General features: G+C 41.2%; 1 protein-coding gene across 1 annotated transcript; it reads left to right on the top strand.

Annotated features, from left to right (window-relative positions):
- Positions 1 to 22,678: 22,678 nt before the first annotated feature.
- GPRIN2 (G protein regulated inducer of neurite outgrowth 2) lies at positions 22,679 to 60,442 on the top strand. The gene is made up of 2 exons (XM_063434659.1): positions 22,679 to 22,805; positions 58,026 to 60,442. Exon 2 carries the CDS (start codon positions 58,049 to 58,051, stop codon positions 59,861 to 59,863), a length of 1,815 nt encoding a protein of 604 aa, XP_063290729.1. The 5' UTR covers positions 22,679 to 22,805; positions 58,026 to 58,048; the 3' UTR covers positions 59,864 to 60,442.
- The last annotated feature ends 238 nt before the right edge of the window (positions 60,443 to 60,680 follow it).

Here is a 60,680-nt window from a genome sequence, read left to right as displayed (position 1 = left end):
AGTAACCTGTGTTTATTATACATTATCCCCCCATAGCCATTAACCTGTGTTTATTATACATTATCCCCCATAGTCAGTAACCTGTGTTTATTATACATTATCCTCCCATAGCCAGTAACCTGTGTTTATTATACATTATCCTCCCCATAGCCAGTAGCCTGTGTTTATTATACATTATCCTCCCATAGCCAGTAACCTGTGTTTATTATACATTATCCTCCCATAGCCAGTAACCTGTGTTTATTATACATTATCCTCCCATAGCCAGTAACCTGTGTTTATTATACATTATCCCTCCCATAGCCAGTAACCTGTGTTTATTATACATTATCCTCCCATAGCCAGTAACCTGTGTTTATTATACATTATCCCACATAGTCATTTATCGTTGGACCTAGGCAGCATGATGTCTTAGGCCGGCCCAGAGAGTGAGTGAGTGAATAATATAATATATATGTTCAGAAACATATTAGTAATATATGTAAATTGGGTTCATGCAAAGAGGGTGAAAAGGTATTAAAGAAAAACACACTTATTGCATCAAATTTACAAAGCCAAACTTTTAAAAGCTTTCCTCATTTCTTTCTCGGGATGAGGAATATATCGGTTGTAGACTGAGGATTTCCATCTGCCCAATCTTTTAATAATATGCACTGGAGTGTCAGTGTTGAAGGAGCTGCCCCTATTCTGCCCCGAAGCTGCCCCTATTCTAAATGAAAGACCCGAGACATTGATACAACCTAATCTTAGGAGTAGTGTTCTGATGTAGAAGATGAATTTAGCCGTAGTCAGAGGGATTCAGTGAGAGTAGTGGTGAAATGTGTGTGGCATGACTGAGTGTGGGTAAGTAAGAGTCAAGTATTTTAACTGGGCACTAGTTCTAGGTGGGATAAAGTGGTATAGCGGATGGATGAGTAGTTTGGTTCATTTTAGAGGTTTGTAGAGAAAGTATATAGTGATCATGATTTTTAGCGATATCCAATATTTTTAAGGTGGTCTCAAACAAACCTAAAATGCTATATAAAATTTGTGGGAATATCGAAAAGTTGTGTACAGTAAATCAGAGAGGGCTCAGAATATCGAACCATCGATTGGTAACCTGGATGAAGTAGGGGGGTCTATCTGTTTTATTAAATACGCGGTAATATGCTTTTATTGGGATAGGACGTTAGGAAAGGTGTGTGATTGGGATAAGTGGTTGTGGCTGTATTTACCTTATCCTGGGACCGACCTGGCTTGTAAGCTTGAGCCGCGCGTGGCTGGATCACTCCTGCCTCCACACGAGCCGCATGCGGCTTGATCTCCTCTTCTGACTTAGCCGCGTGCACTGACCGCAGTGATCGATCACGTGGCCCGCCTGGCACTAGGAGCACGGCTCGAGTCACAAGCTCACTCTTAAAGGGGCAGTGGGAGCCAAAAGTTGATTCAGGCTCCCATTGGCCCACGTCATTCAAGCACCCCCACACACAAACGTTTTGGGGGCGTAGGCATGACGTGGGCCAATCACTGGTGTAACAGTAGTGTACGTTAAAAAAAACCTAGAAATTTGACTGTGAAATAATAGCAATCAGTTTCCTTCAGACGTGTGCGTTTCAGGGCCTGCCAGGGCACAGTGTCACACCAGTGCAACTCATATCTGGTGTAACAGTAGTGTACATTTAAAAAAAATACAGGGGGCTTGTTATCACCTTTCGGGGACCCTTGGTGTTGTACGTGGCTGGGTGGAGGAAGAGAGACCTTCAATGACATCAGTGAGGACAAGGAACGAGACATGGCTAGCTTGGTATCCAACCTTGTGCAAATGGGGAGTTTGCGGTTGTGCAAATGGACTGTTTGCGGTTGTTTGCGGTGCGTTAAACGGGGAGTTTGGTCTGTCACTGTGAAGCGGGCGTAACCCTTACACTACCTGATCGATACAACATCATACCTGATGTTTTAAAGCACGTTATTCCAAACAATTTAGGAATGTTAGGTGATTTATGCCCTTTATGGATTAAAACCAGACTCTGCATCAACTATGTAATTTTCCATGGGAGTTTTGCCATGGATCCCCCTCCGGCATGCCACAGTCCAGGTGTTAGTCCCCTTGAAACAACTTTTCCATCACTATTGTGGCCAGAAAGAGTCCCTGTGGGTTTTAAAATTCGCCTGCCTATTGAAGTCTATGGCGGTTCGCCGGGTTCGCCCGTTCGCGAACATTTGTGGAAGTTCGCGTTCGCCATTCGCGAACGGAAAATGTTATCTTAGCGACATCACTAGTGACCACTCAGAAGAGCAGTCCCACTATACAGAAGAATCAAACTGTAAGTCATTTTATCCTGTCTGTGTGATTTACAGCACTCTCCAAATGTATTATTGTTTTCGTTACTCCTGTAACATGTTCTAGTGGTACCTGGTTAAAAAGGTTGTGAAACACAGCACAGATATAATTGTTTCAAAAAATTGTCTTTTACACTCCACTCAGGGCTGGTGCAAGGATTTAAAGCTACACAGACGAAGATGCATTTTCATGCTGCCCTCCTCCAAAAAAAAAATGTGTCTTCACCTGTGTGTCTCGTAACCACGTTTTGAATTTCTTACCCTCTTTAGTGTATTTTATCCCCCCTTTACTATGTCTTACACCCTCTTGTGTGTCTCTTACAATACCCCTTGTGTACAGGGGCTGCGGTATGGAGGGAGGGACAAGGACTAAGGAAGTGAGCAGAGGGGCTGAGAAATGGGACAGGAGCCTGAGAGGGGCGACAGGAGCTGTGGAGGGGTGACAGGAAGTATAGGTGGGCACAGGGATTGTTGTGGGATGGACAAGGGCTCTAGAGGGGGGGCACAGGGTCTGAGAGGGGGGGCACATTTAATTACATGAGCTGAGAGAGGGGACGGGGAGCAGGGGCTGTGGTGAGGGGCACAGGCCCTAAGTAGGGGTGTAGAGGGGGTAGGAAGAGCTGAAGAGAGGGGTGGGCTGGAGCTGGGGGTGGGCAAATGCTGACGAGGGGGAGGGAAAACAGGTGGAGATGGTGAGGACTTGTGGTATGGGGGGAGGGCATAGGGGCTGTGGTAAAGGGCATAGGCCCTGAGAGTGGGACACAGAAGCTGAGAGGGGGAACCACTGGGGGGGGGGGCAGAGCTGTGGTGAGGAGGGGGGGACAGGGGCTACGTTGAGGAGGAGCGGACAGGAGCTAAGAGAGTGGGCAGAGGGGCTGAGAGAGGTGACAATTGCTCGGGAGGGGTGACAGGAGCTATAGGAGGGGGCATAGGGATTGTGGTGGGATGGACAAGGGCTCTAGAGGGGGGCAGAAGCACTAGAAGGGGGCACAGGGCCTGTGGTGGGGGGCACAGAAGCTGGAGGGATGGACAGGAACTCTAGAGGGAGGGACAGGAGCTTAGAGGTGGACACACTGGCTATGTTGGGGACACAGGGGCTATGGGGGGGTTGGACAGGGGTTGCTTAAACATTTTTTAAAAATAAATTAAAAACCAAAAAGCGGTGTGTGTGTCCCCTCCCTGAGCCTTACCATGGGCTAGGAAGTGGTAAGACAGGAACTGGAGCCTGCATCCAGCACACAGCAGCCATTAAAGTCGGAAGGCCTCTCCTGATTATGTCAGGAGGAGGGGGCGTGTCCACTGCTCTTCTCCCATCCTCTGGGGAGTCTGGGAGAAGAGCAATGAAAGTCACTCCCCCTCCTCCTGACATCATAAGGAGGGGCCGGCCGACTTAACAGGTTGCACTCTGCTAGCTGCAGGGAGAGAGAGGTAATTTGAGAAATCCGAGTCCCGAGGCAGAGGCAGGGGATTCTGATTTTTGCGCCCAAAGGCGACCACTTGTGCCGCCTTATTGACGGGCCGGCCCTGACTCCACTCCATGAGAATTGCAAGGCCTTACAGAAAACAAAGAGTCATAGATCCCATTTATCCTTCCAATAACAGCATTGCAGAATTATGAGACAGTTATGAGAAAATTCCCCGAACATACATTGGCGAACTAGCGACGATCTCAACTAGGGCTTATTTTCGGGGTAGGGATTATATTACGAGTATTCCCTGAAAATAAGGTAGGGCTTATTTTCGTGGGGAAACGGTACCTACTTTGGAGACAAGATTATTTGTCAGAATTTAAAGTCACTTCAATATTTTAGTCAAACATAGCTTGATTTTCCAAGTCAACTTTAATGCGGTTATTCTGGCTTACAATTTAAAATTTGACTTGAATTCTTGACAATTCACAGTTTGGAGAATAATCCTGTTTAGTCATTCACTATTATAGAGCTAGTAGAACATAAGGACTTATCTAGAGAAATCACAATTAAAGTCTATGGAAATAGACTTTGAATAATTTAGAAAGCTTATTAAATCAATGCTTTCATTGGGAAAGGGAACTACAATGAAAACATTTCCTACAGCCCAATTTTGATCTTGAAAGTACCTTACAGGTCTTAGGGGACATCTTAGACATGGATGGACAATAAGCAAAATGTTTTTTCGACCACCTATTATTATTAAATGTCCTGCTTCTGGATTCTAAGAGGACCTTATCTCATTGCAACCTCTAGCCTCTGTGCCAATCAGCCGAGAGAGCATGGGTCAATAAAGTATAAATGGGGAAAGGAAGGATAGACTGGATGAAGACATATCAAGGAAACAAGTTACTTGCCATGATGCTTTCTACTTTAATGTTTAGCATGTAAATAATTTACAAAAATGAAATTGCCAATTGCTTCAAAGAAATGCCACCATCAATTAAAATCAGCATTATTTCCATATGCAGACTCAGTGAGACCGCTCAGTGGGATAATGATAGGTCTGACACAGAAATGTGTATTGAAGTGGTTAACCCATGATCTGCCAGAGGATTAAACAACATAAATATTGTTGGGAGTGAATTGAAGGGATGCAGATAAACCAGCCATTCGGCATTTGTTTAAAAAATCTTAACAATGTCTTTAAACATCAACCACTTGTTTTTCATTTGAATGTTTTTAATAACACTTGCAAGTACACGTGAAAAATATAAAACTCCCCTATACTTATTAACCCTTAATAGGGAACACATGGGATGGGCAGCAGCATTGTAACCAGGCTGTGTGATACAAAGTAAATACAAATACAAAAAGAGAAGTCCTGCGCTTAAGCAGCAAGGACTACAATACACATCAGCCCCAATATATAGTAAAAACCAAAGAAAAGAAAAATGTTACCTGCGCTTTCTCCTTAATCCATATGTATATTTAGACAAATGGAGGTCATTTAGTTGCTCCAATGGCCATTCAGCAGGCTGAAGGGTCAGTGTTAGGACCCGCTTGGGGGGGTCTGCCTTGATGTTGGCAGGCGGGCATTCCCTCCAATGGCCATTGGAGCAACTAAATGACCTCCATTTGTCTAAATATACATAGGGATTAAGGAGAAAGCGCAGGTAACATTTTTCTTTTCTTTGGTTTTTACTATATATTGGGGCTGATGTGTATTGTAGTCCTTGCTGCTTAAGCGCAGGACTTCTCTTTTTGTATTTGTATTTACTTTGTATCACACAGCCTGGTTACAATGCTGCTGCCCATCCCATGTGTTCCCTATTAAGGGTTAATAAGTATAGGGGTGTATATAAAAAATACCCCTTTCTGTCTCATTAGAGATATCTTTGCCAGAAGCTCAAGGAAGCAGGCTGAAGGGTCAGTGTTAGGACCCGCTTAGGGGGGTCTGCCTTGACGTTGGCAGGCGGGCATTCCCTCCAATGGCCATTGGAGCAACTAAATGACCTCCATTTGTCTAAATATACATAGGGATTAAGGAGAAAGCGCAGGTAACATTTTCCTTTCCTTAAGAACCAGTGATGGAATTATTCTGTCATGGTTGTCCTTTCCTTAACCACTTAAAGGGACACTATAGTCACCTGAACAACTACAGCTTAATATAGTTGTTCAGGTATGATCTATAGCTCCCTGCAGCCTTTCTCATGTAAACACTGTATTTTCAGAGAAAATACAGTGTTTACATTGATTGATAGGAATACCTCCAGTGGCCGTCACTCAGACGGCCACCAGAGGGACTTCTTATCATGCAGGGCCCTAAAAAGGCCCTGTACACGTCAGACGTATTAAAATACGTCTGACGTGTGCAGGAGAGAGAAGGCACTGTGTGCGCGCCTTCTCTCTCCAGCCTGTCAGCAGAGGAGGGGGGCGGGCAAAGACCGCGAGCTGAGCTGTCACTCAGCTCAGCTCGCGGGCGCGCACACCGCGCGCATGCGTGTTAGTGCGCTCAGGACTTCAGAGGGCGGCATGAATGCCGCCCTCTGAAGTATGTGCGCATGTGCGGCGATTGCTCCCTGCTCGCGCCCGCCTATTTCGTCATTTTGACGAAATAGGGGGCGCGGCTTCACGAGGCTCCCGGCACTGGAACCAGGTGAGTAAAGAGGCTTGGCTGGAGAGTCCCTTTAAGGACCAAATGACGGTCTATGCCCAGTGACACCATAGACTGTCCTGCAGTAAAGCTACCAGCAAGGGTTAAATGCTAAATGCACACAGACAGACAATGCCGGGTGCAGTGTGTGAGCGTGTGTGGTGCAGTGTGTATGTGAGGTGTGCAGTGCAGGGTGTGTGAGGGATGTTGTGTGTGAGGTGCTGTGTGTGAATACATGCACACAGACTGCTAAATGTCCACAGACAGACAATGACGGTTGCAGTGTGTGTGTAAGGGGCGCAGTGTGTGTGTGTGTGTGTGGTGCAGTGTGTATGTCAGGTGTGCAGGTGTGCATGTATTCAGCAGTCTGTGTGCATGTATTCAGCAGTATGCGTGCATGTATTCAGCAGTATGCGTGCATGTATTCAGCAGTATGCGTGCATGTATTCAGCAGTCCGTGTGTGTGTATTCAGCAGTCCGTGTGTGTGTATTCAGCAGTCCGTGTGTGTGTATTCAGCAGCCTGTGAGTGTGTGTTCAGCAGCCTGTGTGTGTGTATTCAGCAGCCTGTGTGTGTGTACTCAGCAGCCTGTGTGTGTGTATGTATTTAGCAGTCTGTGTGTATGTATTTAGCAGTCTGTGTGTATGTATTCAGCAGTCTGTGTGTGTGTATTCAGCAGCCTGTGTGCTTGTATTCAGCAGTCTGTGTGCTTGTATTCAGCAGTCTGTGTGCTTGTATTCAGCAGTCTGTGTGCTTGTATTCAGCAGCCTGTGTGCTTGTATTCAGCAGCCTATGTGTTTGTATTGTATGAATGTATTACATTTCTTGTAAGTACCAATAAATATAAGCTTAGTTTGATCGATAATTTAAATGTGCTTCCTGTGAGTGGTTGTGTAGGCAGGGCCCCAGGGGCCCATAATGTTGTTAAGATGGCACTGGACATAATTATAGCAAACATTATATGGTAAAATGTTACCTATTCAAAATGCAGAAGGAGCTCTTTATCCAATAAATTGTGATATATACATATGAAATGCTTCTTAAACATAAAAACTGAATCTTTATATGATGGAATATGTCCAAAGTCCACAGGAGAAAGAAACAACCCAATTCAGCAGACAACAATAGCATATAGCAAACAAACATTATATGGAGAGATGTAACCCATAGAATTTGCGAAAGGAGCACTTTGTCCAATAAATTGTTATATATACATATGAAATGCTTCTTAAACATAAAAAGTGACTATTGATACGATAGTAATGAAATATGTCCAAAGTCCACAGGTGGCACAAAGAATAAAACTCAGAAGACATAGATATAGCATCTATCAGATAATTATATGGAGAGATCTAACCCAAGAAAATTGAAAAATGAATTAGTTGACAGTGGCTGCAAAAGACAGTCAGTTGCTGTGGCATCTGTAACTGTCACAACTACTGTATGACCCAACACGCAAACTATGTTAACACAAACAACGTATACCGGGCCTTAGAATGGCCAGACTTAACGTTAAAGAGAAAGGTAAATTAACAAGCCGAGTTCGGGGATACAGAATGAGACTATACGAAAATACTAGCCAACGGTCAGGATACCGGCGCGCGCAGCTCTTGCCGCGCATATGCATTCAGCCGAATGGGAGGAGAGGAGGAGGATCGGAGGAGAAGAGCTCCCCGCCCGGCTCTGGAGAAAGGTTTTAACCCTTTCCTCTCCCCAGAGCCCGGCGGGAGGGGGTCCCTGAGGGTGGGGGCACCCTCAGGGCACTATAGTGCCAGGAAAACGAGTATGTTTTCCTGGCACTATAGTGGTCCTTTAATTATCTGGCAAGGCAGTAGAGAGGAAGTTCCCCTATTTGTATAAAAATAATTTTGACCTTACTTTTACATTTCACCATGAATCAGTAAAAGGTTACGTTTTAGATCTCAGATTGGAGGGTATGTAAAATCATATTACCATTCTAAGTTGTTACATCACTGCACACATCACATGCATCGGTTTTAGGGCCGGTATCAGATGGGGAGTTACTTTCACTAACCTTGGGTAAGTTACCAATTTATTATTTTCTATATTTTTGTATACATTTTTGCACTATTTTAATCTTGATAAAGTCCCAGAAGGGTTGAAACTTAGTTTTTTGAACCTGTGAACACACTCTTCAAAAGAAACCCTGTAAGTGCTCCTTTATTGATTATTGTATTTTAGCTCTCGTAAGCACCCAGGTTAGTTCTGTATACGCTTCTTTTGGATTTTGGGGAGCGTGCCAGAGTTGGGACATGTGTGTGTGTTTCAGTTTGTATATCTGTGTGTGTGTATCTGCGTGTATGTGGGTTTTCAGTGTGTATATCTCAGTATATGTATCTAAGTGAGAGAAAAAGAAGAAAGAGATACCACAACAAGAGGTATAAATTAAAGTTTCAAAAATAATTTAAGGAAGTATTACTTTAGAGCGAGAGTAGTGGACGCATGGAATAGCCTTCCAGCTGAAGTGGTAGAGGTTAACAGTGAGGGAGTTTAAGCATGCGTGGGATGAGCATAAGGGTTAAGATAAGCCCAGGGACTAATGAAAGTATTTAGAAAATTGGGCAGACTAGATGGGCCGAATGGTTCTTATCTGCCGTCACATTCTGTGTTTCTATGTTAGTGTATGTGTATCATTGTGTATGTGTATGTATCTATGTCACGTGTGTGTCAGTATATATGTATCTGTGTCATGTGTATATGTGAATACACTACTCCAGATATATACACCCTTGAATTCAAACGGCAACAAATACAACCATGGAGTTATGAGCAAATAGTAGATCATTTCAGGCAAGGCATTGTGGGAGTTTTACGACATTTCAGGATCTACATGTTGGTCGCTTTTTAGATGTAGTTGTTTTAGTGCCTGTAGTGTATAAAAACATAAAAGTAAACATATCATTTAAATATTTAAATACTAATAATATTTGACTTGTAGGTAAACTATTTAGTCTAAATATGTAGCTGAATACTTTAACCCCTTAAGGACCGTCATCGGCATTTTTTCATTGCCGACCAACGACGGTCCTGAACCGTCCTAAATTTAAGATGTACTTACCCGATCGCCGCCGTTCCCCCGGCGGCGATCGGCGGTGCTCCCGTTGTGGGGAGACTGCCTGCAGCCCAGACAGTCTCCCCATGGCGGTTTAGGACCCCTGGGGCCATGTGATCGCTCAACAGGGCGACCACATGGTCACAATAGGTGTCCATGTGTCTGCCTGCAGGGGGACTATCTGTGCTGACAGGCAGTCTCCCTGCTGCTGTAAAATCATTAAAAAAAATTAAGTTAAAGTGAATAAAAAAAAATTATGATCATATATGTGTATATATATATATGATATATAGACATATATTATACCTATATAATATATGTCTATATATCATATATATAATGTCATGCTAAGTGTATTTTTATATTAATATGTACATATATTAATATAAAAATACACTTATAATTAAATTACACACGTATATAGATATAATATATAATAACTATATATATTGTATATATATATATATTATTATAAAATACAAATAATAAGTAATTTAAATTAAATTAAATTAAACATGTAAAAATAATAATAAAAATTTAAAAAAATTATATATCTATACGAAATTTTATTCTAACTGTATTTTGATATTAATATATATATATTTATATCAAAATACACTTATAATTAAATTGTATATATATCTATGTATATATCCTACTTGTACTTATAGCCCTATAACATGCAAAAAAATATCAAAAAGCATGTAAACACTGGGTATTTTTAAACTCAGGACAAAATTTTGAATCTATTTAGCAGTTTTTTTCATTCGCTTTTGTAGATGAGTAAAAGATTTTTCACATAAAAGTTAAAAAAACATGTATTTTTTTCAATTTTTCATTTAAAAAATTGAATTACATGAGATTATATAAATAATGGTATGTAAAGAAAGCCCCTTTTGTCCTGAAAAAAACAATATATAATTTGTACGGGAACAGTAAATGAGAGAGCGGAAAATTACAGCTAAACACAAACACCACAAAAGTGTAAAAAGATGCCTGGTCGCAAATGTACAACATCGCAAAATACCATTAATCCATTAATACAAAACACCAGAGCTCCCTCTACTGGTTATCAGCATAACTGGATTCCCTTTATTCTATGGCTGGTTTAGAAACAAAAGTATCAAGTTTTGTGACCTCTCTCTAGGGAATGAATAATGTGTTTGATATATATATATATATTCCTTCACAGCTCGGTGTATTAGACTATGTTTACATGATGTTTGTCAATATAATACCATTATCAGCCGAAAGTTTCAGAATGCTATCCAGCTTTTATTTAAAATATTAACAAGACATGATCAATTTTAATTATTGCAACTTTTGAAATATGTGGGTTTTTTTGTTTTTGTTTTTGTTTTTTTTTTGGGGGGGGGGGATTTTGATGGCGATTCCTTGTTGAAACCAATGTTACCTTACTATAAAAAACCTGTGCTATCAGTCCTGACACTTTGGCTATATCTTATTAATTTGAACTTGTGTTGTCTGTCTTGAGCAATACTGCTATAGTCGCTGACTACACCTCCAGCCCTGTCCCTTTAACTCTGAACAGTTCCTGTATCATTATACACTGTCTTAGGCTCTGTTCCAACTTTAGCCTCAGAAACCGTGTTTTACTTGTATTGTGCACCCATAGCTGCATGCAATCAGCTACAACAAGGTTCACATACCTTCCCTGGCATCCCTTTCCTTGCCTGGCATCCCAAGCAGTCCCCCTGTGGCTGGTCCGGCCCTCCCAGGCCATGTGATCGCAGGGTCCTCGCTATATTTAACCCTGTAACTTTCCAAAACACCATAAAACCTTTAGATGGGAGGTATTGTTATACTTGGGAGACTTCGAACACAAATATGAGTGTTTTAAAAAGTAAAACTTATCACAACGATGATATCACCAGTAAAAGTGACGTTTTTGTTTTAAAAAATGCAACAAACAAATAAAAACGCTATCTTTGACCATAATTGTGACTAAGTGGCTACTACAAAAGACTGGACATACCCCATTTTGAATACCCTGAGTTGTCTACATTTGAAAATGGAATGCCATGATGGTGTTATTTCAAATTATTGGGCTACCATATGGTCTCAAAAGACAACATAGACCCAGCAAACCAGTCTGGCAAACTGAATTGGGCAAGCCCTATATTGACCCTGTAACTTTCCAAAACACTATATAACCTGTACAGGAGGGGTATTGTTATACTCGGTAGACTTCGCTGAACACAAATATGAGTGTTTAAAACAGTAAAACTTATCACGACGATGAAATCGCTAGTAAAAGTGCAGTTTTTGTGTAAAAAAATGCATTAATACAAATATGAACTCTAACTTTGGCAAGCGTTTGTGGCTAAGTGGCTACTACAAAAGACTGGACAAACCCTATTTTGAATACCGCGGGTTGTCTGCTTTTACACATGGTATGCCATGATGGGGTTAATTTTCATTCCCGGTGCTGCCATACGGTCTCAAAGGCAAAATAGGCCTTTGACAAAGACCTCTTGTTAAGTCGAAACATTGCTGTCTCTTTTGTTTCAGTAAAACTGGCTGCGGCTTTAACATCCTGAGTGCCTGGAGATATTTCTTATATTGCCCTATAACTTGCAAAAAAAAAAGCTAAGAACACGTTAACATTGGGTATTTCTAAACTCAGGACAAAATTTAGAAACTATTTAGCACGGGTATTTTTTGGTGGTTGTAGATGCGTAACAGATTTTGGGCGTGAAAGTTAGAAAAAGTTAGTTTTTTACAAAATTTTCATCATATTTTATAAAAAAGGTTATAGTAAATTACATGATATGATGAAAATAATGGTATCTTTAGAAAGACTATTTAATGGCGAGAAAAACGGTATATAACATGTGTGGGTACAGTAAATGAGTAAGAGGAAAATTACAGCTAAACACAAACACTACAGAAATGTAAAAACAGCCCTAGTCCTTAACGGTAAGAAAATTGAAAAATGGACTGGTCACTAAGGGGTTAATTTAAATTGTTCTAACTTCGCAACCCTTCTGAGAGGTATCATCAACTAGATAGAAAAAAAAGCATACATATTTACACTAACAGCACACAAGTGCTCAATCTGCCATTTGCCATTCACTGATGGCATTGCATAGATCACAACTCAACCTACATAATTACATTTCTTTGAAGCCTCGACTGGCAATAACAATTACAGTCAAGAAACTATCCTGTAAAATCCTTACACTATCCCTTTCCAAATCACTATTCCCCATCTGTTAGTAATCCAGTATTTCAAGATGGCTAACACTATTTCCCTTACACACATTGTTCCCATAAACAAAGCCATTAAACTTTTTTAATTAATTATCTACAACAAAACTATCCTTTGATTAGAAGAACCCCTTTAATAACAAATTGACTTCAGCATATAACATATCCTCCATCTCAACTCTTTAATCCCCTTAAGATTTAAAATTCCTCAGGGATGGTGAGAATAGTCCTTTATAATCGCTTATCAGGGTTTTCTGTAAAAAGGTTCCATAGTCTGTAGGGAGGAGGCTGGCCTCCATGCCCCTCCATGTGCCATGGGAACGGAGACTTCCATTACAGGGATATTTAACTGAATGTAGCTTCACCCAATATTAGATAGTTTGACAAAGGAATAGCAGGAGAGATGTTCGCCAGGCACTTCAACACTTTAGGGTGTTTTTATTATAACATTTATTGGAAAATAATCCTTTTATAAGGGGGCATTAAATGACATGGTGATTGGGGCATTTCAATAAATTACTGTTAAGATACCTTGAATATGTGGTGTATTTGTGAGCACCAGATATAAAAAGGGATATTATGAAACTAGAATAAGGTGTGCTAAAAAAAATAAAGGGGAATTAAATATTTCAGTTGCAAATCCAATGCTGCACTAATGCTGTTGTGGCAGACCATGTCATTATGTTATAGGCTAGTTTATGTTCCAACACACAAAGGATCGATTATACACCGTTCGGGAGTCATCTTCCCCGTACCACCCTTGTTCGACTCCGGAACGTGGACTTGTTTCCATTTTTATACATGCCAAACATCAACCACCCCCCTGACTGATTAACTTCAAAGGAACTAATTAACTCAAGGGCTTTCCCTGGGTGGCCGACATTCGTATAATTGGACCCACATGCTCTAGTGCAGGGCTGCCCAACAGGTAGATCCCCAGATGTTGTAGAGCTACAACTCCCTCAATGCATTCTAAAGGCACACAAAGCATCATGGAAGTTGTAGTTCTACAGCCTCTGGGGATCTACCTGTTGAGCTGCCCTGCTCTAGTGTATGGTAGCAGGTAGCAGTACCTGGTCGTCAAGCGCCTGGAAATCAATTCACATATGCTACCTTGCGAACCCTGGGAAAACGGTACGGCTGCCTGGTCTGCTCTCGGACAAGTTAGGAGAGCGCTCTTCGGGAGAAAGACACTACCGAATGGAGGGATCATTCAATCCCTAAGAGCCAGGGGGAGCGTTCGTTGTTGTTCGCACAGGAACTCCCTAAAAGTTGACCGGCCGCTGCCTTGTTTTCCATGGAACTATTTTGGGCTACAGCCTCATGGCTGGCCAGTCAGAATTTTACCCCAATGGTGATTCCCTTTCACCAAACGGATCTGAGCGCTATTGGGACAACTTAGGCGCTCGGATGCAGGCTATTTGTGGATATAATACATGTGGGGTTCCTGTGTAATTTGAGTGTGTTTTGGAGGGGTGGGGGTTTATATATTTTCTGTATGATTCCCTGTAACTAAGAGATGATTGAGTTACCGGTCTTTGACTCAATTATCTCCCAGACACATGATGAAAACTAGTATATCCATGCTTATTTAATTTGGAGTTGCAGCCACATATATTTTGCAAGTAATAGATTTTCTTCACTTTTCTGCCAAGCTAAGACCCTAGAGGAGATATTACAAGTTGTTTTACTCGAACAATTCTATAATGGACTATTGGCGGAACTACAAGAATGGGTAAGAGACGGACAACCCCTGACCATACCTAAGCCGCTCAGCGGGCGGATGAGTATATGGATGCCCAGTGATCCCAGCACCCCAGTTACTGGCCATCTCTTTGCACCACCCAGAAATATCCTCCCGCTCCTCAGCCCCAACAATGCAGTGGCAACATGACAGCATCGGCACCTCTGAGAGCCCCAAACCGGTCTGCTATCCAGTGCCATCAGTGCTTCCGGTACGGACATTTGAGGAGGGAGTGAAATCAGTAGAAAGACTAATCCCAGTGGATACGTCCAGGGCCCCCTCCAGCTTCTAGGGCTGCTGCTTCCTTTCCCTTCAAGTCAACATTACATGAAGCCGACCCAGTACAAGCAGTGGCAGATAACAGAAGTCACCATCGTCAGTCTGTCAAACTGAATGGTCGAATTGTCCAAGGTCTCCACAACACCAGGGCTCCTCTAACTCTAGTTAGGGAGGCCAAAAAAACTGGAGGCTCCGTAGCTGTCTAGGTAGCAGGGGGAGAAGTCTATTGGCAGCCTACTGCAAAAGTTCATCTGGATTGGGGCGGCAGAAACAGGATTATCGAGGTCAGAATGATGAACCACTTACTCGTCGAGGTGCTCCTTGGCAACAACCTGGGCTAAACTTCCACCTTTGTAGCCCACTCGGACAATGAGGAACTTTACCCTGTTACCACTCGATGACAAGCCCGCACCACACAGGATCGATTGCACACCAAGGCTCAGGTAGGACAACATCCTGTTACTGTAACTCTGGCACCCCTTTCTTTTGATACCCCATAGGCATTTGAGAAGGAGCTAGCATCTGATCCCTCCCTGCAGAGTTATAGAGGCCACGTGACCAACAAAATCGTAATTTTTACCCTATTTACAACCCTCGTTTTAATTTCATATTTTAGGGGAAGTTGCTCTGATCACTAGTCTACACATATGTATAACTGGTTTTGTATTTTGAAAATGCACTTTATTTTGATGACGTCATTTGGGCGCCAAACCTCATTACTGTCTAAAATCAGTTCCCCTATATAAACCCTACCCTACCAAGCATGTTTTTTTGTCTCCACTTGAGAAAGCCATCATAAGTTAAACGTGTTTTGGATATTTTAATATTTTATTCTATATTCCAAATAAAGGTATTTTGGCTACTTTTAACTCACTTTAATTGTGCGATTTTACTTTTTTATTCATTATTTTTATTTTTGCTTGGTATCCTGATTTTATTCTTCCGGCTGTGTATTACTCCAAAGACATCCTAGGTGGGGATTATACCACTCACACCCGAGCCATTAAGCAGTTTGCCTGCTCAATCATATGTGAGTAAACATTTTAGTACTTATACTCCTTATATACTATTTTATACAGCAAGCACTACCAGTTATCTCTCTTCTCTCTTATGATCTACATATTGGTACAAGACTTACCCCTCTACATGTATCCTACAAGCTGGGATTATACCGCTGTACGCCATTCATACTAGAACTGGTTCAAGCTCTACTGCACGTGAGTAGGACTATGTTAGACTCTGTTGTTGTGCATACCATCTTTACTAGACGTACTGCCTTATCATCTGTCTTTTTCTTCCACATACGGATTAAAAGACCACCACTTCCCTACTTTATCCCACAAGCGGGGATTGTACCGCTGTATGCCATCCACACTAGAGCTAGTTTAGCTCTATTACACGTGAGTAGGATTACCATAGATACCTTCTTACTGCTATATAACCTTTTTACCAGACGTATTTGCACTGTTATCTTTTTCTCTCTTTTACATACGGATCCTGGAAAGCCGTCTCCACTTGATCCATTTAGAGAATATTCCTCCACATAGGCCGTTGGTGCCCCATCAGGATTAACTAAAGACTCTGTTTCGGTACCACTTATACTTTGAACTTTGTTCATATTAGCTGTACTACAGTCGGCTTTGGCGCAACCTTCTTTGTCTTGTCAAGAGTTATAGAGATATGGTGGTCTCCAGTCAGGCAGGATCCAAGGGTGAAAGAATTATGTGGAGGGGTGGGCTACTATACAGGGTAGCTGAATGGATAGGTTCCGGGCCACCCCGATGACAACTAGTAGTACCCAAAAAGTATAGGCGGGAACTCCTGCGGACTGCCCATGATTTTTCCCTAGCTGGTCACTTAGGAGGGGTAAGCCACACCAAACATCAGCTAAACCAGGCATCTCAAAATACCTATGGCAGCAGTGCCAACCTTGTGATGTTGGACAGAAAGTAGGAAAGAGAAGGAAACACCACAAAGCTAAGCTCTATCCCCTTCCTATCATTGCCAACCCATTTGTCAGAGTGGCTGTGGATATAATAGAACCCTTAGCCAAGCCTAGCCCCTCTGGGAAGAGGTATATTCTGACCATTGTGGACTACGCTACTAGATACCCTAACATTCAAACTTGAGACTGTAGTGGAGGCGCTGATGCGAGTGTTCTCCACGGGAGATTATCTCGGATCAGGGTACTCAGTTCATCGCCGCAATGACACACCAGTTGAAAGCTATGTGGCATCAAGCTGATTCAGAGATCCCCGTACTCTCCCCATACCAACGGCTTATGCGAACGCTTCAATGGTACGTTGAAGCAGATGCTTCGTACCTTTGCAGCCATGAGCCGGGACTGGGAGAGATTCCTGCCACACCTCCTGTTCGCATATGGGAACGTGCCCCAGGAATCTACAGGTTTCTCCCCCATTACTATTCGGCCGAGAGATGAGGGGGCCCCTAGATCTAGTCAGGGAACATTGGGAGGTAGATGTTTGCCACGACGAAACTCCCATCATACCATACATACTGGAGTTAAGGGACTGCCTGGAAGAGCTCACCCAGCTTGTTTGAGATAACCTGGCTGGTGGCTCAGTGACAACATCGCTCATGGTATGATTGGGGAGCAAGGGGCTGTAGCTTTCAGATGGGGCAGAAGGTTTTGGTCCTGAGGCCCGAGTGCCATGACAAGCTATAACCGGCTGGTTACCACCGCTAATTCCTTTTCTCAACCACTCTGGAACCATTAAAGCATACAGACATCTATTCCCCCAGTAAAAAGATCAAACATAGTTCTGTGAGCCAACGGATTTTATTCTGGCCACACACAGCTTTTATGCACAGACCCCTACGTGCGGTCTCCAATACTATAAAACAGGGGTTTCAATCCCAAGATCCTCTGTGCCTGAGAGATAATTGCGTGAGAAAAACATATAATTCAATTATCCCTTGGGTACAGAAAATCCATTAAAAATATACAGTACCCCAAAAGTGCCCCTATGTTAACTAGGAACCCCACAAAAGTCATATCCCCATATAGCCCTGAACTGAGTGTATGACATATCACTCAGATCAGATCAGTTCTGGGTAACGAGGCACGAGGCACTAGCCCAAAACAGTTCCAGGGAAATATTTGCCTTGGCCGGTCTCTGTTCGGGGGTTCCTGTGTAAGCATCATGCAAGGGAATCTTAGTTTTTGAGTACAAATGCTCCCCCTGTTCAGTAGTTTATATCTCCCGAACAGCGTTCGTATAGCGGTCTAATCTTTACCGGGGTTCGTGCGAGTGCCTAGCCGAAAAGAGTACCAGGCACTCGACAACCAAGTGCCCCTGCCCTACGTTCGGGAAAGATGACCGCCATTCTTTTGTCGACCACGTGCATTCGGTTATATGAAATGGTGGCCACCCAGGAGAAGCATTTATTAATTACTTCCCTTGCGGTTTCGCACTTAAGTTGCTGGTGTGAACGTTCTAATGGGGTACAGGGGTTGTCCTCGTTCTGGAAACAAATAGATGGCATCTGTATATAATAACCCCCAAACGAAAAAAGGGAAAAACACATGAACAGGGGTAAAGTATATGGCGGTAGGTTCCACCACAAAGTCCAACTAGGGGACCGGTTGAACAGTGGAGATCGCAGCCCAGCAGATTCTAGCCGCCAAAAGAGATACCTTCTCCAGTGTGCCGGGTCACACTACATTAGCCACACACAGAGTAGAAACTCTCAAACAACTACCCCTTTGGCAAACCCCTTACAGGCAGTTTGGGAAAATTTGAGACGGGAAGTCCAGGTGATGCTCTGCTTAGGGGTGATAGAAGCATTGGAAAGTCCTTGGGCCTCCCGAGTGGTCCTTGTCCTAAAGCGAGACGGGATGACTTGGTTTGGCATAGACTATCGGAGGTTTACTGACAAGACGGTGTCTGATGCTTACCCCATGCCCTGTACTGATGAACTATTAGACAGAATGGCTTGCGGCCAGTACCTCACCACAATTGACCTGTGCAAGGGGTACTGGCAAAGTCCCTTAGCCGCTGACACCATACCCAAGTCGGCATTCGTCACTATGTTTGGCCTGTACCAATTTCGAGTCGTTCCATTTGGAATGAAGAATGCACCGGCAATGTTCCAACGGATAGTGGACCGGCTCTTAGATGGCCTCCAGGATTATGCTTGCACATACCTGGACAACATTGAGGTGTTTAGTAACAAATGGGAAGACCATTTTGTACATGTATGGGCAGCGCTAGATAGAATCCGAGAAAGTTAAAGCCCAGTACGTGCCATATGAGATTGGCGAAGGTCCAATACCTAGGGAACCGGGTGGGTTGGGGGAAACAAAAACCTGAAACAGCTAAGATTTAGGCAGTAGCTAGCTGGCCCACTTTTTTGTACGAAAACTCAAGTAATGGTTTATCTAAGGAGCGCTGGATATTACAGGAAATACAGCCAAGCCCCTAACAGACTTAACCTGAAAAAAACTTACCACGTCAAGTGATCTCGAATCCGGAGTGTGAGCAAGCAATCCAGGAACTTAAGAAAGCCTTAGTAAATACACCCGCCCTGGCCGCTCCTAATCCAACTAAATGCTTTCTTATTTACACAGACGTCTCTATGTTTGGATTGGGAGCAGTGCTGAGTCAGGTCGGGGACGATGGCGGAGAACACCCAGTAGCCTACCTCAGCAGAAAGTTAGTACCACAGGACGTGATCTACGCCACCATTGAGAAGGAATGTCTGGTAGTGGTGTACGTTCTCCACATTTGGGGTGATTATATTTTGGATGGTGTTTTCAGTGATGTGGTGAAAACATGAACAAAATCTATGTGTACTAGTTAAGGGAGCTTGATAATAACTCCATCCATCTGAAATTAAAAAAACAAAAAAGTATAAAGACTATTATTGTAGAGTGATATAGATCTCTACAGGACCAAATAGGTCTATTGTTAGAACCAAGTATACAGAGTAAAAAAATGGTTTTCGAGTTGCTATGGTCACTCTGTGCGTAACATCTCTCTCTTAAGCCTGCCAGCTGGAGAGCCGGTTGTGATGTAGCTTTGAGGACTAGACTGCATCAAATAATGATCTTAGTTAGATTTCACATCAGGGCTAATTGATAGTGTGCAGTTACTAATCCCCGGCTCTTTTCTTGTGTACTCGGATGCTCACTTGGCAACACTATGTAGCACTAGCAACTGTGATAACCCGAAATCCCCTTCTGAAATAGAGCAAAACAAAGCGCTCTGGAAACGTAAATCACTCATGCAGATGTATCTACGAGCAGCTTGCTGACAATGAATGGGAGCCCTTCTAAGCTATATGATAAATGTTTCCTCTGTTTATAATAGAATATATTTCATTACAATACTTTGCTGGGTTTCTTTTCATTACATAGCTCACAGAAGCCACACCTTTTTTTGCACTAATTAAAAAAAAACAAGTAGGCAGCCACAATGCCGATTATGTTTTGTGGCTAATACTCGCTCAGAAGTAAAAAGCTAGTTTTTCATTGTATACCAATAAACCCATAAACAAATGATGAAACCCATTGTTTTATTATGAATGTTCCCTTCATAAATTTCTTGACTTTTCCGTGGCTGAATATTCACAACAGCTTCACTTCACTCATGACAAAACAGTTCTTCTCAGCTAATGGCAATCTATATACCGTACTTGGGCAGCACAAAGCACTAGGCCACTTGAAATTCATTGTATATGATCTAAGCAGTGCACTTTAAAAGTACATACTATTTACATATCATGCAACCATGTATATAAATGTATGCAATTCCAATGTACGTGTGGGTAATGTCAATAAGTATGTGTATCTGTTTGTAATGTGAGCATGTGTGTGTGTGTGTGTGTGTGTTATCATAGTAACGTCATGCATTTGTTGTCTTTGTTTGTGGATGTGGTTATGTGGGGAATAACATTAAATTATTATTTTTTTAATAAACAGTTACAAAACGTAGCCTAACCCAACTGCATCCACCTCACAAACACACACAGCATATATTATACACACTGCATCCACTACAAAAACACACACTGCATCCATTCTACATGCACACTCTGTATCCCCTACACACAAACACAGACTGCATCCACTACACAAACACACACAGCATCCCATACAAGCACACACTACATAAACACAGACTGCATCCCATACATGCACACACTACATAAACACAGACTGCATCCCATACAAGCACACACTACATAAACACAGACTGCATCCCATACAAGCACACACTACATAAACACAGACTGCATCCCATACAAGCACACACTACATAAACACAGACTGCATCCCATACATGCACACACTACATAAACACAGACTGCATCCATTATACAAGCACACACTGCATCCACTACACACACACAGTGTATCCACTACACACACACCGCATCCACTATACCAGGGGTAGGCAACCTTTTAGCAGCACTGTGCCGATATAGGATTGTGATGTCCCAGAGCGTGCCGGTCCTATTCTTTTTTTTTTTAATTGAGGTGTGTATGCTGCTGTATTCTGCTTGTGTTATTTATACTGTAATTGCTTTGTATCGTTGTATTTGTGCGTATATGAGCTATTATATTGTATATGTTCATGAGTAGATTGTGGTATCGTGTATGATACATATGAATGTGGGCTGTGTATGGGGTAGCTTGTGGAATTGTGTGTGTGTGGATGGATATGTCACATTGTGTGTTTGGTAGTGTGTGTATGTGTGGGGCTGTTTGGGGTATAGCATGTGAGAGGCTGCATGTGGGGTTGTGTGCATGTATGTGGATTGTTAGTGGTGTTGCGTTTGTGCGGATTGTGTGTATGTTTGTGCGGATTGTGTGAATGTTTGTGTGTGGGCTGTCCGTATTATTTGTATGAGGGGAGGGTCTTTCTGCATTTCTGTGTACATCTAGCAATGTGGGTGGCTTCCCTGGGTTCCAGTGGGGACCAGGCCGGCCAGGTACAGGTCAAGGACAGGAGGTGCAACAACAGCTGCGGGCTGCTCTACTACTGTGTAGATTCCCATTCACAAGTACCGGAATAAAGTGCTCTGAGATCACTTCCTCTACATGCTGCAGTGCATAAATTGAGGATTGTCTTTCACCACCTCTTCGTATTAGCAGATATCTGAAGTTTTACTGGGACTCCTGATAGGCCAGAGCCTGTTTGGCTCTAGTAGCCTTGAGTGCCGTGCAAAGGCACCTCGAGTGCCGTGCATGGCACTAGTGCCGTAGGTTGCCTACCCCTGCACTATACAAACACATGCTGCATACAGTACACAAACGCACACTGCATCCACTACACACACTGCATCCCCTATACACACACTGCATCCTTGTAAGTGGACTTGGGGGGAGATGCTGGAGCCCAGACCTTGAGCTGGGGTCCTAAAATTTCTGATGGCAGCCCAGTCCGTACTACCGCTAATGGCCCCACTGCTCCAAAATGAAACATATTTTGCCATCAGCAGAGAGTACCACATACATTATACAAATGTGGGTCAAAGCTAGCAGTGAATGTTCAAAGGGATCACAAGGGGCAAATAATATTCACAAGGGGCTGTAGATGGATGTGATCCATGACTTCGGGGGGGGAAAAAAACACTGTTACAGTAAGAATTTACTTAAAACCTTTACAAAACGTCTGCTTGTAACAGTGTCTGAACTTCATTATACCGCTTCATGGATTAAACTGGCACTTGTTATAAGAGCTATTAATAAAGTCAATTCTATAGTGACTGTTAATACGGAGTGAAGCTCTAAACATTCCACAGTCAGCATTCAGTACAGCATCAGCACCTTCTATTATCTGTCCTGTCTCTGTTCTCCCTGACCTGCACCTCATTCTCTTCTCCCCCTGCCTTTACTATGTGCTCCTCCCTCTAATCAGCTAGGAAGGCAGCTTATCTCCCCCCCTCCCTGTCACACAGCCTTGCTCCCTTCAACCTAGACAGTAAGGATGGTCAGTGACACTTGTGGCAACATAGCACAGTCTATAGCTCACTGCCACCCTCCATCACCCTCTACAACATCACGTCACAGTAAGTCCATTTTCCAGAGAAATACCCTTCACAAGGATCAGCATCACAAAAACTGAAGGTAAGAGCAGCTTTGATCCCAACAGATATATTAATTTAGGGATTAGGGTTGGTGTGGATCATTAGCCTCAGATACTCCCGAAACGTATTTAAAGTGTTTGATGCAGAGCATTTAGAATTTATTTTAGTAGTTTACGTTCCCTTTGCATCCATACATACAGGTATTAAATATTAATGAATTGATGTTAATAATATTTAATAATTGATGTTAATAAATATTAAGAGTCTCTCCACCATTTACGTTATGCAACTGGATAAAGAGTTTTAAAGGTGATTAAAAAAATGAATTAAATATGTAGACAATTCAAAAGATTTCAAAATATACGAATAGTCTGCTACCTATTGTGTTTATAAGCAGTTGGAAAAAAAATACATTGATGATTGGCATATTTCTAAATGTTAACACACAAACACCATTTACCTGCATACACCTCTATATATAGGCGTACACATAACTTAAACATGTTCTGCTGTGTCTATAGGGGAGGGGAGGGGAACGCCTATCGGTACCTGCTCTGTTAATCCACAAAGAACAATACTAAATATAGCTTTTTCCATGGCATTAAAAAATAACTCTGAGTGTCAGTCACAATGGCAATGGGATAAACAATGAGAAGTGGGACAATTTATTTACAATAAGCATAGATGTCCCAATAATATGACAAATGATTGTGTAGACAGCAGTCCGAGTGTTACGTTATTTTATTGTCAGACGAATATAGTTAGCTATTTACTTTATTATTGAAGCAGGAATATTTTAGTGAATTGCTAACATGACCCGAGAAGAAAAAATAGAATTTTGTGATAAATTGCAAGTTATCGGGTTATTGTAAATGTAACGTGACATGCATGGCCGTAGGGACATTGATAAAACATTATCTATAAATGATCCATCAGATTACTTATATTAGAAAAATACTTTCACCCACGATTGTTCATAATTTGATGTATTTCAAAGACAGTAGTTGATGATAAACACTGATAGTGTCAGGAAGTAGCAAGAAAATACATTTTTTGAATAATTTAAGCAGAAAAGCAATGGTTGAAGTGGAGCCCAATCCAGTTACCCTAATATGACTGATTTTAAAGAGGTAACACGCAATATTTTAAATGACAGTCCATTTATAGGGCAGCTTGTGACATTTTTCCACTAACATGTCAGCACCCTCGTGGGAAGGATAATCACACAAGAAAAGTACAGCTCTCTTAAACTCGGTATTTGGCTTTGAAATGATGCCAACAGTTTTCATACCACGTTAACTATTAATCATTTACCATCTTACCAGCTGAACTCATCGTCATTTGAACTAAAGAAAATGTGGGGGTAAAAACAAAAAAAATAATATTTGCGCCTGTAAAGTCGCCATAATTTTAGCCAAGTTAAAGTTTCTCAGATTTTCATTAACACAAATGAATATATAGTATATATACAGTGGAATATATATTTCTATATATATATATATTCCAGCGATGCACCCTCAACCTTTCTCTCAACTTCCAAAACTGCACCATGACCATTTGAGAAATAGCCCAGGAGCAGCTCTGTATTATTTATAAATGTTCTTTAAGGTTTGATATTAAACCAGGAGATGGCGCCAAGGCACTCCAGGCAAAAAAAATCACTACTTTAACCCCTTAAGGACCAAACTTCTGGAATAAAAGGGAATCATGACATGTCACACATGTCATGTGTCCTTAAGGGGTTAAGCTGCAGTGACCTTTTTTCAATTAGTAGTAATTGAAATCACAAGTAAATTCGGTCCAGGCACAGCTAAGGACACACATTGCATTACAGGAGAATTGGATTTACATTTTTGTGTCGTAGGTTTACATTTTTATGTCAAGATGTGTTCCAAGAACATAGAGAGAAGCGTCTGTGCAAGGGATATATCATGCAAAGTCTAGGTTTGTGCTTTCGTGAGATTTAATAGAACAATCTGGTTTAACTCCAACAAAACAGTTGCAACTCAGGATAGTGATCAGAGTCCAGGCACAACCAATAACAGGTTTTAAATATATCAACAAGCAAATCCAAAAATCACCTGGGCAGATTTGGCACGTTGTCCAGGAATTAGAGTGGACAACAAACACAACACAACAGAATTTTCAGAGTCTTTAAAATATAAGATTACTGGGAGTATCAACAGACCGGGTGATATCTAGATTGTGTGTTTGGTTGGTTCTTCCAACATTTAAAAAATTGGAAACCTTTCACATGATGTCTGAAGTTCGGCAATGTGCTGGTTTGGGCAAAATCGGTCTTGAACACCGATTAAACTGAACCAAGCCATTCAAAGTGAGCGCTGCACATAGCCCTTTAAATCCATTTACATACAGCAGGTAAGCGATTATGCTCCGCCCTGGTAATTCTGAGTCTGCCTCCCAGCCTGTTAATAGCTTAAAACAGCGAACCTCAGGTATCTCTCAATTAGTGATACCAGACTGGTAGATGAGCTACATGCAGGGAGATCTCCCTTTCATGCTGCAATCAAACAGTACAGAATGCTCAGGTGTTGGGATATTACACCGTGACAGTTATGTACTGTGTTAGCTAGGAAATCCCTCTGCTGATGTTAGTATTAACGTCAAATAAAATACATTTGTACAAAAAAAAATGAAAAATGAATTATTTGTGAGGTTTGTGACAAAGTGGTTAAATGAAAAGCATCAAATTGCACTTACTTAAATAGTCTGGGTGATGTACTTTCTAATAAATACGTTTGCGCAGCGGTTTTGGATTCTGTGATTACTATTAGAATTGTAATCTTAGCATACCAATTTTTGCACAGTTTTAGCTTTAAAACCATAATTCAAAGTTTTATAACTTCTAAAAATTAGTTTAAATCCTAGACATAAAGGACATTTTAACAATCAGAAATAATTAGTGAATTTAGAGTTAGTTTTCTTTAGTTGCACATGTGTAGAATGTATTCAATTATTACATGTTGCTAGTTTGGATATTTTTTTAAAAATCCAGGCCTGGATTTGAGGCATTTGTTCTCAATTAATGCTATCTGTAAGTGTTCAGTCCGGCTGAAATCAGGACCAAATTCAGGAGGATTCGGGGCCTGAATTGCAAAATCCAGACATTGTTAAATAGCTTGAGCAATGTCCAAATTGTGAAGCCTGAATGTCTTTGTATGCACTAAGATAGCTTTACCCCACTTGGTACGAAGTCATTTGGACATTAGTGATTAACCCCAATAATGAACAATGGGAGTATGTAGTTTAAACTTGCTTGGGAAGCTCAGATTGATGTCTTTTTAGTCTAAACATTTAATTCTGCCCTGAGCTCCTGCTTTGCCTCAGTTCTTTCTGACCTCACCACGACTAAACTGTGGATCTCATGATTTACTTTACACATGATTCTTTGGGTTCTGCTATCTTTCTTGGTATCTAGTAATGGCTAAATGGAGACTCAATGCTCCTTTTGATTCTATTAAGATGTTGATTATATATAATATTCACAATATATATAAAACTATGACTACTCTTGGGAAGCAGCGATGACTGTAGAATTCATCACATAGTACATAGAACAATGAATACTACAGCCATTGCTTCTGACTAATTGTAGTGGGAGTTTGAGCACATGGATAATGTCTATGTGTATTTACTTGCTTTTGCATTACACAGTCATGTTAGTGGTATTTCTTGATGCAGCAGGCCAGCTTACACTTTAATGGTAATTGCAGTCGAGATCTGAGTGTGCAGTCAACGTTTGTGAATACTATGATAAATGATAATGATGACGATGAACACTATATTCATTAGCAGGGGTTCTCAACCCAGTCCTCAGGACCCCCTACCAGTCCAGGGTTTAGGGATTACCTGGGTGTGTCTAAGGTGTTTAGAAAAAGAAAAAAAAAACACCTTAGAGTCTAAGATGTTTTTTTTCCCTTTTTCTAAACACCTTAGACACACCCAGGTAATCCCCAAATCCTGGACTGGTAGGGGGTCCTGAGGACTGGGTTGAGAACCCCTGCTAATGAATATAGTGTTCATCATCATCATTATCATTTATTATAGTATTCACAAACGTTGACTGCACACTCAGATCCTCTACTGCAATTACCATTAAAGTGTAAGCTGGCCTGCTGCATCAAGAAATACCACTGACATGACTGGGGTTCTGGGACCCACATCAGCCAATAGCAGGATTTACTGGGTTATTTAAACCCAAACCTGCAGTTGCTCAGTGCCCTGTTGTGGTTTTCATCCTGTTGGTTATCTGAGAGTGCGTTCCTAATTCTGATTATTGTTTTTTGATCTTGGCTTGACATGACTTCCCATATTTCTGGTATCCCTGACCCTTTGGCTTTGTTCATTCAGTATTCATGACCTTTGCTCGTGACTGTTTATTCTATTATGTTATTATGTTAATTCCGGCCATTCTAAGGCACGGTAATACGTTGTTACTGTTTGTATTTGTTACGTGTTTTACTTAATTCTGCGTGTTGGGCCACTGGTTCGTCCTGACACTTATACATACAGCCACCTTCTACACAGTCACAACACATGCATCACACACAGCTAACATACAGTCACCACACTCATACACAACATAACATAATTTACCACACACACAGTCTTCGCACACACATTACTATTTTGACCATTTCCATGGGTCCCCCAGGCACCTCACACCAGGTCTTCTCTTGCAGAAGACGCCAAATGTCTTCATAAAGCTAAATCACTGCTTGCAAGGAGAAACCAGAAGCAGGATCTCTAAGTGCAGGTGCATGGTGGGATCCAATTAGGTTGTTAAATTGTTCTAAAACAGTAGGACAAGTTACACTGGGAGGACACCAAGACAGTCCTGGCACCATAACCACTACAGCCTACTTTCCGTGCTGCCATAAGATCCATAAGCCATCCCTCAGCCCTGCCTCTGTGACATCCCCCCCTGAATTAAGTGGTAAGGCTTTAAAGGAAGAAGACTTTTAAGAGAATTTGCCATTATTCTCTAAGGAATAACTAACTGCTACTTAGTGACTGGTTTGCCACCCTGTCAAAGCATGTTAAACCATATCAAACAGCAGTAAGATTATGAAAATGCCAGATACGTCATATAAAACATAATATTTTTCTTCCAATAAGTAAAGGTCATGTGTATTTTAACCCCTTAAGGACACATGACCTGTGTGACATGTCATAATTCCCTTTTATTCCAGAAGTTTGGTCCTTAAGGGGTTAAATAAATAATTCTGGTAATTGGAAATTACCCTCAAAAGAATATCATGCAGACAGCACTGCTGAAGCACTCTCTGCATGGCTCTTCTGCCAATGTGTCTATTGATGCACGCACTGTGCTGCTTGGGGACAGTTCCTCAGATCCAGAACACTGGACAACCAAATCAGGACAGCAGGACAGGATTCTAACACAGGGACTGTCCTGCCAAGAGCGCAAGCAATAATTAGTATCCACTGTTAGCTGATAGATTACAGCAGCTGTTTAGCGACAAGGGTTGTTTTGGGCTAATTTGCATATGACTAGAGTGAAAATGGTAATTCAGACATGAATCCCGTGCTCACTATGCCTGTGGGGGCAGCAACTACACCCCATATTGATACCGGAGAAACTGACGGAAGCCAAGCACAGAGAAGTGGACACAGGTTTCTTCAGGAAGGAAGAGATTCTTTATTCGATTCACCGACCGGGGCTCAGATGGACTAGCGTCACCACAACAAACAGTCTGAGCCCAGAACTGACTGTGTAAATGCATGATATAGACATATAGCTCCTCCTATAGTTAACTCTACCCACATATACTCTTTACCCAATCAGCTGAACAAAGCCTAACTTCCCTTACCTGTTAGACCACATGGCTCACCCAGAACAATGGAGGAGGGGAAGTGTTTTCAGTTTCTGCATTCCTGCACTTGCTCAGTACACTGTTGATTGTATCTTAGCTACGTGTAACTGACTAACTGATACACATATGCCACGTGGAAATCTCGGCCTACTAAATTTAATTTCTACCGAGCTTCCACCACAATATGTGCATGAAAGAACAGTAGATATAGAAAACAGTGTTCAGCATAAATAACAGCACAGGTAAGGCATCCACCCATTCTATATTATTAGGTCAAACTGAGCCCCCTAATGTCTAATCAAGGAACAATTGCCTAGGAGGGTGCAGGTAATTAGCGTTATGTTCCCTGCAGAATGATGGTGGGGTATTTTGCCACATGTAGGCTAATGCACGGGTTGGTTAGAAAAACGTGGACAAACTGGCCTGCCTTTACCCAGGTAAGTAGCTAAACGTGTGGTAAATAGCATAGAATACTGAGGATCTAGCTTAGCACGTTCGAGATAAGGGAGGGAGGAGATATTGCTTGGGCTATGTAGCTGGCCATCGGCTTATGGAGCAGATTATTGATTGTGAGGTTTAGTATATTAACATAAAATAACTACCGTATTTATCGGCGTATAACACGCACCTCATTTTAAGAAGGAAATTTTGCTCCCTCCCATAGTATTCTCCCCCCCTCCCATAGTGTTCCCCCACCCTCATCCCATAGTGTTCCCCCCCTTTCCATAGTATTCTCCCCCCCTCCCATAGTATTTTCCACCCCCTCCCATAGTGTTCCCCCCCATCCCATAGTGTTCTCCCCCCCTCCCATAGTGCACTTTCCCTCCCCTTGTCCCATAATTACTTACCTGTCTTGAAGCGTGGCCCGGCTTCACAGCGCGCACCGCGGTACAGGAACTTCAATTTCAGGTTCCGGTTTCCGGCGGGACTGAAAGGAAGTGTGCCCACGCTTCAAGACAGGTAAGTAAACCTTCACATTCGCTCCATAAGATGCACAGACATTTTCCCTCACTTTTGAGGGGAAAAAAGTGCGTCTTATGGAGCGAAAAATATGTATATCGGCGTATAACACGCACACATCATTTGCCCCCTATTTTCAGGGAGAAAAAGTACGTGTTATACGCCAATAAATATGGTAATAAATGAAACCGAAAATGATCTACTGCAAATAGAACAGTATGGAACAATACAAGTTGACACATGGATAGGCAACTGCAAATCTCAAGTCGGAAAGTCAGCAGTTCCTTGCGCTGTTCCGATGGGCTTAAATTGATTTATTTCTGCAACATTCCAGGATAGACAGGCATCTGCTGGAGCTGTTGACGCTGGGAGAACTAAGGACTGGAGGAAAGTTAGAACCTTGGAGAGATGCGATAAGATATGCCATTTATGGAAACCCCTGAGACAAGTTTCAAGCAAACACAATGCAATCTGATTGCTCTGACTGAAATTGCATAGTGTGGGAAAGCCGTGATAAGCCGTAGGTGGGAAATGTGAATGTATTTTTAAGCATCAGGGTTTTTTGTTTTTTTGGAATTTTGTCTTTTTTTTTTTTTTTTTTTTTTAATAGTTGCAACAGGAATTTTATGTTTTTTATTTGACATTTTTGGGGACGGAATAAATTAAATTAATGGTAATTTTTTTAACAGGAACCTATTTTATTGGGTCTATCATCACTATTAGAGTAAAGGGATAGGCAGATATTTTGTTATTAGAGGCTCGGTTCTTGGCGGTGGCGGGTCGAGGCTAATAAAAGAATATAAATAAATAAGTACCCCTGGTGGGTTTCTGTAGGCTTGGGGACCCTTAGCCACATAGGAAATAACTATGTTTTAGATTTTATTATTAGCCTCCACCCACTAACAATTGGTATTATTTACATAGTTACATAGGCTGAAAAGAGATATGTTTCAGCCTTTCTCACATCTGTTTTTTTTTTGGCTGTTGATCTAAAAGAAGGCAAAAAAAAAAACCAAAAAACAGTTTGAAGCACTTTCAATTTTTCAACAAACTAGAAAAAAAATCCTTCTTGATTCCAGAATGGCAGTCAGATTTATCATTGGATCAAGAAGCTATTACCCTACAATTTAACAATTATATCCTTGAATATTCTGTTTTTGCAAGTATGCATCCAGTTGCTGTTTAGACATCTGTATGGGCTCTGATAAAACCACTTCTTCAGGCAGAAAATTTCCACCTCTTTATTGTTCTAACTAGGAAAAAAAATGTATTTGCCTTAGACTAAATCTCCTTCCTTACACTCTAAACACGTGACCTCTTGTCCTATGTATAGTGCTGTTTGTGACTAGATTTCCAGACAATGGTTTGAATGGGCCCTGAATATACTTGTATAATGCTATTAGATCCCGTCTGAAGCATTGCTTTTCTAAACTAGGGGGATGGTAGGGGGACCTACACATTCATATTTAGAGCCAACACCTACCATCAATGTCTCGTCATTCATTTTATTTAATAGCCCCCACACTGCGCGTCATGGGTTGGGGCACTATGTCCACACAATCTTTTTGATTTTTTTTTTGTAATTGCCCCACGGGCATGGGAGAGGTATCAGGCCCGCCTACATTGGATTAGCAACTGGGCAGCAATAGCTATCCAGTCATTAGTCTTTTATGATGCTGGCTGCTCGCTATTTTGTAGAGATGCCCCTACCTGTGGCATGGCAGGTTGGTGCATGTGACAGACTTGGACTGGACACCTAGGTGACCAGTCCCAGTCCTAGGTGACCAAATGTTGGTGCATGTGATCACCTAGGACTTGTGTCCAAGCCGCCACCTTAGTCTAAAAAGACTATAATCACCACTATTTACCCCTCCAGCCTGTGACTCCCAGCACAGAGCTCCTTTCCTGTGGCCCAGGAGACGTTATGTGTCGGCTGGGAACTTACTGAGGCACAGTATGCCTGACCGGGTGCAACCCTCAAACTCACTGGAACTCCTGATTCGATTGTGGAGTTGCAGCAGTTGGGTAAAACTTTGATGGGGGCGCTCTCAATCCCGGAATAACCTATCAGGGCGCCTTTTAGATTGATGACAAAGGAGGTGGCGAGGAATCGAACGACACCAAGGACTTGAGGTAGCTCCATCATTTTAAGTGATCAGGGTTTCTATGTAGCACTGTGGAACTCTGCACGGGATGAGAGGATGGTCGCGGCCTGTTAAAAACTTTACTGAGCGCTTTTTGGACAGAGTTGGCTCTCTAAAGAGAGTATTTTGGGGACTGCACAATTGTGGGGATGTGGGCACGGGAACCCCATTATTTTATGTTTTATGTTAACCCAGTGCCAACATGTCTGGCTGCCAATTAAATTACCTGTTCAGGTTCAGACACCAAGGCATCAGGGATGTCACAATGCTATTGTTTTCCTGGGGACCTCCTGTTGAGGCCCCAGGTATAAAAAGTGTGACCATTCCGCCAATCAAACAGTTCTTCTTCACCATTCATTAAGTCTTGGCTAGTGTTTGGATGAGACAGCGATACTACACCGGCATAGAGCTATAACAACTTTGGGATATAATCACGCAGGGGAAAGGGTATTCAGTGGTGACAACCCAGCTACTCGTGGGTGTACTGCTACAGTGCATGAGGAACGATTTATAGCTCCCTTATACTACATCTATCTAATACTAAGTATTTTTTTACAGGTGAAAGACCAAAATTAGAAAAAGGAAAGACACTTAGTAGATAACTCCAAAATCATATGTGGTATTGCCATAAGGATGCCAAATAAGGGATCTACTAAACCGCTCCATATTTTAAAACCCTTAAATATGGCAATCCCACAAGGGTTCCAATTTAGAGAGTTATCTGCTTAACAGATGCAGGTGTGGATCGACAAATTAAATTTGTCAATTAATTAAATAAAATTCCAAAGCAGAAATAATGGATTAATTTTGTACAAAAAGTCCCATGGACGATATTCAGTTCGGACAAAAGAAAATGTATTTAAGTGGTGCCAAAGTCTAATATTTCTGTTATTTTATACTGGGTGACTTGATGCCCACCCAGAAACCATTCTCTTACATAAAGTAAATGCTAAAAACAAATACAAATGCTAAATGCCAAATAAATGTTTTCACTGGTAGGCATTACAAAATAAATCCTGATTAAGGTTTTCCACCTTATGAAAGAATTGTGTCAATTATTCAATACAAGCTTTTAAAACCTCAGTATATCACCCTCAGAAACATGGGCTCGTAGAGAGGTTTACCCTCATCCTTCAGAACAGAAGACTTTGAAAACATTTTTATACAAAAGAAAATTTGGATAGAATCAATAAATCAATTATGATGGTCAGAAAGTAGACCAGGGGAATTCCATATCAGGAAAAACAAAAGAAAATAGTGTAAGAATCAGATTTGTAGGAAAGAACTTTCACAAATAGGTTCATAATTTCCTGAGGTTAGACATGAGGGAATTATCTCAATAGTACATCAGGAAGGAATATAAATAGAAGGAACTCAGTACATATGGATCGAGATGTTAGTCCCATTAGGATTGAGATGTTAGTCCCATTAATTAAGTGCTATCGTGAAAGATAAACATTGGTGGCATGAAGTTAGGAAGTTAGGAATAAAGGTTCCTTCACCTCCAAATAAACTAGAGAGAGTTAAGTTCTCTCAAAGTTATTGTAAACTCAAGAACTGACTTGAAAGACTGACTTGAAAGACTGGCGAAGGTTTTTTTTTTTAGGAACCAAAAAGAGAGAACTCAAGAGTAGTTCAAAACCCACGGTTCACCATCAAAAATGTTCAGAGATTTAGAAGAAGAGGACATAGTAGAGGAGGGAGGGAGAAGGAGAGAAAAAGAGAACAAAGATTGTTACTGTAAAAAAAAAACCTTTTCTCCAAAGGTTTTAAATCCCACACATATTAAGTGTCATGGGAGATGGGACTCCTCGTTCGTGTTCCCTTAATTATACTTTGTATTGTTTAATGTTTCCCTGCATTCGAATGGAATTGTTCCCATCTGTTATTGTCTCTTTTTGATATGATATTGGAACAGAAGGCTTGATCATATCAAAGGACTCCTTATCTAAGAGGAAATCAAGACATATGGTAAATTAGAGAGTTAGTTTATACTGAAACCAGACTTCCAGGCCTCTTATGTATGACTTCTCACACCTTACAGAGTAGCTCCGCTGGGGTCCCAGCTTCAAATAGGAATTTAGGTTGTAAGCTCTGACCGCCCATTCAATCAAACCCCTTTTTGAAATTGACAATACCACCTCTACCAGGCAGCCAGTTCATATATGCACGAACATAACTTTAGTTTTACCGAACCGATCGGAGCGCATTTTGGATATGTTGTGCGCTCAGATCGGGGATATTCGGGAATATAATTATTGTGGGGTTCCGATGCTGTTATGTATTTTTGTGATGTGTAAAAATTTTATGTACGTTTTCCTATTTGAGAGATAATTGGATTAGCTTAATTGAAGCTCAATTATCTCTCAAACACAATGGCTTGTGGGAGGGAAACCCCTGTGATTTTGTATAGGAAACCCCATGCTAGGGGCACTGCATAGAAAGACGACTGTGGCCTAATAAAATTCAGATTGCTGTTTTTACCCAATACAACTGGTTGCATCCATTATATCGGGGAAACTCTACACAAAGGGAATACTTTCACTATATTCAGCACATCTGGAATTAGGAATAGTGGAGGATTGAAGGAATAACAGCAATAGACTTACAAACCTATGACATTAAGGTTTCAACAAAGGTCTTAAAGGGATACTGTAGTGCCAGGAATACAAAGCTGTACTCCTGGCACTACCGATCCCTCTGCCTCCCCCCTCCCTCGCGCTCATACAGAGCGTGAAGACGTCTAGCATCAGATAATGGACCAAGAGTCCATTACAATTCTGGAAGCCTAGTATACAGCCACTGGAGGCAGACTTAGAGCTGCAATATAAACATGTGCAAAGTTTTACATTACAGCACTAGGTGCAAAAGGGACAGAGCACCCAGACCACTTCAATGAGCTGAAGTGATCTGGGTACCTACAGTGTCCCTTTAAGTTTGCCTCTAGTTGCCCTGTAGATAAATTTGAAACATATATAGATATTAATAAATACATAAGGATGTTCTGCCGAAAATACTTTTTATGACTATTACAAGAGGAGAAATGAATACACTTATATCACTTTGTCAACACACTATTTAAAAAAGTCAATTTTATCTGTTACATTTTTAAACTAATAATATGAAAGCTATTAAGCACTTGTATTAAAGATTAAAGAAAACTAAACCACTATCAAAATATTAATATAGCTTAACTTAATATGAAAAGCAAGCTGTGAAAGATTTACAGAAAGAGATATTATTGTTATTAAAGCAGCAGATGGGGGTAGTAATTATGCATTAAGAGGTGTATCTGACAGATTTAGAAACCAGCTTCCAGCTACCACTACATATGGTAAACATTAAAATCATACTAATTAAATTCATAACATTTCTCAATGAAGGGTATATCAAGGGAACATTAAAAAAATATATATACATTTTTAAATCAATTATTATTTTTTTTTTATTATTTTTTTTTCATTGTGCAATATCCGACAATATAGCCTCCATAGCCCCAACGGCTTATGCAGGCACAATAATAACACTTTTGTACATTTTCGTAACATTGGTGGCTTTAACTCCAATTTTACAGATAGTTATATTCGAACCATGTAACATGTTCAATTGTATGATGCAATATAAACGTATATATAAGTATGCCACCTTAACATGTGCCTAAGCCATCTCTACATAACAGTCATCCTGTAAGTTGGGATAACAAAATAAACCGTGCTTTCCTAGGCGCTCAAATTTGTAATTTGGTGAAGAACCTGGTTCCACTAAGCAGCTCGACACACGTGAAGGTACCTCCAACCTTAACACAATAACATGCAGAGTAGTGGGGTAATGAAAGTGGAAAAGGGTCTTGTTTGTCGTGACCTTTTCCACTTTCATCCTGTAAGTTGGGCTGAAGTATATTCTGCACATTTTTGGGATGTATTGGGTTAGTTGGCCATAGCGCATATATTGTCTGTGCCGCTAGTGACGCTTGTGAGCAGTAATTTAACACTGGCACAGAAGATTAGCTTATGGGCTTCTGGCCCGTTGCGTGGTATTGAGTATGTTAGATTTGGCAAATAAAACAGTAAAAGTAGTGAGAGCACACCCGAAATACATTGAATTTTGATAGTTACCCCTATGTCCAGTTAAAATCCTGCAGAGATAAAATCAGGAAAAACAGACATATGGTAATAACGTACAAACAATTTTAAATGAGCAAACAAATATATAAACTCACATATTTCTGAGCCACTTCAATTAAAAGCTGGCTCAGACTAAGAACGTTAAATGGATGATGTGGTGATAGCTGGAATCAGATGCTAACTGCTTACTCGTCCTTTTTCTTTAACAAAAAAACAGGATGCAGGATCATTGTAAAAGGTTTATTCCAAAAATATGAAAAACAGCAGCAAAAAAATGAAAATCAGCAATCTTATTCTCCACACACTACACTGACGCGTTTCAGCCAAAGCTTTTTTCAAAGTGTAAATCCATTTTAGTCCGTTCTCAGTTTAAATAGGCGCTTTTTCGCGCCGTTTCTTCCATCCGGTGGGAGGCTCCTCCCCCTTCATTCTGACGTAACGAAGATCGAGCATCCTAGCGAATCAGTATTATTCCATTTAAAGGCACAGGTTCCTGTATATAAAAAAAAAAATACAAATGCTCTAAAGTGTACATTGCTATCAAATTAAATTAAAACAAATATATATTTTAGGCATGTTTTTTAAAAACAAGTCCCTTTAATAAGATCACATTTCTTCCTTAAAAGTCTTAACTGACATCATCCTTAATATAATAAATACATTTAAGTATTAAATATAGGTATTAATCTCAAAATCAGCATTAAGTCCTCTTGGTGTAAGTGTGTCCAAATTAAAAATCCATCTCATTTCACTTTTGCTCAGGAGGTTATCTTTATCTCCACCTCTCCAATGAATTTTTATATGGTCTATAGCGAAAAAATCCAAGCCGCTAGGATCTCCATTATGGTGATCCATAAAATGCTTGGACACACAGTGATTAGGGAATTTCCTTTGGAAATATACCTCTACCTCTATATCAATATTGAACATAGTAAAGGTTGTGAGGCTACTAGACACTTTTTAACGAAATTCGGAAATTTTACAGAATTACAAGGGGATTTTATCGTTGAGGGGATCAATATAATTCTTAAGAACAATTTTTTGGGGTTTGAAGACGATTTTTACCTTCAGACCAAGGGAACTACCATGGAGACCAGGTTTGCCCCAAGCTATGCTAATTTATTTATGTCCTACTGGGAGGAAAAGGAAGTTTTCTCCAGGCTGGATATTGGGGCAAATCTGGTCCTCTGCAAACGCTATATAGACGATATTTTTATTATATGGAGAGGCAGTTCCCAATCTTTGTTAAATTTTATTGATTCTCTTAACAACGATTTATGGAATATTAAATTGACCCACGATATTAGCCCCTCCAATATTAACTTTTTAGACCTCGAAATTTTTATTGATAATGGTTTATTTAAAAGTCTGACTTTTTTAAATCTGTTGATGTCAACAGTTTTATAGATTTTGCTAGTTGTCATTTTAGACCTTGGCTATCAAATATTCCAAAAGGACAATTTTTAAGGCTAAAAAGAAATTGTACGGATGAACGAGATTTTAATGACCAAACAAAGATTTTAGAGAAGCAATTTTTGGAGAAGGGGTATGATAAAGGCCTTTTAGAGAAAGCTTTTAAACAAGTGAAAGAAGAAAATAGGCTAGAAACATTAGAATATAAAAATAAGAAAATTAAAAAAGAAACAGAAGAAATTATCCCCCTTATTTTTAATTTCAACTCCAATAATAAAAGTCAACGTAGAATCATTAATAAAAATTGCCATGTCCTAAATTTAGATGACGAGATACGTCCATTAATAGGAGAAAAAACAAGATTTGTTTTTTAGAGGAGCCAGGAATTTTAAACAAATTTTAACCAGAAGTTTGCAAGAGAAGGAAAAAAAAGAATGCCCAAACAACTTTTTAAAAGAACAAAAAGGATTTTTTTATTGTGGAAACTGTAGAGGATGCAAGATAAGAACTGGAAAAAATAGAAGAATTTTTAAGTTCATTTCATTTAATACCCAGAAAGAATATGAGATTAAGTATTTTATTTCATGCAATACCGTAGATGTAATATATATGTTAGTATGTCCCTGCGGTTTACAATACATAGGGAAAACATCTCGCCCATTAAAGATACGAATTAGGGAACATATATATAACATCCAAAGGAAATTCCCTAATCACTGTGTGTCCAAGCATTTTATGGATCACCATAATGGAGATCCTAGCGGCTTGGATTTTTTCGCTATAGACCATATAAAAATCCATTGGAGAGGTGGAGATAAAGATAACCTCCTGAGCAAAAGTGAAATGAGATGGATTTTTAATTTGGACACACTTACACCAAGAGGACTTAATGCTGATTTTGAGATTAATACCTATATTTAATACTTAAATGTATTTATTATATTAAGGATGATGTCAGTTAAGACTTTTAAGGAAGAAATGTGATCTTATTAGAGGCACTTGTTTTTAAAAAAAAAACATGCCTAAAATATATATTTGTTTTAATTTAATTTGATAGCAATGTACACTTTAGAGCATTTGTATTTTTTATATACAGGAACCTGTGCCTTTAAATGGAATAATACTGATTCTCCTCTCTTTCTTTTTTTTTATTTAACTTTGTTTTTAATGTATTTTTTAGAAAAAGAGAAGTTCCGATTTTACATTTACTTGAATAGTTAGCTTGTTATTTACTTGTGTCTTAATTACATTTGTGTAACTATGTATCAAGTATGTGGCAGCAGGAAAACTCCTTATTACAATATTAAAGACTGACAATTGAAGGGACCCTCCCTATGTCATTTCTGACGAACACGGAAGTAAACCGAAGGTTACTAAGGACGCTAGGATGCTCGATCTTCGTTACGTCAGAATGAAGGGGGAGGAGCCTATCACCGGATGGAAGAAACGGCGCGAAAAAGCACCTATTTAAACTGAGAACGGACTAAAATGGATTTACACTTTAAAAAAAGCTTTGGCTGAAACGCGTCAGTGTAGTGTGTGGAGAAAAAGATTGCTGATTTTCAATTTTATAACATGACAGGAGGCTTCGTATTTGCTTAAGTCTCTCTTTACTAGAACTCCACAGCAGCACAGAAAAAACAACCAATCAGAAAAAAGTTAGGTACTATAAAACTCCCCTCCCCATGCATCATTTCCTCTTTCTTTGCTGCTCCGCATCAGTACAGGTCAGAGTACCTCTGCCTCCTGCTTATAGTGGGTGGCTTTGGGTTGTATTATGATTTATTGGGATTTATATTTGATATCTCAGTATATTTTCTTATTTGTTATCTGTACCTTTTATCTAGTATCTTGTGTTCTGTACTTCTATATATTATAGGTTATTTTTTTTTGTGTTACTTTTGCTTATACATATTTACTTCTTGCCTTGCATTTGCTTCCCCTGTCTTCTTAGGGATTCCTTCCCTTTCAGGTGGTAGTTTTAGGGGAGTCTTGGGGGTTTCTCTGTTTCGCCATGCTTTCCCCCCCCCCCTCCTCCCCTCGCTGCCCACTCTCTTTGCCCGCCATTTTCCGCGTGCTGCCTGCGCGGTATAGGGGTTTCAGGAGACTAGCCTCTGGCTGCCTCCTGATTTCCCCGATCCCCTAGTTCCATACCGGCAACCGAGGTACTCGCGGTTGGACGCGAGTACCCGACGGCCGCTCCGCTCACCCACGTGGCCGCCCTGTCCGCCACGTGGCCGAACGCCGCGCTCAACTTCTTCACAGAGCCGCAGGCGGCCGACCGGGTGGAGGAGAGTGCACCTACTCGCGGCCCCTCCTCCGCCCACGGTGGTCGGATCGCGGCTATTGTTGCCCTGTTTTTTCCCCGGCGGATTGCCTTCAGTTTTGCTAGGAACGGAAGGCAATGTACTATACCCTATTCTTATGTACTATTTATTTACAGTGTGTATCTCACAGCTTCTGTGTGTCTTAGGGCATTTTTCATATCAGATATATAGTAGACTGAGTTTTTTAGTGGTATATATTTCCTATCTGCTGTGAGTTTTTATTGGCAAATATTCTGTTTTGCTGTGGTTTTCACTGACAGTGTGTATCACATAATTAGTTTTCCTGACAGTGTATAACACATAATTAGTTTTACTGACAGTGTATACACATAATTTGTTTACTGACAGTGTATAACACATATTAGTTTTTCTGACAGTGTATAACGCATATTAGTTTTACTGACAGTGTATAACACATATTAGTTTTACTGACAGTGTATAACACATATTAGTTTTACTGACAGTGTATATCACATATTAGTTTTACTGACAGTGTACATGACATGTTAGTTTTGCTTTGCTGACAGTGTATATCACAGATTCTGTGAGTTTTACCGACAGTGTGTATCACGGTTTACTGCGGGTTTGTTGTCAGTGTATATCACAGATTGCTGTGTGTTTCTGTCGACTGTGTATAGCGAGCTTTGCTGACAATGTATGTCACGGATCGCTGTGAGTTTTTTACTGTCAGTGTATATCAACAGGTTCTGTGAGTGCCTGATGGGATATATCACAGGTTATTGTGAGTTACAGGTATATATGAACTCAGTTACTCAGACTCTGTACAGGGTGTTTACAGTGCCAGTTAGCTCTAGGATTCATCTCCTTCTCAGTATATATTTTTTCTGTCCAGCTGGAGGTCTCTAATGAGACTACTCTGGTATGATTTCTCTGTCCATGGCATATATTTTCTCGCTTACAGACCTGGCTCTGACTCAAACTGGTAAGGGAGACCAGTCTACGCTGATACCATAAATTTTTATCAGATTCCCGGGGGAATTCTTGAGTTGACTATCGTTAGCCCTACTCCTGGAAGTGCCCATGGTTACAATACCCTTCAGGTGGTATGATGAGGGTAATCTATTATATGATAAGAAATTCCCAACAGATCTGGGTGAACATGGGCATACCAATTCACAGTTTAAGGAGAGTATTGCTCAGTGTATCTTACATTCATGAACATGATAGCCTCTGGAACAACTTCCGCTTATACCCTATACAGATGGAATACCACTATTTGCCTGCTGGGTATCTAGGGACTGCCAGTCCCGGTTCAGGTTATTCACACGGCATTACGCTGCCTAATGGGTTGGCGTCTAGAGGTCCTATGTCACAGGATGCTCTCAGAATCTACTATTCTTAGGGACCTCTATTGGAACTAGGAGGTCCCCATTACTCATTCAATACCCATTGTAACGCGCTACGGAATCGGAGGGCGCTATTTTGAATAACACGTTATCATTATATAACAATAATACACGACCCAGGATTGGCCTGCTATGTCTGTGCCCATAAGAACGGCCTGCTATGTCTGTGCCCATAAGATCGGCCTGCTATGTCTGTGCCCACAAGAATGGCCTGCTATGTCTGTGCCCATAAGAACGGCCTGCGATGTCTGTGCCCATAAGAACGGTCTGCTATGTCTGTGCCCATAAGAACGGCCTGCTATGTCTGTGCCCATAAGATCGGCCTGCTATGTCTGTGCCCATAAGAACGGCCTGCTATGTCTGTGCCCATAAGAACGGCCTGCTATGTCTGGGCCCATAAGAACGGCCTGCTATGTCTGTGCCCATAAGATCGGCCTGCTATGTCTGTGCTCATACGATCGGCCTGCTATGTCTGTGCCCATAAGATCGGCCTGCTATGTCTGTGCCCATAAGAACGGCCTGCTATGTCTGTGCCCATAAGTACGGCCTGCTATGTCTGTGCCCATAAGATCGGCCTGCTATGTCTGGGCTCATACGATCGGCTTGCTATGTCTGTGCCCATAAGATCGGCCTGCTATGTCTGTGCCCATAAGAACGGCCTGCTATGTCTGTGCCCATAAGTACGGCCTGCTATGTCTGTGCCCATAAGTACGGCCTGCTATGTCTGTGCCTATTAAGACGGCCTGCTATGTCTGTGCCTATTAAGACGGCCTGCTATGTCTGTGCCTATTAAGACGGCCTGTTATGTCTGTGCCCATTTGCATGGCCTGCTATGTCTGTGCCTGGTTGCTTGGCCGACTACCCTGTGCCCATTCGTTTGGCCTGCTGGGCCTGTGCCCTTCTGACGGGCCTGCTCTATTGGTGCCGAACCCCTTCTAGGCCACAGGCCTGGGGGAATATCACTGAGGAAATGCCGGTGCCCACCAGTGACATGGAAATAGGCAGGTGTCCAGACAGGCACCATTGCCATACTATCCAAGAGGAAACCAGTATACGGCCATCTGAATATGGTGGGTAGGGTGAAGGCCCTAAACCTCATGCCTGAAGGGCAGGGTTTTTATAAGGACCCCGGTCATACATCTCCAAGGAAAACTTCGCACAGGCAAGGATCGGTGCTCAGACACCTAAGGAGAACGCGGTGTTTTTTCCTTGTCTTTTACATCTACCTCCGTATCTGCTTCCCGGTATCCTTAGAGGTATCGGTAGTTATTTCCCACGTTAGGTTAGCTCCTGGTTCTGTTCAGTGGGGCTTACCTTCCGGCCTGCTATTTGCCTTCTATCTGATCTAGAATTTATGTATTTTTCTCTTATCTACGTTTATTTTTAGTTTTCGTGACTTCCTTTTCCTTTCGCTCGGGTCGTCGAGAGGCCTGACTTGACCTCCCCCGACCTCCCGGGCGCTTGTGGATTGCGGAGAACGTCTCCAGCTTTCCTCCGGCTACCAACGGTCGTCCTGGACCCCGCGCGCGCGGGATCCGGGCGGACAGTTGGTAGTTTTTCTTTTTCATTGTTGTTTTCTTCCGTAGATTGCCACCAGCCTTATACTGATATTGGTATTTGGTGTACCCTGCAATTGGTCACCCTGAGTCTCTAGGGACTCTAGTTTGGACCACAGGAGGGTGCGGCCCTCCATCATCTCGATCCAAGAAGACTTTATTTTCAGGAACAGAGAGCGAACCCCTCTCAGATACAGGACCGGACACTGATTTGTTATTAGAGGGCACAGCCCTCCCTCAACCTCGGCCGAATACTGAGCTGGATACAGAGGACATGTTTGGTGGACACTTTCTCATAGAGAGAACCGGTCACGGATGTAAACTCTACTGTTTTGGTTATTAACGGGCGCGGCCCGCTCAGGCTATCAGCCGGACGCTATCACGTTAGTCGATCACATTAGAAGAGAACGCGGCTCTCTCATACACTCGACACTCTACAGGGCCGGCCACTTGCTCATCACACAGGCTTGTACCTGTGCAAGACATCGATGACTACATAGAGGGGCGTCCCTCCTGCATTCAATTGGATCTGACGTCCGTACTAGTGATTTCGTTATAGAGGACTGCCTAGTCGTACAAGATATACATTTTAATCTGGATCCCTCTATTCTATCTCCTGTAAGGGCTCTACTGGGTCCGGATCACTTAGGTACACACACTCCTGGAGATGGTACGGCTAACGGATGGCCTCAGGTATTACGAGAGTGCAGGTTTTGGTATTTTCTGCACCTTATAAATCGGAAAACTGCTTTCTGTTTTGGATATCCAGACTATTGCGGACCAACCGCGCAGACCGTTTCTCCCATATCAAGATGACAGGAGCTACGGAAACCTTCATGGAGCGAAAGGACACTGCCTTGCTCGGGTACCTAGATTAAGGAAGGCCGGTTATCCGGTCTGAAGGTAACCGTACACATGGTTCACATGGTAAGACCGGACATCCCGGTTGTCTTGAGTTCCCCGGTCATTACCATCTTGGGATAAGGGGGCAGGACTGCCCCATCTCCTCGGAATGCATACCTGGTGAACAGGGTTCGGAGTTGGTGGGTCCTCCGTCTATTAGCTATTTACCCCTCGCGGGAGCCATTCTGTTTTTTGATTCACGCTAACCTACTCTTCAACTACCGTCGAGGAGACCTACAAGATTTTTTGAGAGTACCTGGGGTACCCCGACTCCTACACAGACACCTTTCACTCTTAGGCGAAGGACATTCCTGGATGGAAATCTGCACTCCGGTTTGCACTTTCCATCCCTTTGAATATTTCTGGGATTCACTATTCCAGAAAATAGTCGACCACTGTTCCTCCACACAAGTTCAGTTCGGAACCATGAATGGACGTCCTTTTGGAATCTTTTCTCTACAGAGTCCGAGGATTACACAGTCCATTTGGAATGTCGGAATCACTTAGGATACGTCTAGTTGACAACACTCTCGCAGGCATTACAGATTTATTCTCGGATGATACATCTCACCAGGTAGGCCAGGAGAGAACGAAAGATCATACTCGGTTATATTGCGTCTTGGTGGTGGACTTAGACGCATTCCTTGTGATTGGGGATCTACCTGCAAGGCCGCGTCGCCGGATGACCCTGACACGATCGGAGGAACCACCCTACAGATCGAGAGTTGAGACATGATGGCAGTTTCTTCTCGCGGTCTTACGTCCGCAAAAGGCCTTCGTTATTTTACAACTACAAGAAAATAGCTGATAGGTCAGCTTGCAAGCTCAGGTCCCAACCGCTAGGAAGCGGGTGACAATACCAAGTTCGATGGATCTATCAGCAGATGGTGTTTTTCTGTGTTTTGAGATGCTTCATCGGCTGACATCTTCATTGATCCGTCTACTGTCGTTTTTCGCAGTTGGTAAGTACAATTAGGATTACTCTGCTATCTCCTGGAATAGGTACCAGCGACACAACCAGCGTTGGATTGGTGATCTGAGCGTTGAAACAGCAAATACGAAGCCTCCTGTCATGTTATACAATTGTAGATTATGCTAGCTTTAGTGTACCTATAATCTTAATTTTATTAATGACAGGAGGCGAGTATTTCCCACCCATTTTTATCCCTCCCTTGTTCTATGTTTATAGTTTGGTTTAATCAGGTACGTATGCAACTCTGCTTGTTGTCTCTGCTACCTGTTGCATGCTCTTACGTCTTTTCTTTCATAAGTAGGGTTGGGATATCTACATTTTAAGGTAATTTTGGTTGCTACATTGGGTGCACACATGTTTATTCAGAGTGCCTTTCATTGGATAATCAACCTGTCGATTCTGTTTTTTCTCTCGTTTCAGTTTACAGTCCATCACTATCTGGTTTGGCAGTTCTTCTCGGGTGGGGGACATCGTTGTATTCATCGTATGTAGGACTTCGTTTCTTCCCCATTATGTTTTCTGCCTTTTATCCTGTTTTGTCGCAGCTTGAAAGAGGAAATGATGCATGGGGAGGGGAGTTTTATAGTACCTAACTTTTTTTCTGATTGGTTGTTTTTTCTGTGCTGCTGTGGAGTTCTAGTAAAGAGAGACTTAAGCAAATACTCGCCTCCTGTCATTAATAAAATTAAGATTATAGGTACACTAAAGCTAGCATAATCTACAATTTTTTGCTGCTGTTTTTTATATTTATGGAATAAACTGTTTACAAAGATCCTGCATCCTGTTTTTTTGTTAAAGAAACAGGACGAGTAAGCAGTTAGCATCTGATTCCAGCTATCACCACATCATCCATTTAACGTTCTTAGTCTGAGCCAGCTTTTAATTGAAGTGGCTCAGAAATATGTGAGTTTATATATTTATTTGCTCATTTAAAATTGTTTGTACGTTATTACCATATGTCTGTTTTTCCTGATTTTATCTCTGCAGGATTTTAACTGGCCATAGGGGTAACTATCAAAATTCAATGTATTTCGGGTGTGCTCTCACTACTTTTACTGTTTTATTTACCTATTTATGTGAGGTGAGTGACCCACATTGGTGATTGTAGCACTCCATTTTATATTGTCTTTTTAACCAATATATCTATCTATTTATAATGTTAGATTTGGCGTTAGTGTATGGGCTGGGTGTCCGTGGTTCGTCGTTGTGTAATCGAGTCGTATATAGGAGCTTGGCTGTCTGTGTGTCCCCAGGTCTTAGCTTGTGTTGTCTGCTGATAGGGGTTTTTACTATGCCTTGGAGCTGGTCTTGTAACTAGGGTAAGTGCCCCGTGTGTTACTATGCCCTTTAACCCCAGGGCGTTGGGGGGGGTAGAGGTTTATAATCTATGTACGGGGCATTTGCCTCGACTTTTCGGGGCATGTTGGCCTTGGCTAACCGGTAAGGTGAGGTCTAGGCTGTAAGTATTATAAAATAACTGGTGTAACAACAAGAGTGCAATCTAAACTAATGATGTGTTAACTTAAATCTGGGCGTATAGTCAACACCGGTTTCAAGGTACAGTCCCAGGGTGTTCAGCAGGAATGTCCGTGGCGACACTGGGTAGCCCCAGTGTGGCCATTTGGGCTGGAGTGTCCCCAAAGGAGGAAATCTTATAGTGGTTGTCACCTTTGGTCACCCATAGCGTTCTTGGAGTCTCCCAGCGGTATGCGATGCCGGCTGTTTGTAGGGTGGACGTGACTGGCTGCAAGCTCTTTCGCCATAATAAGGTATCTCTGGTTAAGTCCTGGAAAAATGTAAGCTGGTGTGTTTCGAAGACATGCGGTGATTTCCCTTTGACTGCTGTAATCAGAGCGATTTTGTCCGTGAGGGACTGGCATCTCAGGATAATGTCTCATGGGGCTGCTTGTGGTGCTAGTCGAGGTTTAGCGATGCGATATACGCCATCAAATGTAAAATGTTTTGCTTGCTTATTTGGAAGGAGAGAGGCCACCAAGCGCCTTATGTAGAGAGGCAATTCGTCCAGTGGTACCTCTTCTGGTACACCTCGTATTTTGATGTTCTTTCTTTTGCCCCTATCCTCTAGTACATTTATTTGTCTATTGACATTAGCTTGTGCCTTTTGCATCTGAGTGACTGTCTTTTAGGGAGGTGAGGTCCTGGTGCAGATCTCTTACCTCTTGTTCTGCAGCGTGGGTGCAGGCCGACACCGCTTGTACTTCTGATGCACATAAGCTGGAGATTTCGCTGGAGGCCAGTCAGCATGGTCTGAATGTCCTGTTTTGTGGCCGGAGTTAACTCTTCGGCGGGTTGCATAATCGCGCTGTCAGTGGTGGCCTGGGCTGCACTGTGTGTAGAGTCTCCATTCTCTGACCGCTCGTGTGAGGCTGCCGTGGCGGTTCGAGTCCGCTGTTGCATGGGAGTCTGCAGCATGCTGCTTATGTCCCTGTGTGGTAAGGAGCTGTTCTGGGCTGGTTTTTGGGACCTCCGGGACTATAGTCTGCGTCAGCAGAGTATAAGCTCGCTCCGAGCTACGATGTTAATTCCCTGTTCAGGGTCTGCTCGCGTGTATAGTAGGCCCCAGTACCTTTGGCGTGGCGTTTCGTGCCCGATTTCTGCATAAACTGCATCTGTGGAATCAGCCGGTTGTCAGAAGTATGTGCCCGCCGCTCGTTTTTTCCGGTGAGGTTTATTTATATGCCTTTTGGCCGTTTTTCCGCTCCTAGTTGTCAGAGCTGTTGGAAATGGCGCCCTCTCCGCTGCGCCACTAGCACCGCCCCCCGTTTAAATCATTTTTATATTAATTAGAATAGTACAGATTTTACTGAAGTTACATAAGGATTCGATAACCCTCTCCCATGTAGACCAACAGTGAATTTGTTATGATCCACCTAATCACAGCATGTAGATTATCATCTTCAAACTTTATGTGTTCAATGCCCTGCTTACCTTACTTTAGAGATACGGTTAATATTTTACAAATTTTTTGAGATTGTATTCGGCAGGAAGATTACATTTTGGTAACCTGTGATGTTACTAGTTGATACAAGATAAAGGTTGTGAAGTGGTTTAGTGTTTTCTTAACCAGTCAGATAAAATTCCAGTGGAACAAATTGATTTCATTATTCAAGGTATTCATCTTGTTTTATTTTTTACATTTACAATGATTTTTTTTCTTTAATTTAGAGGAAACACTATGGGGATTGTGCTTGCACCCAGCTTTGCTAGTTTATTTATGGCTTATTGGTTTACAATTTGAGATAATGTAACAATGTAATGAATGTTGTTTACATAATAAATACAACATGAAGTGTAGAAGTATAAAATGAACAACAACATAAAGTATATGACTTCACAGAGTAAAATAGTGTCACATGCAGAAAATAGATTGTCAGGCCAACACTTACCTGCTTCTAGATCCTTCAATGGAAGAGGCAGGATGCCCACTCAGTTTGGGGCAGGCAAGAGCAGACCCAGTGACTCGTCTCGGTAATCTCCAAGCACACCTCCCTGGGAGGACTGAGGCATCCGACGGGGTCCTGGTCATCAGGAGGGTGGGGTTTGGACCTGCACTTGGATAGAGGCATATATGGCCACTCTGGGCAATGCCCAATTCCAGCTCATGATGGGAGCTGGGAATGTACAGGCATGATGGCAGGGGTTTATGGCGTAAACAGGCACCCTGTTAAATTGCACAGAACGACCTGAGCAAGTTGCTCAGTTCTGTGCTCTCACTTAGTGTGTATCCAGTCCATTACAGCTCTTCATTTTGTTATGACCCTTGGCTTTGTCTTCTGACCGTGTTTTTTAATTTGCCCTTGTCCTTTACACTGTGGACCTATTACCCATTTGAACCTTACCTCCTGGACATTTGATCCTGAAACGGGTTTTGACTTTGCCCTCAGATGTGCCCCTATTCCCATTGCCCTGCATTCTGAGCTCCTATCTTTACCCATGTGACAATAAGTTGCATGGATCATATAACACAAATTACAATACTCAGAAAAATCTCTGCGATAAGGCAAATCGATATGTGAGTAGAACAAACGTGCTATGAAAAGAAAGTGGTATGGAAAGTGGTTTTCTCCCTTCTGAGAAAAGGCAGTGTTTACATTGCTGCCTAGGGACACCTCTAGTGACAGTCGCTCAGCTACTAGAGATGCTTCCTCCCACCCACCCTTAGGTGGTAGGGTCATCTATACATTTGTATAAAATAGTATAACAGGGAGTGAGTTCATCATCTATGGATTTATTGTGGATATTTGTAATTGTTGGGGGAAACTATTAATAGTTTTAGATTGGGTTACCTTCATTTTAAGTTGGGAAGAGAGCAATGCCCCATTGGGCCCCTGTCTTGACTTGGGGCTCCGACTCTGTAAGTGTGAGTCAATCTCTGAGCCGGCATGGAGATTAAAAGATTTCCCTGTGTGGCTATGTGCCTGCCAGTGGAGAAGAGTATCAGTGCTCACTTACTCCCAGTGTGAGAAAAAAAAGTCACACTGAAGGGAAAGAAAAAACCTGCACAGTCCAAAGCAAAGGGAAGCCACCGTTTTCCAGCACAAATATAGGTAAAGAGGAGGGTGGATAAGATATCAGTCTCTGTGTGTGCCAGTCCTTTGTATGGCAGTATGTATCTGTATTTGTAATGGTGGATCTGTGAATGTTTATGTGAATGTAAACTTATATGAAGGAGATTACATCTGTGAATGTATGCCTCTGTGTACGTGATGTGTCTACATGAGTGCCTATGGCTCTAGGTGGTGGCCCAGGTCTAACATCCTGCCTAGGGGACAATCTTAATCCAGTTCTTTACACCAGGGATCTGCATAACCTTGTTTAAAAAGGAAGTGGGCAACTTTCGGTGATATTTATACTCTTTTTCCCCTATTTTGGAAACTTATGAGAAAGCCAGTAAGCCACATATCTGCTTGTCAAAAGTGATGTTCCCGAATGTTTTTGTTTTATAACAGTCATGAAAATTGATTGGGTATTTCACATTATTAAATTTAGAACAGTGACCCCATTTAACCCCTTAAGGACACATGACATGTGTGACATGTCATGATTCCCTTTTATTCCAGAAGTTTGGTCCTTAAGGGGTTAAAGAAAAAAATTATATGAGCTCTTGTCATTTGTGGTTCTTGCAAAGCCAGGAGCTTATTGTGAGGGGAATTTAGTTCCTTAACATTAACGGATAAGAATTGCAGGGCCATGGGTTAGCAATTCATAATTTCAAAGGCTTGAAGTTAGAAATTAACAAAGGGCAAACATAAAAGGTCATCATGGAGTTTAATCCCAGGGGCAATGTAAACCCTGCAGAGATGGGATTTCCTAACGCTCCACTTAAGGAAGGGTAAATAAGTATAAGTAGCAGAGATATTGCTACCTATTCCTATGGGATGAGAACATGAAATTTGTTAAAAGAAAAGGGATTATACAAAAAATACATTGGGTTTGTGACCCAAGGTGGGGAATGATCTTAGAATAGCACATCCTTGGGATATAACCCAAAACACATATAATCAATGTAACTTCCTTGTGAGAAAAGTGGGATACAGAAGAGTCTCAAAATAAATAAAAAGCACTAATATACTCAATATAAAAGGGAACTGAAATATATGCCAAAAAGTAAAGTGCCGCTGCCTCAAGGGCAGTACTCTGCATTGTTCATGCTAAAAGGTAAGGAACAATCACTGAGTAGTCCACTACTAGTTCTACGCTCTTGAAGCAGTGATGGGAGTAAGCTATATATAATAATATAGTATAACTCTCTGTCTCCTGTGCGGGCTTCTTTAATAATATGGAGTTTAGACATACTCACTATTAGCAATATAGATTTAGAAACCACATACAACAAATCATAAAAGCAGTCATGCCAGTATGCGGTGTAGGACCTAAGAGCTTATTGCTTCAGAATGGTGGGGGCAAAAATCCCTAAGGATTAACTAAACTCAAAAATAAGCATAATAAAGTAAAATTTTAAAAAATATATAACAAACATAGACCTGATACTCTCAAAAAAGTGGTCTCTCCGACCAGCAAAGAAAATGAGAAATAGATTGGCTGTAGTTGCAAGTTATTCAATGGTGCTAATATTCAGCAGATCAAGTTCCCTTTAAATGAGACATCCAATGCTCGTCTTTGCCAACTTTAGGCGGTAAGCCTCACTTCAAAGCTTGAGCACGTGCAGGAGAGTGGACAGGGAGGTTCCAATTCTCAAATCTTGAGAGGTGTCATGGCACCAGTAAGGCATGGCCAAGTGACCATGCCCAATTGGCACGTTCATGCTAAGGGAAGTCCATCAGTTTTCCTAGCATCGTGGTGGATTCCCCTCCGGTCCGCTCTCCACACATCTCCTAGTCGATATGGCATTCATATTCATGGCAAGTGGGCCACTATAGCCCAAGTCCAACAAGGGAAATCGAATTATCTGCCATGCTGGCCCATGCAGGGCCGGCGCTATTAAAGCACTGGTGTTGCTGTATGCTTTCAGAGCCACAGGTGAGATCAAAGGTGCATCAAAGTTAGCCATATACCTTGCACAAGGGCTCAAATGGACAGCCAGAACATAGAATAAAAGCAACAGGCAGCACAAGGTCATCCAGCACACTACTCGGTGGGACTAGTAAACAGAAACTGTGGCTGACCTGGAAAGCAGGGCCTGCTAGCACAGAATCATAGAGGGAGGTAGTTCAACATTGGCTTTGGCTTGGAAATATGGCTGCATCAAGTGTCCCCAGACCCCACCTATGTACTTGAGGAACGAGGGAGGGCAGCCTTCTGTAGCAGAGTGCCTGCTCCACCCTGTCTACATGTTGGACATGGGTACACTGCTGTGATAACCAGGTAAATACCTGGTAGGAGCAGGAAGTTGAGCCAGAAACAGAGCAGGGTGAAGCAACTTTCATAGAGCCTGTTAAACCACAGAGCATAGCAGAGGAGTCACACTACAAAGATCAACATCGCCGGCATTGTAGTGCAGCCCTGGCCACGCGGTCCATCAGGTGACCCATGCTCTTGGAGCCACCCGATGGCAATGGATTTCCTGGGGCACGGTTGTGCTCTTAAAGCGCTGCCATCGGGTGGCTCAGTCAGAGAGCCGGACATTTCGTAACAGCATCCCGATTATCAGTTTAATAGATCATTAAATATGGATTATATACTTGATGCCAAATAATGCATACATGATGGTTTTGGTTTTGTCATGATTTAATGTTATTATCACCTACAGGCCAGGATCACGCAACAGTAAGGCTCAATTCTCCCCTCTGATCATGTATTTATTTATTTAGGTTTTTGCTAATAAACTGTCTTTATTTTTTCTCTGGAATCTATAATTTCATTAGTTGCGTAACATTTGCTGGTACAAAACTAATAGATATTTCTGTTCGTACTCTAAGATTATAAAGAAAATCATTTGTAATCCTATGTTCACTGAAAGCCTTTTTGACTTGTAATTTTAACTTTGTATTATCTAAGTAGATTGAAGCTTAGAGTGAATTAATAAAGAATGGAATAAAGGTTTTGTTGTTTAAAAAAAAAAAAAAAAAAAAGGCTATATAGAGAAAAGAATTGTTACATAAATAAATGCTTGGTAAACCCCACATGGAGTGCCACTTTATTTATAATTCTAAATTAGGGTATGTGCTACATTACTGAGTTTTAAAATCCATAATGTCTTATAACAGCCTCATTTAGCCCATGGTACTAAAGGCCTGTCTGTTCCCTAAACGCTGCATAGAATTTAATGCTGCTTATTAGACATACAATGCCTATTGTTCCCCTCAATACATGGACAGGACAGGCTAAAGCAAGGGTGGGCAACCTTTTAATTTTGAAGCCCCTTGGCGTGCCGGTTCTATATTTTTTTTAAATAAAGGTGTCTATGTTGCCGTATATTGCTTGTTTTATTTATGGGTGCTGCGGTTGCTTTGTAGCGTTGTATTTATGCGTATATGTTTGTTATACTATATGTTTATGAGTAGTTTGTTATATTTTGTATTTCTATGAATGTGGGCTGTGTATGGCGGCTACTTGTGGAATGGGTGATATGTTACATTGTGTTTTGTGGTGTGTGTATGTGAGAGGCTGCTTGTGAGGTTGTGTGTGTGTATGTGGATTGTCATTGGTGTTGTGTTTTTAAGGACTGTGTGGGTTGTTTGTATTTATGATTGGAAGGCTTCTTCTTCAGCTCGGTATATGTCTAGCAGTGTGGGTGGCTTTCTTGTGGTACAGTGGGGACCAGGTACAGGTCAAGGGCTCTCTAGTACTCTAGTGTGGGTTCCCGTTCACAAGTGCTGGGAGGAAGTGGTCTGAGATCACTTTTTCTAAGTGCTGCAATCCGTAAATTGAGGATTGTATCTCACCACATGCAATCACCGCTCGGTTTGCACTAGCAGATATCTGACGTCCCACTGAGGCTCCTGAAAGCCAGAGCCCGTTTGTCTCTAGCAGCCTTGAGTGCCGTGCAAAGGGGAGGTAATGACACTTAGCCGCCACCCGTCGCCCATGGGTGGTGGCACGGGGGGAGGACAATAGGTCCCGCCCCCCCTTGTTATTTAGGGCCCCCACCCGTCGCTCAGGGTTGGGGGCCGGAGGGTGGTCAATAAGTCCCCCACCGCTCAGGGGTGGGGTCCGGGGGGGAGGACAATAGGTCCCACCCCTTATTGTTATTTAGGGCCCCCACCCGCCGCTCGAGGGGGTGTTTTCATTTTTACAACAGTGGCTGCTCACTGTTTAGTAGACATGCCCTTACTCGCGGCATAGCGAGTAGGGGCATTCAGGAGATTTTAATCTCTCTTATGCTATTATGGGAGGTCATATTACCCATAGAGTGAAGGAGGACATGCTCCCTGCCGCTTCTATTTTGACATATTACAAGGAGGGAGCTGCACACCGGTAGCTACCTCCTTGTAATAGACCGAACAAATGAGGTCTTCTTTCATTCATTTGAAATTTCTATTTATTTATTCATCTTTCTGACAAACGAATAGTTGAAATTCCCGTTCGCATGCCCAAGTGTTTAACTGGGAATGCACGGCAATTTCACAGTGCTATCCAGTGTGGGCATATGAAGTGTCCCACAGGGACTTCATCTACCCACACAAAGATGGCGGGGCCCAGGACCTATGTCCGGGCATAAAATAAAGATGCAAAAATAGGTTATATGGGGGGCTTAGGGACATTTGAGGGTGACGAGGGGGAAAATTACATGTAGTCGAGTCGGAAGGGGGTTAAAAAAAAAAAAAAAAAAGGGGGATTCGGCCATGACAGTGCCGCTTTAATATTCCGATCTAGTATTCGCATATGTGGATATGTGAAAAATGCACCCTTTTTAAAATGAATAGCTACACGAACTTTGACATTTACAACGGAGGCTCTTTTGAATAATCCCTCTAAAGCCTACACTATGTAACACATTACGCTTGCGTTCGTGCTCTAATAGATAATCGTGTACATTTATCCACCCAGGATACAGAGCATTATGTTAAAGAAACCGGACTTCTGACCAAAACCCAGATGTGTGTAAAACCAATCTTGCAAGATCATTTAACCCCTTAAGGACCAAACTTCTGGAATAAAAGGGAATCATGACGTGTCAGACACGTCATGTGTCCTTAAGGGGTTAAACCATTTTTTTTTCTGTGAGATCCTCTCTTTTTTACATTGAGTTTACATTATAGAATGCAATCATTCTGTGAAAAACGTGGTTCCTATTTGCCATGGATTATTTACTAAAGTGAGAATTAGCTGAATTTTTGCTAATTTTACCTTGAATTAGAAATTCACTTTGGATTTTCACTTTAGTGAATATCCCTGTATTCTCCATTATTTTTTCAACACCGTGAAAATATTGCAGTAATTCTGCACAATTCTGATACAACTTATATCATCTAATTGCAGTCGGTTCATGCTAAAGCTGGCTGAATAAAAAAAACTGAAATTTCTCTATTTTGGCATTCTAAGGCATTCAAAAGGCATGCAAAGCATCATGGGAGTTGTGGTAAATCTGGGGATCTACCTTTTGGGTACCCCTGCCTTAAACCTTTTTTTGCTTATTTTGGGGAACACTGCCTATGCGTATGAAATCCAGTCTCTTTAAGAAGCATTCAGAGAATCTGAAAAAAAAACTGCCTGTCTGACACTAGAGGCATACTAACTGACAAATGTAAACATTGTTGTTTCTCGGAAAACGGCAATGTTTACTTATGTCAGACTGCAGGGACAGGGCCTATGCACCAAAACCTCTCCATTAAGATGTAGTCGCTGTGCCAAAGAGCAGGATAATCCTATGTAGGAGGGTCCCCCTGCTCTCCCATGTCTAGTGTCAAAAAAGAGGTCTAGGCAGACTCTACAGGTAGGGGAAGGGCCTTTATATTTGTCCATCACGCTGCTTAACAGTGTTTATGGGGTACTATGGTCACCAAAACAACTTTAACACTGCAGTCTCACTGCTTAATTCTCTGCCATTTAGGAGTTAAATCACTTTTGTTTCTGTTTATGCAGCCCTGGCCACACCTACCCTGGCTGTGACTCACACTGCCTGCATGAAAACAAAATGGTTTCATTTCCATTTAGATGTTACTTACATTCAAATTTTGTATCTCCTGTTCTGTAAATTGAACTTTAATAACAAATAGGAGGCTCCTGCAGGGACTTGCAAGCTATTAACAGAGCAGGATATAAGAAATTCTTAATTAAACAGACTGTACAATGTGTAAACATTAGATTACTTTTTTACAGGAAGTGTTTAAGAAGGCTGTGTAAGTCACATGCAGGGAGGTGTGACTAGGGCTGTATAAACAAAGTGAGTAAACTCTTCATTGGCAGAGAATTGAGCAGTGAGACTACAGGGGCATGATCTATAAACCAAAACTGCTTAATTAAGCTAAAGTTGTTTTTGTGACTATAGTGTCCCTTCTAGTTGGGAAGCTAGAGGAAGAGTGTTTTAAAAAGCTTTGTATTGGATTTATAAATGTAGTTAACATTAGCAGGTAGGTTAATTAAAGCCCTATAAAGGAACTGATAGGACATACTTAAAGCCCTATAGAGGAGCTGATAGGACATACTTAAAGCCCTATAGATGAGCTGATAGGACATACTTAAAGCCCTATAGAGGAGCTGATAGGACATACTTAAAGCCCTATAGATGAGCTGATAGGACATACTTAAAGCCCTATAGAGGAGCTGATAGGATATAACAGTCCATATTTGATGATGGATTATCATACGTCTCTAAAAGGTTGCAAAAAAATTGCTAATTATTATGGCTGGCAAACTATAACATATAAACGTTATATTCATGGCACAATGTGACAATATGATGTGCAAACTCACCCAAAACACAACTTATTTTAATACCATGGAATCAGATTAAAGTTCCTCTGACATTCAGCTTTTGTTTTATTAAACTTTTCGGCAAATTAAATAGGTCAAAACATTAATCACAAGACTGCAAGGGAGAAGAGAGGTTCCAACAAATGTGTTGCTTTCATAAAAAGAATTTAATGAGAGCAAGAGAATTAGGATCAGTCTTACAGACATCGGAGGCTTAGCCAAAAATAGTATGTATTAATTCTATATCTCTCCTTGTAATCCTTCCTGCTAGCTTCAGATGCATCTGAGCAAGTCTGTGCCTGTATTTACTTGTATTGTTCTCAGTTTGCTGATTAAACAAAGGGGACAGTCAATCATTTACGTTCAGTAATGTGCGTATTTGCAGTGGAAACATTAGTGTTTTGTGCTAAGCAGGCAATATTCAGTGATCTCTATGAAAGGTCACGGTTTTATGTCTCAAGGCATATATTTTTATTTTTAGAATTCCTCTACTCAGACTAAAAGAAATACATTCTGTGGATATAGAATATAATTCTATAAATATATGAAATTGGATGTGTTGGGTACTACACGTTTATGTGCACATCTAAAACTCAAACAGGATTATTCACCTAAGTAATAATTGTTGGTTATTTCAAATGAATTCCAAATTTAAGGCTATTGTAGCAGTACTGAAGCCTAGCGGACTTGGATAATTTTTCGAGTACAGATAGTTTGACCTTAAATTTGTAATTCACTTTAAATTCTGAACATTTTTCATTTGGATTTAAATAACCCTGTTTGAATTCCCGACAAGTGTCTCAGCTGTAAACAACTTTTCTCTTTATTTTAGTCTATCCACCAATATCTTTATTTAACTCGTGATATCCTGCTGGTGTCAAATCAAATGCCCTTGTCATCAGTAAATACATATGACACCATTGTGTACACTTCTCATTCCTACCTCCTTTCTCCCCTAAACCAGCAGCACTGCTTGACATTATCTAGCACAGGGGTGCCCAAAACGTAGAGCCCCACATGTTTTATTACTACTGCTTCCGTGATGCTGTTATTCTAAAGGCATTCTAAATGCATGCAAAGCATCATGGTAGTTGTAGTTCTGCAACATCTAGGGATCTAACGTTTGGGCACCCCTCATCTAGTAGCTTCTGACATGCCTATTCTTGGCCACATTAGCCTTGCCAACTTCCTCTCCTCTACACTAGCTTCATCTCTCATTCATGTATTCTACTAATATCGCGTCATTTGCTTTATACCACTGTGCATGAGCGGACTAACATAGAGAGGGTCCTGGTGCAAGGATTAAAAAAAAGTAGATCCCCGACGGTCATAAAACTCCCACAATACTTTTCACTCTAGAGATCTACTATTGTCCATCCTTGTAGGGCTGTACTTAGCACTGAATGATGTTTCCATGTTTAAATGTAAACTTGTTTTTGTATGGAGTGTGTTTTTAGGGGAGTATTTGTGTGTAGTGTTGGAGTTCGAATTCTGAAATGTATGCATATGCACTGCCACACACAATAATAATAATACAGATACACACAGACACACATGCAAATACAAAAGGTACAGATATGTACTGATACAGATACACAGACACACACACAGATACTCTAGTAATTGTGGTTATGAAAATGCACTTCAAAGTTAAATTATAGATCCCTGGTAATAATGTATTTAATCTCTTTCAGGTGCTAACCACTACTTTGTGTAAACCTCAAAACACTCCAAAAGTATTCAATAAAATAGATTAATATATGTGCAAATATGTGAAAACCATAAAACCAACTCAATCTCCTCAATACACATTTTAAGTGCTCGTGCAAAAAGAAAAAAAATTGTGTTTTTACAAAATGCTTAATACATCCAAAACGTGTTCAACACATTTGCAAACATGGCACAAACATTTTATGAATTGCATGCAGTTTAACCACGGCTTGTTTATTTGAAATTGCTGTGTCTCTATATAGCACATAAATTATATTTGTGGAATACACTAAGCAATTTACAAGTCGGGGGGGAGGAAAAAGGGAAAATAACTAATAGTGTACTCTCCTGAACCATAGACTTTTGAGAAGTGATGTGCAATATATTTATATTTTCATACTCCTGTATAGTCTTGTTATGTATTATTTTTTTTGTGTGTGTTTTATGTCTATGTTATGTACATTTTATGGGAAGGAAAAAATGAAAAAAATAAAGATTATAAATAAAAAAAAATAATAAAAGTGGGGAACATATGTTACGAAGAACAATATGTGTTTTAAATATGGCTTTCTTTTTTTTTTTTTTTTGCAGATTGAAAATATATTTATCTTGTAATGGAAAATAGAAGTCGTAGACTTTCAACAAATTCTTGCCAAGATTATGTGGTTTGCCACCAGAAGACCAACCAAGGCTGCCATTCATTGTCAAAGAGTTCTTCTGCTCTGACATCTAGTGACCAAGGAGACTCGCAAAAGACCAGGCAGAATATCCATAAAAGTCTGAAAAATGTCCTCCGCACATCTGAATGCAAGGAAACAAATAGCATTCAGTCTTCAAACAGCACTGAGTGGCCTCTTATCCAAGATGAAGACCTCAATTTGTTTTTAGAACATACAAACTACAGTCATCTTGCCATTGACCACACAAATGAAAAACCTAAGCACATGAACCATTTGGCTGTTGATTCATCTGTAGAACCCAGAGATGAAGGGGGCACAGTAAGTTTTGTCAGAAGCAACGTATCAGAGAATCACTCATTATTGGGCACCTCTGAAACGAAAGAATATGAAGTTCAGAATGTAGACAGGCTTGGAATACAAGGCACAGGGGTTCAAAAAAGCTATTCTGATTTCTTCGGTTGTAGCAGGAGTCCCCTCACTAGCCCTTTCATGACACACAATAGAAATAGTGCCACTTATTCTGTCTTATGTTCGTCTAGCAGTTTTTCTGGTTCATTCAGTGATGGGATAAGCAGTGCAACAAATGACTCTGGAACAGCCTGCTCTCCATCAAACCATCAAAATGATTTAACTGAGGTGATGAATTCAGTAAGAGATGAAAATATTCCCAAAGGACATTTGAACAATAGCACCATTCAGCACAACATTACAGTCTATGCAGTATCAGGCACATACGAACATGGAGTTTTAGGACCAAAGAATTCTGGGAATGGTTTCCCACAAAATACACACTTGTTCAGCCAGTCACATTATAATATTCCAGGGGTGATGTCCTGTGATAACATATCTGACATCAGACATTCTCCACCACCAATGATCATTCATAATAGCTGTACTCTACATTGTTGTAAAGGCCACGAGCCTATGATGAAGGTGGATGATACAATTGCGGCATATTGTCATGCCATGCCTATATCATCGGTTCAGTTTTCCTCTGGTCTAGACTGCTCAGTTACTGAATCTGGGATAGGACCACCTCCACAACATTTTTATTCCCTTTTACCCCCTCCCATAACTTTTCCTAAACTAGTGTCTTCTGTTAGTGAATCTGGACTGGATGCAAAGAAATTGATCAAGTGTGGTCGGTTGGCCTTTCCAGCAGCACCAGTTTCCTTTGGTGAACTACAGTTGCACAGTTCTTCAGCACAGGGTAGCAATGAACTACTTATAATCAATAATTCTGAAAGGTCATCAGATAATCTCCAAACAATAGATTCAAGCACAAAAATGAAAGACACATGGACTATGACTTCAATGAACTGCTTAGCCATGGGGCCAAAGTTTACACTTGATTTCAGAGATGCAGAGGTTCAAACTGTTATTATCATGGAAAATAAATCGGTTTCGACTAGCCCCCGTTTTCAGAACTCTGGCCATTCTCACTTATTTCCAGATGTTGGAATACCACTAAATTTGCAGTGTCCCAAATCTCCAGTACGTGAAGTAAGGTGGGATGAAGAAGGCATGACCTGGGAGGTATATGGTGCAGCAGTTGATCCTGAGGTTTTGGGTTTAGCAATACAGAAACATTTGGAGATTCAGATAGAACAGAATTTGCAATCCAACGAGCTGTCTGAAGAACATCCAGTGAAACTGTCTCCTAAAGAAAAGAGAAGGTCACTTAGAAATGTCATCCATTCTCTTCGACAATCTAACTGCTGTGTGCGTACCAACTCTACATCTGAGTGATACCAGTGAGTGCGGGACTGGATTGCACATTTTGCAGATTCACGTTTTGCAATAGCCTGGACTTAATTATGGTGCTCGGTTCCAGTAGCTATACGAAATAGGACAAAAATGTACAACAAATGGTGACATTGTCAACTGGATTTATAGGCATATATGATTAAACAGGGCTTCTGGTTCCACCATACTTTTGTGCCTTGGAGTACATCATTACAGAAATCCAACTCTAGCTAGCTGCCTATTGCCATTGCTTGTTCACATAATTTAAATGTGCCAGGCACAAAAGAGGGGAGCTGTTTATGGACAACAAGGGAAGTATTTTGCCTAAGGAGAAATGTTCATATTTATGTAATTGCTCTACCGTCTTTTCTCATCAACGCAACTTTGTTATGTATTATTAATTGCAATAATTAGACCAGATTAAACATTAATAAAATAGCTCAGTCATTAGGGCTTCATCGGCAGTATCTCAGAATCACTGGTTCAGTTCCCAGCAAAGTTTAAAAAATAAGTACCAATCAATCTGATAATAACATAGATTTCAGCACAATACTCGAAAGTTAATTATTTCTTTATATAGATAAACTGACATTTATATATGGAAATTGGTATATAGGTTAAGCATTTTGTTTATTTTTTTTTTAATTCAGAGCATACAAATATATTTGGAGCCTGCTAAAATGTAATAATTGAATATATGTATATTATTATAATTTTTTTAGATTTTTTTTGGCGTTTTTATGCGTCAACTTATTCCGCAGCACTTTATTAATAATTTAATATTAGAACATTTACAATGTTGGGATATGTCTTTGCAGAC

This window comes from Pelobates fuscus, chromosome 10 (genome assembly GCF_036172605.1).
Source record: "Pelobates fuscus isolate aPelFus1 chromosome 10, aPelFus1.pri, whole genome shotgun sequence".
Taxonomy (NCBI): Eukaryota; Metazoa; Chordata; class Amphibia; order Anura; family Pelobatidae; genus Pelobates; species Pelobates fuscus.
The sequence above is the reverse complement of the archived record's forward strand: the minus strand, read 5'-3'. Positions and strand labels throughout refer to the sequence as shown.

What these genes read in the sequence shown, in the direction of transcription:
- GPRIN2 (XM_063434659.1), top strand. Translation starts at nt 58,049, where the DNA reads ATGGAAAATAGAAGTCGTAGACTTTCAACAAATTCTTGCCAAGATTAT.